Here is a 72,089-nt window from a genome sequence, read left to right as displayed (position 1 = left end):
CCTGCTTATAGAGCGCATTAACATTTCTTTTTCTAAGGACCTCACGACTTTACATAACATGTAATATATTCATAAGACAAAGAACTAAATGTCGCCTTATTTTATAATATTATGTAACCAGCCTAATATAACACACAATAATACAGGGGGGGGAGAGATAACTACCCAATATTTATTTAAAAAATATATAATATGCATAACTTTATTAAAATGCATACTTACTCGCTGTGAACGAAGATCAGGGTAAGCGGAAAAGGTATAAAGAAATTTCAAAATATACAGTGCAAATTTTCTCTCGTTCAATATGGTAAATAATAGTAATGCCCTAGAATACAGCGCATGTTGGTTTAAAATTGTTGAGCTAAAATATATCTTTAACATTGTGGACGAATATGGCTTTATACCGACGAATTACAACACCCGTTCGTTAAAGTAAGACAAACACATGAAATTAAAAAAACATCCCCGCCATAACAGGTGTTGATGTTAATTTTACGTATCAGGACAATTACCCCCTGGGCAATCACCCCCCGGAAAATTACCCCCCGGAAAACTACCCCCGTAGGACGATTACGTGGAAATTAGCAACCGCACTGGTGTTGCATAAATTATAATAAAAGGGAAATGTGTAGTAATTAGGAAGACAACGTGCTATAGTATTTGAAAGAATATGGGTTCATGCAGGGGATCTTATGGGCTCGTAGCCATCTCTTAATGTGTCAGATCGTCTTTTGCTATTGAATCCTGATTGTCCACGTGGGTAGTTGTCCTCGGGGGGTAATTGTCATCGGGGGGAATTGTCCTCGGGGGTTAATTATTTTCGGGGGGTAGTTGTCCTCGGGGGGTAATTGTCCTCGGAGGTAATTGTCATCGGGGGTAGTTGTCATCGGGGGTAATTGTCCTCGGGGGGGTAATTGTCCTAGGGGGTAATTGTCCTTGGGGGGTAAGTGTCATGGGGGGGGTAATTGTCCTCGGGGGGTAATTCTCCGGGGGGTAATTTTCCGGGGGGTAATTATCCTTGGGGGGTAGTTGTCCTCGGGGGGTGATTCTCCGGGGGGTAATATTCCAGGGGGTAATTGTCCTTTGGGGGTAGTTTTCCGGGGGGTGATTTTCCGGGGGGTGATTGCCAAGGGGGTAATTGTCCTAGAACCTTAATTTTAAAACCAATATTTCGGAAATTGCCAACGATAAGGTCGTAGCATTTTAACAATACCCAAATATTTTATCGTGGTGATAAAAAAAAAAGTGAATACAGGCAAACACATTCAGAAATGCGACGGGGATATATAAATAGGTTATAATTGGATTTTGATGGATACTTACACCCTGTGAACAAATCCGAAGGGTAAAGGGGAATAAATAAAGAGGATAATTATAATAGTCTTCATATACAAATGATACTCGTCTTTTTTATCTCGACTTCTTCATCGGAAATAAATAAATTATCAGTTTGATGCCTTAATGATAATTTTCTTGCCTCATTCATAAGTGGCAGTTGAAGTGACAGTGGTTTAGGAAACACATTTGTATTACTGTGCACGAACATGCCTGCTTATAGAGCGCATTAACATTTCTTTTTCTAAGCACCTCACGACTTTACATAACATGTAATATATTCATAAGACAAAGAACTAAATGTCGCCTTATTTTATTATATTATGTAACCAGCCTAATATAACACACAATAATACAGGGGGGGGGAGAGATAACTACCCAATATTTATTTAAAAAATATATAATATGCATAACTTTATTAAAATGCATACTTACTCGCTGTGAACGAAGATCAGGGTAAGCGGAAAAGGTATAAAGAAATTTCAAAATATACAGTGCAAATTTTCTTTCGTTCAATATGGTAAATAATAGTAATGCCCTAGAATACAGCGCATGTTGGTTTAAAATTGTTGAGCTAAAATATATCTTTAACATTGTGGACGAATATGGCTTTATACCGACGAATTACAACACCCGTTCGTTAAAGTAAGACAAACACATGAAATTAAAAAAACATCCCCGCCATAACAGGTGTTGATGTTAATTTTACGTATCAGGACAATTACCCCCTGGGCAATCACCCCCCGGAAAATTACCCCCCGGAAAACTACCCCCGTAGGACGATTACGTGGAAATTAGCAACCGCACTGGTGTTGCATAAATTATAATGAAAGGGAAATGTGTAGTAATGAGGAAGACAACGTGCTATAGTATTTGAAAGAATATGGGTTCGTGCAGGGGATCTTATGGGCTCGTAGCCATCTCTTAATGTGTCAGATCGTCTTTTGCTATTGAATCCTGATTGTCCACGGGGGTAGTTGTCCTCGGGGGGTAATTTTCATCGGGGGAATTGTCCTCGGGGGTTAATTATTTTCGGGGGGTAGTTGTCCTCGGGGGGTAATTGTCCTCGGAGGTAATTGTCATCGGGGGTAGTTGTCATCGGGGGGTAATTGTCCTCGGGGGGTAATTGTCCTAGGGGGTAATTGTCCTTGGGGGGTAATTGTCATGGGGGTGTAATTGTCCTCGGGGGTTAATTGTCCTAGGGGGTAATTGTCCTCGGGGGGTAATTCTCCGGGGGGGGGGATTTTCTTGGGGGTTATTGTCCTTGGGGGGTAGTTGTCCTCGGGGGGTGATTCTCCGGGGGGTAATATTCCAGGGGGTAATTGTCCTTTGGGGGTAGTTTTCCGGGGGGTGATTTTCCGGGGGGTGATTGCCCATGGGGTAATTGTCCTAGAACCTTAATTTTAAAACCAATATTTCGGAAATTGCCAAGGATAAGGTCGTAGCATTTTTACAATACCCAAATATTTTATCGTGGTGATAAAAAAAAAAAAGTTAATACAGGCAAACACATTCAGAAATGCGACGGGGATATATAAATAGGTTATAATTGGATTTTGATGGATACTTACACCCTGTGAACAAATCCGAAGGGTAAAGGGGAATAAATAAAGAGGATAATTATAATAGTCTTCATATACAAATGATACTCGTCTTTTTTATCTCGACTTCTTCATCGGAAATAAATAAATTATCAGTTTGATGCCTAAATTTCATTTTCTTGCCTCATTTATAAGTGGCAGTTGAAGTGACAGTGGTTTAGGAAACACATTTGTATTACTGTGCACGAACATGCCTGCTTATAGAGCGCATTAACATTTCTTTTTCTAAGCACCTCACGACTTTACATAACATGTAATATATTCATAAGACAAAGAACTAAATGTCGCCTTATTTTAAAATATCATGTAACCAGCCTAATATAACATACAATAATACAGGGGGGGGGGGGGAGATAACTACCCAATATTTATTTAAAAAATATATAATATGCATAACTTTATTAAAATGCATACTTACTCGCTGTGAACGAGTCTGCATTAATCATAATGCGTATATAAAGCTTTTGAATTTTTACATTTGTTTAGCCAACATACTTATCTTTACCATTGTTTAAGAATATGCCTTCTTAATGAAGGAATACAAGCTATCATTGGTAGGTTGTAGCGTTTCTACAATACCCAGGCATTCTATAGTGGTAAGCTAAAACAGCTTAAAACTGAGTACAACGAAAGAGATTAATGAGAAAGACTATAATGTAATTTATGTGGAAGTTATAATTGAATGTAGATAGATATTTACGCAATATAAACAAAGCGCAAAGGTTGAGGAAAATAAATGAAGATGAATATTTGAATAAACGTAATATACAAATGATACTCATCTTTTTTTTCCTGCCTTTATAACAGGCGTTGAGGTTAATTTTTGAACCAATAGTTGGAATTTGCCATCGATATATCGAAGCATTTTTAACAAACCCAAGTATTCTATCAAAGTGATAAATACAAATTACAAAATTGAATACAAGCAAAAGGAATTAGAAATGCGACAAGAATATAAAAAACAAGTTAGAATACATTTTAGATGGATCCTTACACTTTGTTAACAAAAACCAACATTAGAGGAAAATAGATAAAGATGAATATTATAATAATCTTTCTATACAAATAATATTCATCTTTTTTATTCTCGACTTTTTCATTGGATAGAAATAGATTATCAGTTGGAAGCCCAATGATAAATGTCATGCCTTTTTTAAAGTGGCTTTAATGGTTACAATGGTTACAAGTTTATTATTGTGCACGGATATGCCTGCTTATACAGCGCATTTACAATCTTTCCAAATCACTTCACGACTTTACATTACATGTAATATATTCATGAGAAAAAAGTACTAAAATGTCGCCTCATGTTGAACGGCCTTACATTACATACAATAAAGCACACCGCCAAAAAACGAGATAAATCCACAATATTAATGAAACATATCTGATTTGCGTAACTTTATTAAAAGCATACTTACTCGCTGTAAACGAAGATCAGGGTAAACAGAAAAGGTATAACAAAAAATCAAAATATACAGTGCCAATGTTCTTTTTGTTCAATATCGTAAATAATAGTATTCAGGCGCGTACGCAGGATTTTTTCAAGGGGGGGGGGGGGGGGGGGAGGGTTTAACATTTTTAAATACGGCCGAAAATTTCGCAACGACTCAGCTAGCCGCAGAATAAGCGGGTAGGGGGGGGGGTCTTGAAATTTGAAAATTTGACATTTTGCTCCGAAATATAATCAGAGTATACAAAAAGATAAAATTAAATATACATGGATACTTACGGTCTGTGAACGAAGCAATATTGGAAGAGGAAATTATATAAGCACATATTTTTAATAAACTTATAAACACATGAATATCTTCCTTTTCATTTCGCTCTCTTAATAAGAAAGAATGAGTTAATTAATTGGAATCCTGTTAGACAATTGTAATGCATTTATTTTCAAGTGGCATTTATGTTTACAATGGTTTAAACAAAAAATATCTCTAACCTTGTGCACACATATCCCTGGTCACCAAATTTCTTAAACGACAGTTCATTAAAGTCAGATCAATGTAAAACAAGATAAACAAACAATCCGTGACTTCACAAAAGATGTAAATGTAAATTTCAAAACAAATGGTTGGAGTTTATCAAAGATAGGTGCTACCAATTAAACAGAAACAAAGCATGTTATCATCGTGAGCTAAACAAAAAAGGCCTCAGAGAGAGTACAGGAACATGACCACAATATATAAAGAAGCTATATAAATTGAATTTACTTGAATACATACCACCTACAAATTGAATAATTGTATTTAGTTGAATACTTACCAACTACAAAGAAAGACCAAGGATAGGGGAACATTAAAAAAAGATAATAGTACATTATATTTCATATACAAATAATGCAAACCTTTTACATTTCGTGTTCTTAATGAGGAACTAGGAAATCATCACCTGGAAGCCTTAATGACGTTGCTCATGCCTTTATATTTAAGAGGCATTTATGTTAACCATTGTTTAGCAAACATATCTTTACATTGACCATTAATATCCCTTCTAATCGAAGGAATACAATATGAGTTCATTAAAATTAGATCAATACATTAGCTAGACATACATTTCGTGTTTTCATACAATATGAACAATTTAAATTTCAAAACCGATAGCTGAAAGTTATTCTGGATAGGAGGTAACGTTCTTACAACCCCAAGCATTATATTGTTGTGAGGTAAAACAAGGGTAAAATTGATTTTTAGATAAAAATATTCAGAAATATAATCAGAGTATACAAAAAAGTTAAAATTTAATCTACATGGATACTTTCGCACTGTGAACGAAGCAATATTGGAAAAGGAAATATATCAACACATATGTTGTAATACACTTATAAACAAATAAATATTGTCCTTTTCATTTCGCTCTCTTGATGATAAATAGGTAGTTAATCGATTGAAAGCCTGAAAGACAATAGTCATGCATTTATTTTCAAGTGGCATTTATGTTTACAATGATTTAACAAAAAATAAACTCTATCATTGTGCAAACATTTCCCCGCTTACCGAAGTACTAAAACGACAGTTCATTAAAGTCAGATCAATGTAAAAAAAAAAGATAAACAAACAATCCGTGACTTCACAAAAGATGTAAATGTAAATTTCAAAACAAATGGTTGGAATTTATCAAAGAGAGGTGCTATCAATTATACAGAAACAAAGCATGTTATCATCGTGAGCTAAACAAAAAAGGCCTCAGAGTAAGTACAGGAACATGACCACAATATATAAAGAAGCTATATAAATTGAATTTAGTTGAATACTTACCACCTACAAATTGAATAATTGTATTTCGTTGAATACTTACCATCTACAAAGAAAGACCAAGGGTAGGGGAACATTAAAAAAAGATAATAGTACATTATATTTCATATACAAATAATGCAAACCTTTTACATTTCGTGTTCTTAATGAGGAACTAGGAAATCATCACCTGGAAGCCTTAATGACGTTGCTCATGCCTTTATATTTAAGAGGCATTTATGTTAACCATTGTTTAGCAAACATATCTTTACATTGACCATTAATATCCCTTCTAATCGAAGGAATACAATATGAGTTCATTAAAATTAGATCAATACATTAGCTAGACATACATTTCGTGTTTTCATACAATATGAACAATTTAAATTTCAAAACCGATAGCTGAAAGTTATTCTGGATAGGAGGTAACGTTCTTACAACCCCAAGCATTATATTGTTGTGAGGTAAAACAAGGGTAAAATTGATTTTTAGATAAAAATATTCAGAAATATAATCAGAGTATACAAAAAAGTTAAAATTTAATCTACATGGATACTTTCGCACTGTGAACGAAGCAATATTGGAAAAGGAAATATATCAACACATATGTTGTAATACACTTATAAACAAATAAATATTGTCCTTTTCATTTCGCTCTCTTGATGATAAATAGGTAGTTAATCGATTGAAAGCCTGAAAGACAATAGTCATGCATTTATTTTCAAGTGGCATTTATGTTTACAATGATTTAACAAAAAATAAACTCTATCATTGTGCAAACATTTCCCCGCTTACCGAAGTACTAAAACGACAGTTCATTAAAGTCAGATCAATGTAAAAAAAAAAAGATAAACAAACAATCCGTGACTTCACAAAAGATGTAAATGTAAATTTCAAAACAAATGGTTGGAATTTATCAAAGAGAGGTGCTATCAATTATACAGAAACAAAGCATGTTATCATCGTGAGCTAAACAAAAAAGGCCTCAGAGTAAGTACAGGAACATGACCACAATATATAAAGAAGCTATATAAATTGAATTTAGTTGAATACTTACCACCTACAAATTGAATAATTGTATTTCGTTGAATACTTACCATCTACAAAGAAAGACCAAGGGTAGGGGAACATTAAAAAAAGATAATAGTACATTATATTTCATATACAAATAATGCAAACCTTTTACATTTCGTGTTCTTAATGAGGAACTAGGAAATCATCACCTGGAAGCCTTAATGACGTTGCTCGTGCCTTTATATTTAAGAGGCATTTATGTTAACCATTGTTTAGCAAACATATCTTTACATTGACCATTAATATCCCTTCTAATCGAAGGAATACAATATGAGTTCATTAAAATTAGATCAATACATTAGCTAGACATACATTTCGTGTTTTCATACAATATGAACAATTTAAATTTCAAAACCGATAGCTGAAAGTTATTCTGGATAGGAGGTAACGTTCCTACAACCCAAGCATTATATTGTTGTGAGGTAAAACAAGGGTAAAATTGATTTTTAGATAAAAATATTCAGAAATATAATCAGAGTATACAAAAAAGTTAAAATTTAATCTACATGGTTACTTTCGCACTGTGAACGAAGCAATATTGGAAAAGGAAATATATCAACACATATGTTGTAATACACTTATAAACAAATAAATATTGTCCTTTTCATTTCGCTCTCTTGATGATAAATAGGTAGTTAATCGATTGAAAGCCTGAAAGACAATAGTCATGCATTTATTTTCAAGTGGCATTTATGTTTACAATGATTTAACAAAAAATAAACTCTATCATTGTGCAAACATTTCCCCGCTTACCGAAGTACTAAAACGACAGTTCATTAAAGTCAGATCAATGTAAAAAAAAAAGATAAACAAACAATCCGTGACTTCACAAAAGATGTAAATGTAAATTTCAAAACAAATGGTTGGAATTTATCAAAGAGAGGTGCTATCAATTATACAGAAACAAAGCATGTTATCATCGTGAGCTAAACAAAAAAGGCCTCAGAGTAAGTACAGGAACATGACCACAATATATAAAGAAGCTATATAAATTGAATTTAGTTGAATACTTACCACCTACAAATTGAATAATTGTATTTCGTTGAATACTTACCATCTACAAAGAAAGACCAAGGGTAGGGGAACATTAAAAAAAGATAATAGTACATTATATTTCATATACAAATAATGCAAACCTTTTACATTTCGTGTTCTTAATGAGGAACTAGGAAATCATCACCTGGAAGCCTTAATGACGTTGCTCGTGCCTTTATATTTAAGAGGCATTTATGTTAACCATTGTTTAGCAAACATATCTTTACATTGACCATTAATATCCCTTCTAATCGAAGGAATACAATATGAGTTCATTAAAATTAGATCAATACATTAGCTAGACATACATTTCGTGTTTTCATACAATATGAACAATTTAAATTTCAAAACCGATAGCTGAAAGTTATTCTGGATAGGAGGTAACGTTCCTACAACCCAAGCATTATATTGTTGTGAGGTAAAACAAGGGTAAAATTGATTTTTAGATAAAAATATTCAGAAATATAATCAGAGTATACAAAAAAGTTAAAATTTAATCTACATGGTTACTTTCGCACTGTGAACGAAGCAATATTGGAAAAGGAAATATATCAACACATATGTTGTAATACACTTATAAACAAATAAATATTGTCCTTTTCATTTCGCTCTCTTGATGATAAATAGGTAGTTAATCGATTGAAAGCCTGAAAGACAATAGTCATGCATTTATTTTCAAGTGGCATTTATGTTTACAATGATTTAACAAAAAATAAACTCTATCATTGTGCAAACATTTCCCCGCTTACCGAAGTACTAAAACGACAGTTCATTAAAGTCAGATCAATGTAAAAAAAAAAGATAAACAAACAATCCGTGACTTCACAAAAGATGTAAATGTAAATTTCAAAACAAATGGTTGGAATTTATCAAAGAGAGGTGCTATCAATTATACAGAAACAAAGCATGTTATCATCGTGAGCTAAACAAAAAAGGCCTCAGAGTAAGTACAGGAACATGACCACAATATATAAAGAAGCTATATAAATTGAATTTAGTTGAATACTTACCACCTACAAATTGAATAATTGTATTTCGTTGAATACTTACCATCTACAAAGAAAGACCAAGGGTAGGGGAACATTAAAAAAAGATAATAGTACATTATATTTCATATACAAATAATGCAAACCTTTTACATTTCGTGTTCTTAATGAGGAACTAGGAAATCATCACCTGGAAGCCTTAATGACGTTGCTCATGCCTTTATATTTAAGAGGCATTTATGTTAACCATTGTTTAGCAAACATATCTTTACATTGACCATTAATATCCCTTCTAATCGAAGGAATACAATATGAGTTCATTAAAATTAGATCAATACATTAGCTAGACATACATTTCGTGTTTTCATACAATATGAACAATTTAAATTTCAAAACCGATAGCTGAAAGTTATTCTGGATAGGAGGTAACGTTCCTACAACCCCAAGCATTATATTGTTGTGAGGTAAAACAAGGGTAAAATTGATTTTTAGATAAAAATATTCAGAAATATAATCAGAGTATACAAAAAAGTTAAAATTTAATCTACATGGATACTTTCGCACTGTGAACGAAGCAATATTGGAAAAGGAAATATATCAACACATATGTTGTAATACACTTATAAACAAATAAATATTGTCCTTTTCATCTCGCTCTCTTGATGATAAATAGGTAGTTAATCGATTGAAAGCCTGAAAGACAATAGTCATGCATTTATTTTCAAGTGGCATTTATGTTTACAATGATTTAACAAAAAATAAACTCTATCATTGTGCAAACATTTCCCCGCTTACCGAAGTACTAAAACGACAGTTCATTAAAGTCAGATCAATGTAAAAAAAAAAGATAAACAAACAATCCGTGACTTCACAAAAGATGTAAATGTAAATTTCAAAACAAATGGTTGGAATTTATCAAAGAGAGGTGCTATCAATTATACAGAAACAAAGCATGTTATCATCGTGAGCTAAACAAAAAAGGCCTCAGAGTAAGTACAGGAACATGACCACAATATATAAAGAAGCTATATAAGAAATTTTATCGAACGAAGGGCGATATAAATGGTTTACATTCATCAGTGACATCACGAGTTCGCGGCGGCTTCTCTTCTGTGATGACCCTTAGCGGCATCTTGATAGAAAACAATAACATGCCGACACCCTTTGAGTCAGCCGCGCGGCTTCTTTCATGTACGCGTATCTATAAAAGGAATGTGCGCAATGTATGTTTCGAATTTATATATGGAATTATTTTAGCCGGGATATATTGGTTCTCACGGTGTTGGCGCGAGAATCCTCATTCACCTTGCAGATTTTTTAGAGGATGGTCATAGACATTATTCGGTGGCAAATTAATTTATTGGACTTTACTGAGGAAACATTGTAGTCGACAACTATTATACTTCGATTCCACATCGGATTTACAGAAGGGAACATTTTAATACAACTTGGTTCTTCAGAGTAATTATATACGGCGACGGGATCTTGAATTGTGTACATTTGTAGTTCATAATTGGTTAACTTTATATTAGCTACATAATTTTGTTAATTGTATCATCGCGTCGGGAATTATAATGCCGAAGGCTAAGCAGAAATCCAGGTGGACAACTGTTGACCGAATTGGGTCCTCACGTCCACGGAGAACTGCAACTGCAACAGCTCCGCCTTCCCAGCCCGTATCAGAGCCTCTCGTCCAGGCACCGCAGCCGAATCCCGGAGTGGAACAGCGGGGACCGGGTCCATCCGCAAGTGAGTACGATTCTAGGCCGTTGGTTTGCGCGGGTATTGATACATTAAACTCAATTGGAGGCCCTGAGCAGGCGCAGCAGGTGGGGCTTATGATCAATGCCCCCCCCCCCCCCTTGTTGGCAACTCCTCGGGAGGTGCTGGGGTCAGCTGTTCCTCGCGCATTGCGGGATAGAATCTGGAAAGGCGAGTTTGTTGATTTAGGGGCCTTGCTAAAAAATGTCCCCGTTCCAGACGGCAGCGCACCCACGGTTATTGCCCTGTCGGGGTCGACATTGCAGGTACAACCGCAGCGAGGGGTGCCGCGAATAACCTCAATAGAGCAATGGACCAGCGCATTTTTGGTATTTGCGTCTATATACACCGAGAAGCATATAGTTCGGGCCTTAGAGATGTTTAAGTATATGGACACCGTCCGGACGGCGGCTAGATTTGGCGGCTACGGCTGGCGCACATACGATGCGCAGTTTAGGCTGAGGCAAGTAAGAGAATCCATTAGATCATGGGCTGTCATTGATAGTGAATTGTGGCTCATGACTGCCACAGCACCATGCACGCATTCAACTCCCGCCTATTACGGTGATGCAATTCGTGAAAGCGACCCCTTCGGCCAGACAAATTAATAGTGTTTGGTCCTTTTTGGATCTGCCAGTAGCACGATTTACTCACATTTTTTTTTAGAAAAGGCGCGGCCACATCAGCCGCTATGACCGGTTTGAAGCAGGGGAAATTGAGAATACGGGGCGCTGGTCCTCGGACGCGCATAAGAGATATGTTCGTATTAATATGCTACCTGTTGCATAATTCATGATGTATTGTACCATATTATTTCTTTAATCATTTGAGTTAAAGGAAGTGTGTTAAGAAAAATTATCAGTTATTTGGGTTGATCTATATGTTTAAATAGTATTTATAATTGACTCATGTTTATGCATGAGGCAGTTGAAGATCAATATTGTTACATTTCATAGGTGATTTTGAAACGAGTTATCAACAACAATGAGCTGCCGGAAGTTTTCCTTTTTTCTTTCCTGCTGTAGGTTGCCAGTCTCGTACAATCCTGCTCATAGGCGATTCCATGATCCACTGGTTAGCCGCCTTCGCGCATCGTAAGGGAAAACAAGGTTTGGGGTCGGCAGCCAACGTCGTTTGGAGAGGAAGGAGGGGCCTTAAGCTAGGTCAACTAAATGGACATGTCCAATGGGTGCTGCCCGGTTCCTCTCCGTCGCACATCGTTCTGCACGTGGGGACGAACGACGTCGGGCAAGCTAAAAAAGACGAATTGTTCTTGCTTTTGGATACAACACTCGGGCAATTGCACGAACATTTCCCCAATGCCCGCATCATTTGGTCGGATATTTTGCCTCGCAGGACCTACAGCGGCTTCAGTAAAGACGTGAGCAGCCCAAAATTGATCGGACGCGGCGAGCTCTAAACAAGCACGCCAGGCGCATATGCCGCACGATCGGGGGCAGTGCTTTGACTCACCTGGGCATCAGGCACGAGCGGCGCGAGCTGTTTAGGAATGATGGTATTCATCTCTCCGAGACCGGAAAAAATATGTTTCTTCATAGCCTTATTAAGGGGTTGGAAAACATGGCATAGATTTTCGTGGAGTTTTTTGTTATTCAAGTCATAATGAAACGTAGTAATCACGTTTGTTTCGGGTAATTGGTCTATTTTTATTTAGCTCAAGCTTTGTAATTACAAAACTCGTACGTTATAGCAAAAGAGACTTATCAGGCTAGTGGTTTTTATTAAGATGTTAAGTTGATTTATTTAACGTATAGATATATATATATATATATATATACAGTATATGTTTCCCCATTTTGATGTTTAAAGGTAGTTATTAGGTTTCGGGTAATTGGTTTATTTAGCTCGAGCTTTGAAAGCATAAAACTTTTATGTAACGCGAAAGAGACTTATTAGGCTAATGGTTACGATTAACATGTTAAGTTTATTACATATATATACCCGGATTTTGATGCTGTGTATTTCAGTTAATGAAAATTACAAAGCTTTCTCATGAGCTTGGTCACAGTTGGGACCATGAACGCGTTTTTCATTGAAGACTGCTTTTGGTTTAAAATGAAAGGTAGTTATCTCGTTATTTTGATTAATTGGTTGATTTAGCTTAAGCTTTGAAATTTCAAAACGTGGGTATTGAACAGATATGGTAATTGGTTGAATGCATTATGTTCAAGTTCAAGTTCGCGTACTTTGTACATATATATATATATAGCCGTTTTGTGGCTTTGTTTTATTTACCGATTATTGCAGAGTGTTTTCATGAGCTTAGTCACAGTCGTGGCCATAAATGTGCTTTTAACTTATAGTTTTTGGTTGGAAACGAAAGGTACATGTAGTTATCACGTTATTTTGGCTAATTGGTTGGATTCAATATGTTCACGTTCAAGTTTGTGTACTTAGTTCATATATATATAGCCGTTCGTGGCTTTGTTTTACTATACTTACTGTTATTGCGGAGTGCTTTCATGAGCATAGTCACAGTCGAGGTCATTAAGGTGTTTAATTTATTGTTTTTGGTTGAAAACGAAAGGTAGTTATCACGTTATTTTGGTTAGTTGGTTGATTTAGCTCAAGCTTCGAAATCGCACAACGTTGGTATTGAAATGAAATTAAGGTAATTGGTTGAATTCAATAGGTTCAAGTTCGTGTTCGCGTTTAAAACGCGTAGTGAAACGAAAGTAACCCATTAGAATTTAGGGTGAAATTACTATGTCAGTTTATATGCGTACATTACGCGATAAAAATATATACGCTCAGTGGCGGCGGGCGGTGCCCGTGTGGCGGAAATTGGCATTTTTGCCTCTTCGCATATATATATGTGTATGTGTATATATGTTAATATATACATATAAAGGTTATTATGTGTATTACACACTGCTGCAGAATACCCCATGGGAAGGTTGTGTTTTGGAGAATATGATTTGGATTATTTTAATTGGCCATTGTATCTTGCAGAGCTCAATATTTATTGGTTTCCGGTAAGGGCCCCGATGATAACAGGTATCCTGTTTATTTATAACATGTACCCGCCTGTAAAGTAGGCATCTTTTCGCCTGTTTAATGCAGTGGAACCGTGTGTCTTCTTTGTATGCAGAGGGGTGTTATACGTATAGCCCACTTTGTGGTACTCACAGTTAAATTCCATATGAGAAGGTAAACTCTGTTCGCCCTCTTTAATGAGGAAACAGTGTCGCCTTTTTACGGGCTGTGGGGGGTTGTACACAAGTTCTCGTCTGTTGACGGCCCTGATGCAGAGAGTACTTTGGATTGGACATGCCGGCTCCATCCAGTTTTTCAGAGCTCAATATTTATTGTTTTCCGGTAAGGGCCCCGATGATAACAGGTATCCTGTTTATTTATTTATAACATGTACCCGCCTGTAAAGTAGGCATCTGTTCGCCTGTTTAATGCAGTGGAACCGTGTGTCTTCTTTGTATGCAGAGGGGTGTTATACGTACAGCCCACTTTGTGGTACTCACAGTTAAATTCCATATGAGAAGGTAAACTCTGTTCGCCCTCTTTAATGAGGAAACAGTGTCGCCTTTTTACGGGCTGTGGGGGGTTGTACACAAGTTCTCGTCTGTTGACGGCCCTGATGCAGAGAGTACTATGGATTGGACATGCCGGCTCCATCCAGTTTTTCATGTGCAGATACTTGTATAAATTGATCAAAAGATTCGAAAATGATACCCGGGTCCTTCCCTGGGGCAGATTGGAGCAGTGTAACGTTTAAGTAAACGTATTTTATATTCAGTTGGGAAAGTTTGTGTCGTAGTTGTTATTATTGTCATGATGTTGATATTCAGGGTAAAAGATTCCATCCTCTATTAAATCTCAAGTACCCGCAAAAACGCATCCCGTTTCATTTGTTACTGTGAATGTAAATTGAATTTAGTTGAATACTTACCACCTACAAATTGAATAATTGTATTTCGTTGAATACTTACCATCTACAAAGAAAGACCAAGGGTAGGGGAACATTAAAAAAAGATAATAGTACATTATATTTCATATACAAATAATGCAAACCTTTTACATTTCGTGTTCTTAATGAGGAACTAGGAAATCATCACCTGGAAGCCTTAATGACGTTGCTCATGCCTTTATATTTAAGAGGCATTTATGTTAACCATTGTTTAGCAAACATATCTTTACATTGACCATTAATATCCCTTCTAATCGAAGGAATACAATATGAGTTCATTAAAATTAGATCAATACATTAGCTAGACATACATTTCGTGTTTTCATACAATATGAACAATTTAAATTTCAAAACCGATAGCTGAAAGTTATTCTGGATAGGAGGTAACGTTCCTACAACCCAAGCATTATATTGTTGTGAGGTAAAACAAGGGTAAAATTGATTTTTAGATAAAAATATTCAGAAATATAATCAGAGTATACAAAAAAGTTAAAATTTAATCTACATGGATACTTTCGCACTGTGAACGAAGCAATATTGGAAAAGGAAATATATCAACACATATGTTGTAATACACTTATAAACAAATAAATATTGTCCTTTTCATTTCGCTCTCTTGATGATAAATAGGTAGTTAATCGATTGAAAGCCTGAAAGACAATAGTCATGCATTTATTTTCAAGTGGCATTTATGTTTACAATGATTTAACAAAAAATAAACTCTATCATTGTGCAAACATTTCCCCGCTTACCGAAGTACTAAAACGACAGTTCATTAAAGTCAGATCAATGTAAAAAAAAAAGATAAACAAACAATCCGTGACTTCACAAAAGATGTAAATGTAAATTTCAAAACAAATGGTTGGAATTTATCAAAGAGAGGTGCTATCAATTATACAGAAACAAAGCATGTTATCATCGTGAGCTAAACAAAAAAGGCCTCAGAGTAAGTACAGGAACATGACCACAATATATAAAGAAGCTATATAAATTGAATTTAGTTGAATACTTACCACCTACAAATTGAATAATTGTATTTCGTTGAATACTTACCATCTACAAAGAAAGACCAAGGGTAGGGGAACATTAAAAAAAGATAATAGTACATTATATTTCATATACAAATAATGCAAACCTTTTACATTTCGTGTTCTTAATGAGGAACTAGGAAATCATCACCTGGAAGCCTTAATGACGTTGCTCATGCCTTTATATTTAAGAGGCATTTATGTTAACCATTGTTTAGCAAACATATCTTTACATTGACCATTAATATCCCTTCTAATCGAAGGAATACAATATGAGTTCATTAAAATTAGATCAATACATTAGCTAGACATACATTTCGTGTTTTCATACAATATGAACAATTTAAATTTCAAAACCGATAGCTGAAAGTTATTCTGGATAGGAGGTAACGTTCCTACAACCCCAAGCATTATATTGTTGTGAGGTAAAACAAGGGTAAAATTGATTTTTAGATAAAAATATTCAGAAATATAATCAGAGTATACAAAAAAGTTAAAATTTAATCTACATGGATACTTTCGCACTGTGAACGAAGCAATATTGGAAAAGGAAATATATCAACACATATGTTGTAATACACTTATAAACAAATAAATATTGTCCTTTTCATCTCGCTCTCTTGATGATAAATAGGTAGTTAATCGATTGAAAGCCTAAAAGACAATAGTCATGCATTTATTTTCAAGTGGCATTTATGTTTACAATGATTTAACAAAAAATAAACTCTATCATTGTGCAAACATTTCCCCGCTTACCGAAGTACTAAAACGACAGTTCATTAAAGTCAGATCAATGTAAAAAAAAAAAAGATAAACAAACAATCCGTGACTTCACAAAAGATGTAAATGTAAATTTCAAAACAAATGGTTGGAATTTATCAAAGAGAGGTGCTATCAATTATACAGAAACAAAGCATGTTATCATCGTGAGCTAAACAAAAAAGGCCTCAGAGTAAGTACAGGAACATGACCACAATATATAAAGAAGCTATATAAATTGAATTTAGTTGAATACTTACCACCTACAAATTGAATAATTGTATTTCGTTGAATACTTACCATCTACAAAGAAGGACCAAGGGTAGGGGAACATTAAAAAAGATAATAGTACATTATATTTCATATACAAATAATGCAAACCTTTTACATTTCGTGTTCTTAATGAGGAACTAGGAAATCATCACCTGGAAGCCTTAATGACGTTGCTCATGCCTTTATATTTAAGAGGCATTTATGTTAACCATTGTTTAGCAAACATATCTTTACATTGACCATTAATATCCCTTCTAATCGAAGGAATACAATATGAGTTCATTAAAATTAGATCAATACATTAGCTAGACATACATTTCGTGTTTTCATACAATATGAACAATTTAAATTTCAAAACCGATAGCTGAAAGTTATTCTGGATAGGAGGTAACGTTCCTACAACCCCAAGCATTATAATGTTGTGAGGTAAAACAAGGGTAAAATTGATTTTTAGATAAAAATATTCAGAAATATAATCAGAGTATACAAAAAAGTTAAAATTTAATCTACATGGATACTTTCGCACTGTGAACGAAGCAATATTGGAAAAGGAAATATATCAACACATATGTTGTAATACACTTATAAACAAATAAATATTGTCCTTTTCATTTCGCTCTCTTGATGATAAATAGGTAGTTAATCGATTGAAAGCCTGAAAGACAATAGTCATGCATTTATTTTCAAGTGGCATTTATGTTTACAATGATTTAACAAAAATAAACTCTATCATTGTGCAAACATTTCCCCGCTTACCGAAGTACTAAAACGACAGTTCATTAAAGTCAGATCAATGTATAAAAAAAAAGATAAACAAACAATCCGTGACTTCACAAAAGATGTAAATGTAAATTTCAAAACAAATGGTTGGAATTTATCAAAGAGAGGTGCTATCAATTATACAGAAACAAAGCATGTTATCATCGTGAGCTAAACAAAAAAGGCCTCAGAGTAAGTACAGGAACATGACCACAATATATAAAGAAGCTATATAAATTGAATTTAGTTGAATACTTACCACCTACAAATTAAATAATTGTATTTCGTTGAATACTTACCATCTACAAAGAAAGACCAAGGGTAGGGGAACATTAAAAAAAGATAATAGTACATTATATTTCATATACAAATAATGCAAACCTTTTACATTTCGTGTTCTTAATGAGGAACTAGGAAATCATCACCTGGAAGCCTTAATGACGTTGCTCATGCCTTTATATTTAAGAGGCATTTATGTTAACCATTGTTTAGCAAACATATCTTTACATTGACCATTAATATCCCTTCTAATCGAAGGAATACAATATGAGTTCATTAAAATTAGATCAATACATTAGCTAGACATACATTTCGTGTTTTCATACAATATGAACAATTTAAATTTCAAAACCGATAGCTGAAAGTTATTCTGGATAGGAGGTAACGTTCCTACAACCCCAAGCATTATAATGTTGTGAGGTAAAACAAGGGTAAAATTGATTTTTAGATAAAAATATTCAGAAATATAATCAGAGTATACAAAAAAGTTAAAATTTAATCTACATGGATACTTTCGCACTGTGAACGAAGCAATATTGGAAAAGGAAATATATCAACACATATGTGACCCGGCACCACAAAACCAACAAAAAGTCGCAACCAGCGATTCTCCGTAATCAGCTAAAATGTCAATTTAGGTGAAAAAAATAGATTTTTGTTTTTTTTGCATTTTCTGAAAGAGTGGTCTTTTCTGTACCTAGTATTAAAATTTGGAAGTCTAAAACATAGTAGAAGATGTGTTTTAAACGGTTTTTCTAGACCAGTTTTTTTCGCACAGCCTTCGGTCTCTTCCAAAATTTGATCACTTTTCCCGAGCGAAATTATCATAGTCCGGAAATGGTCGGTCGTTGCTAACGGGTCGTGCTACGCGGGCTGTGATTGGTCCGTTATAGCAATCAGTGCAGCTCGCCATTTTGTTTGTATCCGCTTTCACATCCGAGTTCCAGATTTGCGTTCGTCTTATATTCTCCGTTAACGACTTCGAGTAGCTTGATTGTACATCACATATCCATAATTTGTTGATCAAGAGTAAGAACATTATTATATTTTATACATTTGAGAGTGACAAGTTGCGAAAAAGTCTACAACGTCGTTACAATGCCAGGTTTTGTACGTGAGCAGTGCCGTGGGATGGTACCGGGGTGCACCAACGCAGATGCCCGGGTAGCTCGGGCGGTCAACGAAGCGATGATGCGGGGGCTAGCTGCTGGGGATCAGGCCAACCTTACAGCTTTGCTTACTGAACACTTCGGGCAAGACAGCGACTAGAGAATTCCTGATAATGTGGTTACAAATAATTGCCCAGATGTATACAAAACAAGATAGGTGACAAGCAGTGTTATGTAAGGGGGAACAAAAAGACTACGGGTCCACAATGAATAGGCATTCTCGGCACTATGTTGCAGTTCACTTAATCTGTCCAATTACAACTCTATACATTTACAACATAATAACTTTTGAAAGACTTAAGTCCACACATTAAAACCTCAGAAACATAATGAACAGACTATGTTTGACCATCAGGCCAAATTTCAGCCTAATCTGAAAATCTCTTCATAGTGGTTGCTATGGCCTTTTGATTCACCCTTCTATTGATTTCCCTGTGGTTTGCTTGCTCCGCATGCTTGAATAGCCCCAAACTTTAAAGCTCTCTTTCTCACAATTTAATACCAGTAACCTCCCTCACCAGCTCTTTTCATTCACTAAATTGAAAGGGTTAGGAAGCTTCAATTTGGACAAGTAATATACCATTTTAATGAGGAGAACTTCTTCTTTCATAATCAGATGAAATCAGGAAAATATTTTTTGCGACTTTTTGTTGGTTTTGTGGTGCAGGGTCACATATGTTGTAATACACTTATAAACAAATAAATATTGTCCTTTTCATTTCGCTCTCTTGATGATAAATAGGTAATTAATCGATTGAAAGCCTGAAAGACAATAGTCATGCATTTATTTTCAAGTGGCATTTATGTTTACAATGATTTAACAAAAAATAAACTCTATCATTGTGCAAACATTTCCCCGCTTACCGAAGTACTAAAACGACAGTTCATTAAAGTCAGATCAATGTATAAAAAAAAAGATAAACAAACAATCCGTGACTTCACAAAAGATGTAAATGTAAATTTCAAAACAAATGGTTGGAATTTATCAAAGAGAGGTGCTATCAATTATACAGAAACAAAGCATGTTATCATCGTGAGCTAAACAAAAAAGGCCTCAGAGTAAGTACAGGAACATGACCACAATATATAAAGAAGCTATATAAATTGAATTTAGTTGAATACTTACCACCTACAAATTGAATAATTGTATTTCGTTGAATACTTACCATCTACAAAGAAAGACCAAGGGTAGGGGAACATTAAAAAAGATAATAGTACATTATATTTCATATACAAATAATGCAAACCTTTTACATTTCGAGTTCTTAATGAGGAACTAGGAAATCATCACCTGGAAGCCTTAATGACGTTGCTCATGCCTTTATATTTAAGAGGCATTTATGTTAACCATTGTTTAGCAAACATATCTTTACATTGACCATTAATATCCCTTCTAATCGAAGGAATACAATATGAGTTCATTAAAATTAGATCAATACATTAGCTAGACATACATTTCGTGTTTTCATACAATATGAACAATTTAAATTTCAAAACCGATAGCTGAAAGTTATTCTGGATAGGAGGTAACGTTCCTACAACCCCAAGCATTATAATGTTGTGAGGTAAAACAAGGGTAAAATTGATTTTTAGATAAAAATATTCAGAAATATAATCAGAGTATACAAAAAAGTTAAAATTTAATCTACATGGATACTTTCGCACTGTGAACGAAGCAATATTGGAAAAGGAAATATATCAACACATATGTTGTAATACACTTATAAACAAATAAATATTGTCCTTTTCATTTCGCTCTCTTGATGATAAATAGGTAGTTAATCGATTGAAAGCCTGAAAGACAATAGTCATGCATTTATTTTCAAGTGGCATTTATGTTTACAATGATTTAACAAAAAATAAACTCTATCATTGTGCAAACATTTCCCCGCTTACCGAAGTACTAAAACGACAGTTCATTAAAGTCAGATCAATGTATAAAAAAAAAGATAAACAAACAATCCGTGACTTCACAAAAGATGTAAATGTAAATTTCAAAACAAATGGTTGGAATTTATCAAAGAGAGGTGCTATCAATTATACAGAAACAAAGCATGTTATCATCGTGAGCTAAACAAAAAAGGCCTCAGAGTAAGTACAGGAACATGACCACAATATATAAAGAAGCTAAATAAATTGAATTTAGTTGAATACTTACCACCTACAAATTGAATAATTGTATTTCGTTGAATACTTACCATCTACAAAGAAAGACCAAGGGTAGGGGAACATTAAAAAAAGATAATAGTACATTATATTTCATATACAAATAATGCAAACCTTTTACATTTCGAGTTCTTAATGAGGAACTAGGAAATCATCACCTGGAAGCCTTAATGACGTTGCTCATGCCTTTATATTTAAGAGGCATTTATGTTAACCATTGTTTAGCAAACATATCTTTACATTGACCATTAATATCCCTTCTAATCGAAGGAATACAATATGAGTTCATTAAAATTAGATCAATACATTAGCTAGACATACATTTCGTGTTTTCATACAATATGAACAATTTAAATTTCAAAACCGATAGCTGAAAGTTATTCTGGATAGGAGGTAACGTTCCTACAACCCCAAGCATTATATTGTTGTGAGGTAAAACAAGGGTAAAATTGATTTTTAGATAAAAATATTCAGAAATATAATCAGAGTATACAAAAAAGTTAAAATTTAATCTACATGGATACTTTCGCTCTGTGAACTAAGCAATATTGGAAAAGGAAATATATCAACACATATTTTGTAATACACTTATAAACAAATAAATATTGTCCTTTTCATTTCGCTCTCTTGATGATAAATAGGTAGTTAATCGATTGGAAGCCTGAAAGACAATAGTCATGCATTTATTTTCAAGTGGCATTTATGTTTACAATGGTTTTTAAAAAAAGAAACTCTATCATTGTGCAAACATATCCCTGCTAACCGAAGTACTTAAACGACAGTTCATTAAAGTCAGATCAATGTAAAAAAGATAAACAAACAATCCGTGACTTCACAAAAGATGTAAATGTAAATTTCAAAACAAATGGTTGGAATTTATCAAAGAGAGGTGCTACCAATTCTACAGAACCCTAGCATTATATCATGGTGAGCTGAAGAAAAAAAACCTTAGATTGAATACAAGAAAAAAGATTAAGGACAACTACAACAATATATAAAGAAGCTTTAATTGAATTAATATAAATACTTACCAGCTACAAATAAAGACCAAAGGTAGAGAAAAAGGAATATGAAAAATTAAAATTTCTAAAATGGTAATTGAAAGTTATTCTGGATAGGTGGTAACGTTTCTTCAAACCCCAAGCATTCGGATCATACTAATCACTCGGGTCTAGGCGCGCTGGAATACCCTCGGATCACTGCTAACTGGGCAAATTATTTGTAGTGGTGTCTTCGAATCGGCCCTACACGCATATACATTTTTTAATTAGCGACTGTTTTTAACCATTTTAAAATGGGGGTGCGTAGGGAAATTTACTTTCACAAAGAAGTAAGAAATCTCGATTTTGCTGTTTATGATAGACAAATTAAAAGACAAAATAAGAGGTGTATAAATTTATTTTTGAGAAAATGTAATACTACAAGGTAATACGATAGGCCTTTTTTAATAGAATGAAAACAAAGAGGAATGAAAAGTGTGAGAATCCACAATATTATTGAAACATATCTGATTTGCGTCACTTAATCAAAATGCATACTTACACACTGTAAACGAAGATCAGGGTAAGCAGAAAAGAGATAACAACAATTCAGAAAATACAATGCAAAAAGGCTCTTTCGTTCAATATCGTGATTAATAATAATGTGTATATACAGCCAGGCGCGTACGCAGGGGGGGGGGGGTGGTGGGGGGTTAAACCCCCCCCCCCCCCCTTTGGTAGTTTTTTGTGTGTAAACCCCCCCCCCCAAACACCCCCTAAAACCCCCCCCCTTTTTTTTTTTTTTTTTTTTTAGTGTCTTCTTACCCCCCCCCCCCCTCTTATTCAGCGGTCGGCTGAGTCGTTGCGATTTTTTTGGGACCCCCCCCCCAAAAAAAGTGTCCTCTTACCCCCCCCCCCCCGCTTATTCAGCGGTCGGCCGAGTCGTTGCGAAATTTTCGGACCGATTTATAAATGATCAAACCCCCCCCCCCCCCCCTTGAAAAAATCCTGCGTACGCGCCTGTATACAGCTTTTGAATCTTTACAATTGTTTAGCCAACATACTTCTCTTTACCATTGTTCACGAAAATGCCTTCTTACCAAGAGATTACAAGTTATCATTGGTAGGTTGTAGCGTTTCTACAATACCCAGGTATTCTATAGTGGTAAGCTAAAACAGCTTAAAACTGAGTACAAAGAAACAGATTAAAAGGGATGACTATAATGTAATTTATAAGGAAGTTATAATTGAATGTAGATAGATATTTACGCAATATAAACAAAGCGCAAAGGTTGAGGAAAATAAATGAAGATGAATATTTAAATAAACGTAATATACAAATGATACTCATCTTTTTTTTCCCTGCCTTTATAACAGGCGTTGAGGTTAATTTTTGAACCAATAGTTGGAATTTGCCATTGATATATCGAAGCATTTTTAAAAAACCCAAGTATTCTATCAAAGTGATAAATACAAATTACAAAATTGAATACAAGCAAAAGGAATTAGAAATGCGACAAGAATATAAAAACAAGTTAGAATAAATTTTTGATGGATCCTTACACTTTGTTAACAAAAACCAACATTAGAGGGAAATAGATAAAGATGAATATTATAATAATCTTTCTATACAAATAATATTCATCTTTTTTATTCTCGACTTTTTCATTGGATAGAAATAGATTATAAGTTGGAAACCCAATGATAATTGTCATGCCTTCATTTTTAAGTGGCTTTATTGGTTACAATGGTTTAGGAAACACGTTTGTATTACTGTGCACGAATAAGCCTGCTTAGAGAGCACATTGACATTTCTTGTTCAAAGCCCCTCACGAATTTACATTACATGTAAACTGTTTAGTAGTACAATGTAATATATGAATATCATGTAAACGGCCTAACATAACATACAATAATACCGTGTAAAAAAAGACAACTACCCAATAATTTTGAAAAATATATAATATTTATAACTTAATCAAAATGCATACTTACGCGCTGTGAACGAAGATCAGGGTAAGCAGAAAAGAGATAACAACAATTCAGAATATACAGTGTAAATAGGCTCTTTCGTTCAATATCGTGATTAATAATAATGCGTATATACAGCTTTTGAATCTTTACAATTGTTTAGCCAACATATCTTTACAATTGGGAACGAATTTGCCTTCTTATCGAAGGATTATCTTAGGGCGGCTGTAGCGATTCTACAATACACAGGCATTCTATAGTGGTGAGCTAAAACAGCTTAAAACTGAGTACAAAGAAACAGATTAAAAAGATAACTGTAATGTAATTCATGAGGAAGTTATAATTGAATGTAGATAGATACTTACGCACTATTAACAAAGCCCAATGGTAGAGGAAAATAAATGAAGATGAATATTTGAATAAACGTAATATACAAATGATACTCATCTTTTTTTTCCTGCCTTTATAACAGGCGTTGAGGTTAATTTTTGAACCAATAGTTGGAATTTGCCATTGATATATCGAAGCATTTTTAAAAAACCCAAGTATTCTATCAAAGTGATAAATACAAATTACAAAATTGAATACAAGCAAAAGGAATTAGAAATGCGACAAGAATATAAAAACAAGTTAGAATAAATTTTAGATGGATCCTTACACTTTGTTAACAAAAACCAACATTAGAGGAAATAGATAAAGATGAATATTATAATAATCTTTCTATACAAATAATATTCATCTTTTTTATTCTCGACTTTTTCATTGGATAGAAATAGATTATCAGTTGGAAGCCCAATGATAAATGTCATGCCTTTTTTAAAGTGGCTTTAATGGTTACAATGGATTAGGAATCACAAGTTTATTATTGTGCACGGATATGCCTGCTTATACAGCGCATTTACAATCTTTCCAAATCACTTCACGACTTTACATTACATGTAATATATTCCTGAGAAAAACTACTAAAATGTCGCCTCATGTTGAACGGCCTTACATTACATACAATAAAGCACACCGCCAAAAAACGAGATAAATCCACAATAGTAATGAAACATATCTGATTTGCGTAACTTTATTAAAAGCATACTTAATCGCTGTAAACAAAGATCAGGGTAAGCAGAAAAGGTATGAAAAAAAAATCAAAATATACAGTGCCAATGTTCTTTTCGTTCAATATCGTAAATAATAGTATTCAGGCGCGTACGCAGGATTTTTTCAAGGGGGGGGGGGGGGGGGGGTTTAACATTTTTAAATTCGGCCGAAAATTTCGCAACGACTCAGCTAGCCGCAGAATAAGCGGGTAGGGGGGGGGTCTTGAAATTTGAAAATTTGACATTTTGCTCCGAAATATAATCAGAGTATACAAAAAGATAAAATTGAATAAACATGGATACTTACGGTCTGTGAACGAAGCAATATTGGAAGAGGAAATTATATAAGCACATATTTTTAATAAACTTATAAACACATGAATATCTTCCTTTTAATTTCGCTCTCTTAATAAGAGAGAAGGAGTTAATCAATTGGAATCCTGTTAGACAATTGTAATGCATTTATTTTCAAGTGGCATTTATGTTTACAATGGTTTAAACAAAAAATATCTCTATCCTTGTGCACACATATCCCTGCTCACCAAATTTCTTAAACGACAGTTCATTAAAGTCAGATCAATGTAAAACAAGATAAACAAACAATCCGTGACTTCACAAAAGATGTAAATGTAAATTTCAAAACAAATGGTTGGAGTTTATCAAAGATAGGTGCTACCAATTAAACAGAAACAAAGCATGTTATCATCGTGAGCTAAACAAAAAAGGCCTCAGAGTGAGTACAGGAACATGACCACAATATATAAAGAAGCTATATAAATTGAATTTAGTTGAATACATACCACCTACAAATTGAATAATTGTATTTAGTTGAATACTTACCAACTACAAAGAAAGACCAAGGATAGGGGAACATTAAAAAAAGATAATAGTAGATTATATTTCATATACAAATAATGCTAACCTTTTACATTTCGTGTTCTTAATGAGGAACTAGGAAATCATCATCTGGAAGCCTTAATGACGTTGCTCATGCCTTTATATTTAAGAGGCATTTATGTTAACCATTGTTTAGCAAACATATCTTTACATTGACCATTAATATCCCTTCTAATCGAAGGAATACAATATGAATTCATTAAAATTAGATCAATACATAAGCTAGACATACATTTTGTGTTTTCATACAATATGAAAAATTTAAATTTCAAAACCGATAGCTGAAAGTTATTCTGGATAGGTGGTAACGTTCCTACAACCCCAAGCATTATATTGTTGTAAGGTAAAACAAGGGCGAAATTGATTTTAAAATAAAAATATCCAGAAATATAATCAGAGTATACAAAAAAGTTAAAATTTAATCTACATGGATACTTTCGCACTCTGTGAACGAAGCAATATTGGAAAAGGAAATATATCAACACATATTTTTGTAATACACTTATAAACAAATAAATATTGTCCTTTTCATTTCGCTCTCTTGATGATAAATAGGTAGTTCATCGATTGAAAGCCTGAAAGACAATAGTCATGCATTTATTTTCAAGTGGCATTTATATTTACAATGGTTTAACAAAAAATAAACTCTATCATTGTGCAAACATATCCCTGCTTACCGAAGTACTAAAACGACAGTTCATTTAAGTCAGATCAATGTAAAAAAAAAAAAAGATAAACAAACAATCCGTGACTTCACAAAAGATGTAAATGTAAATTTCAAAACAAATGGTTGGAATTTATCAAAGAGAGGTGCTATCAATTATACAGAAACAAAGCATGTTATCATCGTGAGCTAAACAAAAAAGGCCTCAGAGTAAGTACAGGAACATGACCACAATATATAAAGAAGCTATATAAATTGAATTTAGTTGAATACTTACCACCTACAAATTGAATAATTGTATTTCGTTGAATACTTACCATCTACAAAGAAAGACCAAGGGTAGGGGAACATTAAAAAAAGATAATAGTACATTATATTTCATATACAAATAATGCTAACCTTTTACATTTCGTGTTCTTAATGAGGAACTAGGAAATCATCACCTGGAAGCCTTAATGACGTTGCTCATGCCTTTATATTTAAGAGGCATTTATGTTAACCATTGTTTAGCAAACATATCTTTACATTGACCATTAATATCCCTTCTAATCGAAGGAATACAATATGAGCTCATTAAAATTAGATCAATACATTAGCTAGACATACATTTCGTGTTTTCATACAATATGAACAATTTAAATTTCAAAACCGATAGCTGAAAGTTATTCTGGATAGGAGGTAACGTTCCTACAACCCCAAGCATTATATTGTTGTGAGGTAAAACAAGGGTAAAATTGATTTTTAGATAAAAATATTCAGAAATATAATCAGAGTATACACAAAAGTTAAAATTTAATCTACATGGATACTTTCGCTCTGTGAACTAAGCAATATTGGAAAAGGAAATATATCAACACATATTTTGTAATACACTTATAAACAAATAAATATTGTCCTTTTCATTTCGCTCTCTTGATGATAAATAGGTAGTTAATCGATTGGAAGCCTGAAAGACAATAGTCATGCATTTATTTTCAAGTGGCATTTATGTTTACAATGGTTTTTAAAAAAAGAAACTCTATCATTGTGCAAACATTTCCCCGCTTACCGAAGTACTAAAACGACAGTTCATTAAAGTCAGATCAATGTATAAAAAAAAAGATAAACAAACAATCCGTGACTTCACAAAAGATGTAAATGTAAATTTCAAAACAAATGGTTGGAATTTATCAAAGAGAGGTGCTATCAATTATACAGAAACAAAGCATGTTATCATCGTGAGCTAAACAAAAAAGGCCTCAGAGTAAGTACAGGAACATGACCACAATATATAAAGAAGCTATATAAATTGAATTTAGTTGAATACTTACCACCTACAAATTGAATAATTGTATTTCGTTGAATACTTACCATCTACAAAGAAAGACCAAGGGTAGGGGAACATTAAAAAAAGATAATAGTACATTATATTTCATATACAAATAATGCAAACCTTTTACATTTCGAGTTCTTAATGAGGAACTAGGAAATCATCACCTGGAAGCCTTAATGACGTTGCTCATGCCTTTATATTTAAGAGGCATTTATGTTAACCATTGTTTAGCAAACATATCTTTACATTGACCATTAATATCCCTTCTAATCGAAGGAATACAATATGAGTTCATTAAAATTAGATCAATACATTAGCTAGACATACATTTCGTGTTTTCATACAATATGAACAATTTAAATTTCAAAACCGATAGCTGAAAGTTATTCTGGATAGGAGGTAACGTTCCTACAACCCCAAGCATTATATTGTTGTGAGGTAAAACAAGGGTAAAATTGATTTTTAGATAAAAATATTCAGAAATATAATCAGAGTATACAAAAAAGTTAAAATTTAATCTACATGGATACTTTCGCACTGTGAACGAAGCAATATTGGAAAAGGAAATATATCAACACATATGTTGTAATACACTTATAAACAAATAAATATTGTCCTTTTCATCTCGCTCTCTTGATGATAAATAGGTAGTTAATCGATTGAAAGCCTAAAAGACAATAGTCATGCATTTATTTTCAAGTGGCATTTATGTTTACAATGATTTAACAAAAAATAAACTCTATCATTGTGCAAACATTTCCCCGCTTACCGAAGTACTAAAACGACAGTTCATTAAAGTCAGATCAATGTAAAAAAAAAAAAAGATAAACAAACAATCCGTGACTTCACAAAAGATGTAAATGTAAATTTCAAAACAAATGGTTGGAATTTATCAAAGAGAGGTGCTATCAATTATACAGAAACAAAGCATGTTATCATCGTGAGCTAAACAAAAAAGGCCTCAGAGTAAGTACAGGAACATGACCACAATATATAAAGAAGCTATATAAATTGAATTTAGTTGAATACTTACCACCTACAAATTGAATAATTGTATTTCGTTGAATACTTACCATCTACAAAGAAAGACCAAGGGTAGGGGAACATTAAAAAAGATAATAGTACATTATATTTCATATACAAATAATGCAAACCTTTTACATTTCGTGTTCTTAATGAGGAACTAGGAAATCATCACCTGGAAGCCTTAATGACGTTGCTCATGCCTTTATATTTAAGAGGCATTTATGTTAACCATTGTTTAGCAAACATATCTTTACATTGACCATTAATATCCCTTCTAATCGAAGGAATACAATATGAGTTCATTAAAATTAGATCAATACATTAGCTAGACATACATTTCGTGTTTTCATACAATATGAACAATTTAAATTTCAAAACCGATAGCTGAAAGTTATTCTGGATAGGAGGTAACGTTCCTACAACCCCAAGCATTATAATGTTGTGAGGTAAAACAAGGGTAAAATTGATTTTTAGATAAAAATATTCAGAAATATAATCAGAGTATACAAAAAAGTTAAAATTTAATCTACATGGATACTTTCGCACTGTGAACGAAGCAATATTGGAAAAGGAAATATATCAACACATATGTTGTAATACACTTATAAACAAATAAATATTGTCCTTTTCATTTCGCTCTCTTGATGATAAATAGGTAGTTAATCGATTGAAAGCCTGAAAGACAATAGTCATGCATTTATTTTCAAGTGGCATTTATGTTTACAATGATTTAACAAAAAATAAACTCTATCATTGTGCAAACATTTCCCCGCTTACCGAAGTACTAAAACGACAGTTCATTAAAGTCAGATCAATGTATAAAAAAAAAGATAAACAAACAATCCGTGACTTCACAAAAGATGTAAATGTAAATTTCAAAACAAATGGTTGGAATTTATCAAAGAGAGGTGCTATCAATTATACAGAAACAAAGCATGTTATCATCGTGAGCTAAACAAAAAAGGCCTCAGAGTAAGTACAGGAACATGACCACAATATATAAAGAAGCTATATAAATTGAATTTAGTTGAATACTTACCACCTACAAATTGAATAATTGTATTTCGTTGAATACTTACCATCTACAAAGAAAGACCAAGGGTAGGGGAACATTAAAAAAAGATAATAGTACATTATATTTCATATACAAATAATGCAAACCTTTTACATTTCGAGTTCTTAATGAGGAACTAGGAAATCATCACCTGGAAGCCTTAATGACGTTGCTCATGCCTTTATATTTAAGAGGCATTTATGTTAACCATTGTTTAGCAAACATATCTTTACATTGACCATTAATATCCCTTCTAATCGAAGGAATACAATATGAGTTCATTAAAATTAGATCAATACATTAGCTAGACATACATTTCGTGTTTTCATACAATATGAACAATTTAAATTTCAAAACCGATAGCTGAAAGTTATTCTGGATAGGAGGTAACGTTCCTACAACCCCAAGCATTATATTGTTGTGAGGTAAAACAAGGGTAAAATTGATTTTTAGATAAAAATATTCAGAAATATAATCAGAGTATACAAAAAAGTTAAAATTTAATCTACATGGATACTTTCGCACTGTGAACGAAGCAATATTGGAAAAGGAAATATATCAACACATATGTTGTAATACACTTATAAACAAATAAATATTGTCCTTTTCATCTCGCTCTCTTGATGATAAATAGGTAGTTAATCGATTGAAAGCCTAAAAGACAATAGTCATGCATTTATTTTCAAGTGGCATTTATGTTTACAATGATTTAACAAAAAATAAACTCTATCATTGTGCAAACATTTCCCCGCTTACCGAAGTACTAAAACGACAGTTCATTAAAGTCAGATCAATGTAAAAAAAAAAAAGATAAACAAACAATCCGTGACTTCACAAAAGATGTAAATGTAAATTTCAAAACAAATGGTTGGAATTTATCAAAGAGAGGTGCTATCAATTATACAGAAACAAAGCATGTTATCATCGTGAGCTAAACAAAAAAGGCCTCAGAGTAAGTACAGGAACATGACCACAATATATAAAGAAGCTATATAAATTGAATTTAGTTGAATACTTACCACCTACAAATTGAATAATTGTATTTCGTTGAATACTTACCATCTACAAAGAAAGACCAAGGGTAGGGGAACATTAAAAAAAGATAATAGTACATTATATTTCATATACAAATAATGCAAACCTTTTACATTTCGTGTTCTTAATGAGGAACTAGGAAATCATCACCTGGAAGCCTTAATGACGTTGCTCATGCCTTTATATTTAAGAGGCATTTATGTTAACCATTGTTTAGCAAACATATCTTTACATTGACCATTAATATCCCTTCTAATCGAAGGAATACAATATGAGTTCATTAAAATTAGATCAATACATTAGCTAGACATACATTTCGTGTTTTCATACAATATGAACAATTTAAATTTCAAAACCGATAGCTGAAAGTTATTCTGGATAGGAGGTAACGTTCCTACAACCCCAAGCATTATAATGTTGTGAGGTAAAACAAGGGTAAAATTGATTTTTAGATAAAAATATTCAGAAATATAATCAGAGTATACAAAAAAGTTAAAATTTAATCTACATGGATACTTTCGCACTGTGAACGAAGCAATATTGGAAAAGGAAATATATCAACACATATGTTGTAATACACTTATAAACAAATAAATATTGTCCTTTTCATTTCGCTCTCTTGATGATAAATAGGTAGTTAATCGATTGAAAGCCTGAAAGACAATAGTCATGCATTTATTTTCAAGTGGCATTTATGTTTACAATGATTTAACAAAAATAAACTCTATCATTGTGCAAACATTTCCCCGCTTACCGAAGTACTAAAACGACAGTTCATTAAAGTCAGATCAATGTATAAAAAAAAAGATAAACAAACAATCCGTGACTTCACAAAAGATGTAAATGTAAATTTCAAAACAAATGGTTGGAATTTATCAAAGAGAGGTGCTATCAATTATACAGAAACAAAGCATGTTATCATCGTGAGCTAAACAAAAAAAGGCCTCAGAGTAAGTACAGGAACATGACCACAATATATAAAGAAGCTATATAAATTGAATTTAGTTGAATACTTACCACCTACAAATTGAATAATTGTATTTCGTTGAATACTTACCATCTACAAAGAAAGACCAAGGGTAGGGGAACATTAAAAAAAGATAATAGTACATTATATTTCATATACAAATAATGCAAACCTTTTACATTTCGAGTTCTTAATGAGGAACTAGGAAATCATCACCTGGAAGCCTTAATGACGTTGCTCATGCCTTTATATTTAAGAGGCATTTATGTTAACCATTGTTTAGCAAACATATCTTTACATTGACCATTAATATCCCTTCTAATCGAAGGAATACAATATGAGTTCATTAAAATTAGATCAATACATTAGCTAGACATACATTTCGTGTTTTCATACAATATGAACAATTTAAATTTCAAAACCGATAGCTGAAAGTTATTCTGGATAGGAGGTAACGTTCCTACAACCCCAAGCATTATATTGTTGTGAGGTAAAACAAGGGTAAAATTGATTTTTAGATAAAAATATTCAGAAATATAATCAGAGTATACAAAAAAGTTAAAATTTAATCTACATGGATACTTTCGCTCTGTGAACTAAGCAATATTGGAAAAGGAAATATATCAACACATATTTTGTAATACACTTATAAACAAATAAATATTGTCCTTTTCATTTCGCTCTCTTGATGATAAATAGGTAGTTAATCGATTGGAAGCCTGAAAGACAATAGTCATGCATTTATTTTCAAGTGGCATTTATGTTTACAATGGTTTTTAAAAAAAGAAACTCTATCATTGTGCAAACATATCCCTGCTAACCGAAGTACTTAAACGACAGTTCATTAAAGTCAGATCAATGTAAAAAAAGATAAACAAACAATCCGTGACTTCACAAAAGATGTAAATGTAAATTTCAAAACAAATGGTTGGAATTTATCAAAGAGAGGTGCTACCAATTCTACAGAACCCTAGCATTATATCATGGTGAGCTGAAGAAAAAAAACCTTAGATTGAATACAAGAAAAAAGATTAAGGACAACTACAACAATATATAAAGAAGCTTTAATTGAATTAATATAAATACTTACCAGCTACAAATAAAGACCAAAGGTAGAGAAAAAGGAATATGAAAAATTAAAATTTCTAAAATGGTAATTGAAAGTTATTCTGGATAGGTGGTAACGTTTCTTCAAACCCCAAGCATTCGGATCATACTAATCACTCGGGTCTAGGCGCGCTGGAATACCCTCGGATCACTGCTAACTGGGCAAATTATTTGTAGTGGTGTCTTCGAATCGGCCCTACACGCATATACATTTTTTAATTAGCGACTGTTTTTAACCATTTTAAAATGGGGGTGCGTAGGGAAATTTACTTTCACAAAGAAGTAAGAAATCTCGATTTTGCTGTTTATGATAGACAAATTAAAAGACAAAATAAGAGGTGTATAAATTTATTTTTGAGAAAATGTAATACTACAAGGTAATACGATAGGCCTTTTTTAATAGAATGAAAACAAAGAGGAATGAAAAGTGTGAGAATCCACAATATTATTGAAACATATCTGATTTGCGTCACTTAATCAAAATGCATACTTACACACTGTAAACGAAGATCAGGGTAAGCAGAAAAGAGATAACAACAATTCAGAAAATACAATGCAAAAAGGCTCTTTCGTTCAATATCGTGATTAATAATAATGTGTATATACAGCCAGGCGCGTACGCAGGGGGGGGGGGGGGGGGGGGGTGGTGGGGGGTTAAACCCCCCCTTTGGTAGTTTTTTGTGTGTAAACCCCCCCCCCCCCCCACCCCCCTAAAACCCCCCCCCCTTTTTTTTTTTTTTTTTTTTTAGTGTCTTCTTACCCCCCCCCCCCCCCCTCTTATTCAGCGGTCGGCTGAGTCGTTGCGATTTTTTTGGGACCCCCCCCCCCCAAAAAAAAAAAGTGTCCTCTTACCCCCCCCCCCCCCCCCCCCCCCCCCGCTTATTCAGCGGTCGGCCGAGTCGTTGCGAAATTTTCGGACCGATTTATAAATGATCAAACCCCCCCCCCCCCCCCTTGAAAAAATCCTGCGTACGCGCCTGTATACAGCTTTTGAATCTTTACAATTGTTTAGCCAACATACTTCTCTTTACCATTGTTCACGAAAATGCCTTCTTACCAAGAGATTACAAGTTATCATTGGTAGGTTGTAGCGTTTCTACAATACCCAGGTATTCTATAGTGGTAAGCTAAAACAGCTTAAAACTGAGTACAAAGAAACAGATTAAAAGGGATGACTATAATGTAATTTATAAGGAAGTTATAATTGAATGTAGATAGATATTTACGCAATATAAACAAAGCGCAAAGGTTGAGGAAAATAAATGAAGATGAATATTTAAATAAACGTAATATACAAATGATACTCATCTTTTTTTCCCTGCCTTTATAACAGGCGTTGAGGTTAATTTTTGAACCAATAGTTGGAATTTGCCATTGATATATCGAAGCATTTTTAAAAAACCCAAGTATTCTATCAAAGTGATAAATACAAATTACAAAATTGAATACAAGCAAAAGGAATTAGAAATGCGACAAGAATATAAAAACAAGTTAGAATAAATTTTTGATGGATCCTTACACTTTGTTAACAAAAACCAACATTAGAGGAAAATAGATAAAGATGAATATTATAATAATCTTTCTATACAAATAATATTCATCTTTTTTATTCTCGACTTTTTCATTGGATAGAAATAGATTATAAGTTGGAAACCCAATGATAATTGTCATGCCTTCATTTTTAAGTGGCTTTATTGGTTACAATGGTTTAGGAAACACGTTTGTATTACTGTGCACGAATAAGCCTGCTTAGAGAGCACATTGACATTTCTTGTTCAAAGCCCCTCACGAATTTACATTACATGTAAACTGTTTAGTAGTACAATGTAATATATGAATATCATGTAAACGGCCTAACATAACATACAATAATACCGTGTAAAAAAAGACAACTACCCAATAATTTTGAAAAATATATAATATTTATAACTTAATCAAAATGCATACTTACGCGCTGTGAACGAAGATCAGGGTAAGCAGAAAAGAGATAACAACAATTCAGAATATACAGTGTAAATAGGCTCTTTCGTTCAATATCGTGATTAATAATAATGCGTATATACAGCTTTTGAATCTTTACAATTGTTTAGCCAACATATCTTTACAATTGGGAACGAATTTGCCTTCTTATCGAAGGATTATCTTAGGGCGGCTGTAGCGATTCTACAATACACAGGCATTCTATAGTGGTGAGCTAAAACAGCTTAAAACTGAGTACAAAGAAACAGATTAAAAAGATAACTGCAATGTAATTCATGAGGAAGTTATAATTGAATGTAGATAGATACTTACGCACTATTAACAAAGCCCAATGGTAGAGGAAAATAAATGAAGATGAATATTTGAATAAACGTAATATACAAATGATACTCATCTTTTTTTTCCTGCCTTTATAACAGGCGTTGAGGTTAATTTTTGAACCAATAGTTGGAATTTGCCATTGATATATCGAAGCATTTTTAAAAAACCCAAGTATTCTATCAAAGTGATAAATACAAATTACAAAATTGAATACAAGCAAAAGGAATTAGAAATGCGACAAGAATATAAAAACAAGTTAGAATAAATTTTAGATGGATCCTTACACTTTGTTAACAAAAACCAACATTAGAGGAAATAGATAAAGATGAATATTATAATAATCTTTCTATACAAATAATATTCATCTTTTTTATTCTCGACTTTTTCATTGGATAGAAATAGATTATCAGTTGGAAGCCCAATGATAAATGTCATGCCTTTTTTAAAGTGGCTTTAATGGTTACAATGGATTAGGAATCACAAGTTTATTATTGTGCACGGATATGCCTGCTTATACAGCGCATTTACAATCTTTCCAAATCACTTCACGACTTTACATTACATGTAATATATTCCTGAGAAAAAAGTACTAAAATGTCGCCTCATGTTGAACGGCCTTACATTACATACAATAAAGCACACCGCCAAAAAACGAGATAAATCCACAATAGTAATGAAACATATCTGATTTGCGTAACTTTATTAAAAGCATACTTAATCGCTGTAAACAAAGATCAGGGTAAGCAGAAAAGGTATGAAAAAAAAATCAAAATATACAGTGCCAATGTTCTTTTCGTTCAATATCGTAAATAATAGTATTCAGGCGCGTACGCAGGATTTTTTCAAGGGGGGGGGGGGGGAGGGTTTAACATTTTTAAATTCGGCCGAAAATTTCGCAACGACTCAGCTAGCCGCAGAATAAGCGGGTAGGGGGGGGTCTTGAAATTTGAAAATTTGACATTTTGCTCCGAAATATAATCAGAGTATACAAAAAGATAAAATTGAATATACATGGATACTTACGGTCTGTGAACGAAGCAATATTGGAAGAGGAAATTATATAAGCACATATTTTTAATAAACTTATAAACACATGAATATCTTCCTTTTAATTTCGCTCTCTTAATAAGAGAGAAGGAGTTAATCAATTGGAATCCTGTTAGACAATTGTAATGCATTTATTTTCAAGTGGCATTTATGTTTACAATGGTTTAAACAAAAAATATCTCTATCCTTGTGCACACATATCCCTGCTCACCAAATTTCTTAAACGACAGTTCATTAAAGTCAGATCAATGTAAAACAAGATAAACAAACAATCCGTGACTTCACAAAAGATGTAAATGTAAATTTCAAAACAAATGGTTGGAGTTTATCAAAGATAGGTGCTACCAATTAAACAGAAACAAAGCATGTTATCATCGTGAGCTAAACAAAAAAGGCCTCAGAGTGAGTACAGGAACATGACCACAATATATAAAGAAGCTATATAAATTGAATTTAGTTGAATACATACCACCTACAAATTGAATAATTGTATTTAGTTGAATACTTACCAACTACAAAGAAAGACCAAGGATAGGGGAACATTAAAAAAAGATAATAGTAGATTATATTTCATATACAAATAATGCTAACCTTTTACATTTCGTGTTCTTAATGAGGAACTAGGAAATCATCATCTGGAAGCCTTAATGACGTTGCTCATGCCTTTATATTTAAGAGGCATTCATGTTAACCATTGTTTAGCAAACATATCTTTACATTGACCATTAATATCCCTTCTAATCGAAGGAATACAATATGAATTCATTAAAATTAGATCAATACATAAGCTAGACATACATTTTGTGTTTTCATACAATATGAAAAATTTAAATTTCAAAACCGATAGCTGAAAGTTATTCTGGATAGGTGGTAACGTTCCTACAACCCCAAGCATTATATTGTTGTAAGGTAAAACAAGGGCGAAATTGATTTTAAAATAAAAATATCCAGAAATATAATCAGAGTATACAAAAAAGTTAAAATTTAATCTACATGGATACTTTCGCACTCTGTGAACGAAGCAATATTGGAAAAGGAAATATATCAACACATATTTTTGTAATACACTCATAAACAAATAAATATTGTCCTTTTCATTTCGCTCTCTTGATGATAAATAGGTAGTTCATCGATTGAAAGCCTGAAAGACAATAGTCATGCATTTATTTTCAAGTGGCATTTATATTTACAATGGTTTAACAAAAAATAAACTCTATCATTGTGCAAACATATCCCTGCTTACCGAAGTACTAAAACGACAGTTCATTTAAGTCAGATCAATGTAAAAAAAAAAAAAGATAAACAAACAATCCGTGACTTCACAAAAGATGTAAATGTAAATTTCAAAACAAATGGTTGGAATTTATCAAAGAGAGGTGCTATCAATTATACAGAAACAAAGCATGTTATCATCGTGAGCTAAACAAAAAAGGCCTCAGAGTAAGTACAGGAACATGACCACAATATATAAAGAAGCTATATAAATTGAATTTAGTTGAATACTTACCACCTACAAATTGAATAATTGTATTTCGTTGAATACTTACCATCTACAAAGAAAGACCAAGGGTAGGGGAACATTAAAAAAAGATAATAGTACATTATATTTCATATACAAATAATGCTAACCTTTTATATTTCGTGTTCTTAATGAGGAACTAGGAAATCATCACCTGGAAGCCTTAATGACGTTGCTCATGCCTTTATATTTAAGAGGCATTTATGTTAACCATTGTTTAGCAAACATATCTTTACATTGACCATTAATATCCCTTCTAATCGAAGGAATACAATATGAGCTCATTAAAATTAGATCAATACATTAGCTAGACATACATTTCGTGTTTTCATACAATATGAACAATTTAAATTTCAAAACCGATAGCTGAAAGTTATTCTGGATAGGAGGTAACGTTCCTACAACCCCAAGCATTATATTGTTGTGAGGTAAAACAAGGGTAAAATTGATTTTTAGATAAAAATATTCAGAAATATAATCAGAGTATACACAAAAGTTAAAATTTAATCTACATGGATACTTTCGCTCTGTGAACTAAGCAATATTGGAAAAGGAAATATATCAACACATATTTTGTAATACACTTATAAACAAATAAATATTGTCCTTTTCATTTCGCTCTCTTGATGATAAATAGGTAGTTAATCGATTGGAAGCCTGAAAGACAATAGTCATGCATTTATTTTCAAGTGGCATTTATGTTTACAATGGTTTTTAAAAAAAGAAACTCTATCATTGTGCAAACATATCCCTGCTAACCGAAGTACTTAAACGACAGTTCATTAAAGTCAGATCAATGTAAAAAAAGATAAACAAACAATCCGTGACTTCACAAAAGATGTAAATGTAAATTTCAAAACAAATGGTTGGAATTTATCAAAGAGAGGTGCTACCAATTCTACAGAACCCTAGCATTATATCATGGTGAGCTGAAGAAAAAAAAAACTTTAGAGTGAATACAAGAAAAAAGATTAAGGACAACTACAACAATATATAAAGAAGCTTTAATTGAATTAATATAAATACTTACCAGCTACAAATAAAGACCAAAGGTAGAGAAAAAGGAATATGAAAAATTAAAATTTCTAAAATGCCTTACACTTTGTTAACAAAAACCAACATTAGAGGAAAATAGATAAAGATGAATATTATAATAATCTTTCTATACAAATAATATTCATCTTTTTTATTCTCGACTTATTCATTGGATAGAAATAGATTATAAGTTGGAAACCCAATGATAATTGTCATGCCTTTATTTTTAAGTGGTTTTAATGGTTACAATGGTTTAGGAACCACAAATGTATTATTGTGCACGGATAAGCCTGCTTAGAGAGCACATTGACATTTCTTGTTCAAAGCCCCTCACGAATTTACATTACATGTAAACTGTTTAGTAGTACAATGTAATATATGAATATCATGTAAACGGCCTAACATAACATACAATAATACCGTGTAAAAAAAGACAACTACCCAATAATTTTGAAAAATATATAATATTTATAACTTAATCAAAATGCATACTTACGCGCTGTGAACGAAGATCAGGGTAAGCAGAAAAGAGATAACAACAATTCAGAATATACAGTGTAAATAGGCTCTTTCGTGATTAATAATAATGCGTATATACAGCTTTTGAATCTTTACAATTGTTTAGCCAACATATCTTTACAATTGGGAACGAATTTGCCTTCTTATCGAAGGATTATCTTAGGGAGGCTGTAGCGATTCTACAATACACAGGCATTCTATAGTGGTGAGCTAAAACAGCTTAAAACTGAGTACAAAGAAACAGATTAAAAAGATAACTGTAATGTAATTCATGAGGAAGTTATAATTGAATGTAGATAGATACTTACGCACTATAAACAAAGCCCAATGGTAGAGGAAAATAAATGAAGATGAATATAAGAATGAACGTAATATACAAATGATACTCATCTCTTTTTCCTGCCTTGATAACAGGGGTTGAGGTAAATTTTTATACCAATATTTGGAATTTGCCATGGATATATCGAAGCATTTTTACAAAAACCAAGTATTCTATCATGGTGATAAATACAAATTAAAAAAGTGAATACAAGCCAAAGAAACTAAAAATGCGACAAGAATATAAAAACAATTTACATTGAATTTTAGATGAACCACAAGTTTATTATTGTGCGCAAATATGTCTGATTATACAGCGCTTTTACAATTCTTTACAAAGCACTTTACGACTTCACATTACATGTAATATATTCCTGAGAAAAAGTACTAAAATGTCGCCTCATTTTGAACGGCCTAACATTACATACAATAAAGCACACAGCCAAAAACGAAATAAATCCTATAGTTAAAAGTTTTTCTGTATAGGTGGTAACGTTCCTAACCCAAGCATTTTATGGTTTTGAGCTAAAACAAGGCTGAAATTGATTTTAAAATTTAAAAAAAAATCAAAAATATAATCGGAGTATACAACAAGTTTAAATTGAATCTACATGGATACTTACAGTCTGTGAACGGAGCAATATTGGAAGAGGAAAAAATATAAACACATATAATTGGTAATACACTTATAAATACATGAATATCTTTCTTTTCATTTCGCTGTCTTAATGAGAAAGAATTAGTTAATCAAATGGAAGCCTGATAGACAATTGTCATGCATTTATATTCAAGTGGCATTTATGTTTACAATGTTAAAAAAAAAACATATCTCTATCCTTGTGCACACATATCTCTGCTTTATACCAACGTACTAAAACGACAGTTCATTAAAGTCAGACCAATGTAAAAAGATAAACATACAATCCGTGACTTCATACAAAATGTTAATGTAAATTTCAAAACAAATGGTTGGAATTTATCAACGATAGGTGCTACCATTTATACAGAACCAAAGCATGTTATCACCGTGAGCTAAACAAACAAAACCTTAGAGTGAATACAGGAATAAAGATTCAGGAAGATGACCACAATATTTGAAGTAGCTATAATTAAATCAAGATGAATACTTACAAGCTACAAACATAATTCAAAGGTAGAAGAAAAAGAATGAAGACAATTTTAGATTACACTTCATTTACAAAGGATGTTAATTAATTTTATTTATTTATTTTTCATAAGGAAGAGAGCAGATCATCTTGTGGAGCGTTTATAAAAAATTTCGTGCCTTTTTTATGAAGAGACATTGATGTTAACATTTGTTAAGGAAAGGTAATGTATCATTGTGCATGGATATCACCGTTAACCGAATGATTACAACGCCATTTCATTAATGTATGAACAAACTTAATATTTAAAAAAAATATATGAAAAATACAAGGTTGAAAAACGATGGTTGGAAGTTATTATGGATAGGTGGTATTATTTCTCAAACACCCAATCATTCTATCATGGTGAGCATAAAAAAAACCTTACAAGGAAATAAAATAAAAAAAGATTCAGAAAGATGACCACAGTATATAACGAAAAAGCTATAATTGAATTTACATGGATACTTACAACCTATGAACAATAACCAAGGGAAGATGGAAATAATAAAGATGATATTAAAATAAAATTGATATAAAAACGATACTCATATTTCTCATTGTTCCTTGTTCATGGGGAAAAAGTAGATAATCAGTTGAATGCCTTACATGCAATTGTATGCCTTCAATTGTAAGCGACATTTATAGTGACAGTGGTTTAGGTAAATTTGTATCATTGTGCACGCATATTCCTTCTTATTAAAAGATTACAGCACTTGTTCATTGAAATAAGATTAATGCATACAATAGAAATACAATCTTTGACTTCATAATAGATGAAACATGAGATTTCTAAAAACCGATGGTTGGCGGTGATCATGATTAGGTGGTAGCCTTTCTACAAAACCCAAGCATTCTATCGTTGCAAGGTAAATCAAGGCTGAAATTGATTTTAAAATAAAAATATTCAGAAATATAATCAGAGTATACAAAAAAGTTAAAATTGAATCTACATGGATACTTACGGTCTGTGAACGAAGCAATATTGGAAGAGGAAAATATGTAACTCATATTTTTAATGCATTTATAGACAAATAAATATCTTCCTTTTCATTTCACTCTCTTGATAAGAAAGAATGAGTTAATCAATTGGAAGCCTGATAGACAATAGTCATGCATTTATTTTCAAGTGTCGTTTATGTTTACAATGGTTAAAAAAATCTATCATTGTGCACACATATCCCTGCTTATCGAAATACTAAAACGACAGTTCATTAAAGTCAGATCATTGTTAAAATAATAACCAAACAATCAGTGACTTCATACAGGATGTTAAAGTAAATTTCGAAACAAATGAGGAAGTTGGAAATCATCATCTGGAAGCCTTAATGACGTTGTTCATGCCTTTATATTTAAGAGGCATTTATGTTAACCATTGTTTAGCAAACATATTTTTACAATGAACTTTTCCAATAGTTGGAATTTGCCATTTGAACGGCCTTACATTATATACATGTACAATAAAGCACACCGCCGAAAAGCGAGATAAATAGACAATATTAATAAACCATATCTGATTTGCGTAACTAAATTAAAATGCATACTTACTCGCTGTGAACGAAGTTCAGGGTAAGCAGAAAAGATATAAAGGAATTTGAAAATATACTGTGCAAATGTTCTTTTCGTTCAATATCGTAAATAATACTAATGCCCTTGAATACAGCGCATGTTGGTTTACAATTGTTGAGCTTAAACATATCTTTAACATTGTGCACGAATATGGCTTCATACCGACGGATTACAACACCAGTTCATTAAAGTAAGACAAACACATGAGATTAAACAAAAATCCCCGCCTTCATAACAGGTGTTGATGTTAATTTTAAAACCAATAGTTGGAAATTGCAATGGATAAGGTCGTAGCATTTTTACAATACCCAAATATTTTATCGTGGTGATACAAATTAAAAAGTGAATACAAGCAAACACATTCAGAAATGTGATTGGGATATATAAATAGGTTATAATTGGATTTAGATGAATATAGATGAAAACAGATAAAGAGGATACTGATAATAATCTTCATATACAATTGATACTTGTCTTTTTATATCTCGACTTCTTCATTGGAAATAAATATATCATCAGTTTGATGCCTTAAAGATAAATGTCTTGCCTCATTCATAAGTGGCAGTTGAAATGACAGTGGTTTAGGAAACACATTTGTATTACTGTGCACGAATATGCCTGCTTATAGAGCGAATTTACATTTCTTTTTCGAAGCACCTCACGACTTTACAAAACATGTAATATATTCATGAGACAAAAAACTAAACGTCGCCTTATTTTAAAATATCATGTAAACGGCCTAACATAACATACAATAATACCGTGTAAAAAAAAAGGCAACTACCCAATCATTTTCAAAAATATATAATATTTGTAACTTAATCAAAATGCATACTTACAAGCTGTGAACGAAGATCAGGGCAAGCAAAAAAAAAGAGATAACAACAATTCAGAATATACAATGCAAAAAGGCTCTTTCGTTCAATATCGCGATTAATAATTATGCGTATATACAGCTTTTGAATCTTTGCAATTGGTTAGCCAAAATATCGTTTACCATTGTGCAAGAATTCGCCTTCTTACCGAAGGATTTCAAGTTATCATTGGTAGGTTGTAGTGTTTATACAATACCCAGACATTCTATAGTGTTGAGCTAAAACAACTTAAGACTGAGTACAAAGAAACAGATTAAAAAAGGAAGACTATAATGTAATTTATGAGGAAGTTATAATTGAATATAGATAGATACTTACGCACTATAAAAACAGCCCAATAGTAGAGGAAAATAAACGAAGATTAATTTTAGAATAAACGTAATATACAAATGATACTCATCTTTTTTTTTCGTGCCTTTATTTACAGGCGTTGAGGTAAATTTTTGAACCAATAGTTGAAATTTGCAATTGATAACGTCGAAGCATTTTTACAAAACCCCAGTATTCTATCGTGGTGATAAATACAAATTAAAAAAGTGAATACAAGCAAAAGGAATTAGAAATGCGACAAGAATCAAGTTAGATTAAATTTTAAATGGATCCTTACCCCCTGTTAACAAAACCCAAAATTAGAGGAAAATAGATCAAGATGAATATTATAATAATCTTCCCATACAAATAATACTCATCTTTTTTGTTATCGACTTTTCCATTGGAAAGAAATGGATTATCTGTTGGAAGCCCAATGATAATTTCCATGCCTTTATTTTTAAGTGGATTTAATGGTTACAAAGGATTAGGAACCACAAGTTTATTATTTTGCGCGAATATGCCTGCTTATACAGTGCATTTAAAATCTTTCCAAAGCACTTCACGACCTAGCGTTACATCTCATACATTCTTGAAAAAAGTACTAAAATGTCGCCTCATTTTGAACGGCCTATACACATTACATACAATAAAGCACCCCGCCAAAAAAACGAGATAAATCCACAATATTAATGAAACTTATCTGATTTGCGTAAATAAATTAAAATGCATACTTACTCGCTGTGAACGAAGATCAGGGTTAGCAGAAAAAAAATATAAATAAATTGTAAAACATACAGTGAAAATGTTCTTTTCGTTTAATATCGTCAATAATAGTAATGCCCTAGTAAAGAGCGTATGTTTGTTTATAATTGTTGAACTAAAATATATCTTTAACAATTTGCACGAATATTAATGTCAATTTTACAACCAATAGTTGGAAATTGCCATGGATAAGGTCGTAGCATTCTTACAATACCCAAATATTTTACCGTGGTGATAAAAATTAAAAAGTGAATACAAGCAAAAACATTCAGAAATGCGACCGGGATATATAAATAAGTTATAATTGGATTTAAATGGATACTTAAACCCTGTGAACAAAACCGAAGGGTAGAGGGAAATAGATGAAGAGGATAATTACAATAATATTCATATACATATGATACTCGTCTTTTTTTTATCTCGACTTCTTCATTGAAAATAAATAAATTATCAGTTTAATGCATTAATGATAATTTTCTTGCCTCATTCATAAGCGGCAGTTGAGGTGACAGTGATTTAGAAAACACATTTGTATTACTGTGTACGAATATGCCTGCTTATAGAGCGTATTTACTTTTCTTTTTCGAAGCACCTCACGACTTTACATAACATGTAATATATTCATGAGACAAAGAACTAAACGTCGCCTTATTTTAAAATATCATGTAAACGGCCTAAAATAACATACAACAATGCAGGGGGGAAAAGATAACTACCCAATATTTACAAAAAAAATAAATATAATATGAATAACTTAATCAAAATCCATACTTACGCGCTGCGAACAAAGATCAGGGTAAGCAGAAAAGAGATAACAACAATTAAGATTATGCATTGCAAATAGGCTCATTCTTTTAATATCGTTATAAATAATAATGCCTATATAGAGTTTTTGAATGTTTACAATTGTTTAGCCAACATTTATTTACCATTGTGCACGAATATGCCTTCTTACCGAATGATTACAAGTTATTATTGGTAGGTTGTAGCGTTTCTACAATACCAAGGTAGTCTATAGTGGTGAGCTAAAACAGCTTAAAACTGAGTACAAAGATACAGATTAAAAAAGGAAGACTATAATGTAATTGATGAGGAAGTTATAATTGAATATAGATATATACTTACGCACTATAAAAACAGCCCAATAGTAGAGGAAAATAAACAAAGATTAATTTTAGAATAAACGTAATATACAAATAATACTCATCTTTTTTTTTTCGTGCCTTTATTTACAGGCGTTGAGGTAATTTTTTGAACCAATATTTGAAATTTGCAATTGATAACGTCGAAGCATTTTTACAAAACCCCAGTATTCTATCGTGGTGATGAATACAAATTAAAAAAGTGAATACAAGCAAAAGGAATTAGAAATGCGACAAGAATCAAGTTAGATTAAATTTTAAATGGATCCTTACCCCCTGTTAACAAAACCCAAAATTAGAGGAAAAAAGATCAAGATGAATATTATAATAATCTTCCCATACAAATAATACTCATCTTTTTTGTTATCGACTTTTCCATAGGAAAGAAATGGATTATCTGTTGGAAGCCCAATGATAATTTCCATATCTTTATTTTTAAGTGGATTTAATGGTTAAAAAGGATTAGGAACCACAAGTTTATTATTTTGCGCGAATATGCCTGCTTATACAGTGCATTTAAAATCTTTCCAAAGCACTTCACGACCTAGCGTTACATCTCATACATTCTTGAAAAAAGTACTAAAATGTCGCTTCATTTTGAACGGCCTATACATTACATACAATAAAGCACCCCGCCCAAAAAACGAGATAAATCCACAATATTAATGAAACATATCTGATTTGCGTAACTAAATTAAAATGCATACTTACTCGCTGTTAACGAAGATCAGGGTTAGCAGAAAAAATATATATAAATTTTAAAACATACAGTGAAAATGTTCTTTTCGTTTAATATCGTTAGTAATAGTAATGCCCTAGTATAGAGCGCATGTTTGTTTAAAATTGATGAACTAAAATATATCTTTAACAATGTGCACGAATATTAATGTCAATTTTACAACCAATAGTTGAAAATTGCCATGAATAAGGTCGTAGCGTTCTTACAATACCCAAATATTTTATCGTGGTGATAAGAATTAAAAAGTGAATACAAGCAAATACGTTTAGAAATGCGACCGGGATATATAAATAAGTTATAATTGGATTTAAATGGATACTTTAACCCTGTGAACAAAACCGAAGGGTAGAGGGAAATAGATGAAGAGGATAATTACAATAATATTCATGTACATATGATACTCGTCTTTTTTTTTTATCTCGACTTCTTCATTGAAAATAAATAAATTATCAGTTTAATGCATTAATGATAGTTTTCTTGCCTCATTCATAAGCGGCAGTTGAGGTGACAGTGATTTAGAAAACACATTTGTATTACTGTGCACGAATATGCCTGCTTATTGAGCGTATTTACATTTTTTTTCGAAGCACCTCACGACTTTACATAACATGTAATATATTCATGAGACAAAGAACTAAACGTCGCCTTATTTTAAAATATCATGTAAACGGCCTAAAATAACATACAACAATGCAGGGGGGAGATAACAACCCAATATTTATGAAAATATATAATATGAATAACTTAATCAAAATCCATACTTACAAGCTGTGAACGAAGATCAGGGCAAGCAAAAAAAAGAGATAACAACAATTCAGAATATACAATGCAAAAAGGCTCTTTCGTTCAATATCGCGATTAATAATAATGCGTATATACAGCTTTTGAATCTTTGCAATTGTTTAGCCAAAATATCTTTACCATTGTGCAAGAATGTGCCTTCTTACCGAAGGATTTCCAGTTATCATTGGTAGGTTGTAGCATTTCTACAATACCCAGACATTCTATAGTGTTGAGCTAAACTTAAGACTGAGTACAAAGAAACAGATTAAACAAGATGACTATAATGTAATTCATGAGGAAGTTATCAATGAATGAAGATAGATACTTACGCACTATAAACAAAGCCCAAGGGTAGAGAAAATAAATGAAGATGAATATTAGAATAAACGTAATATATAAATGATACTCATCCTTTTTTCGTGCCTTTATAACAGGCGTTGAGGTATATTTTTTTTCAACCAGTAGTTGGAATTTGCCATTGATATATCGAATCATTTTTACGAAACCCAGCTATTCTATCGTGGTGATAAATACAAATTAAAAAAGTGAATACAAGCAAAAGGAATTAGAAATGCGACAAGAATCAAGTTAGATTAAATTTTAAATGGATCCTTACCCCCTGTTAACAAAACCCAAAATTAGAGGAAAATAGATCAAGATGAATATTATAATAATCTTCCCATACAAATAATACTCATCTTTTTTGTTATCGACTTTTCCATTGGAAAGAAATGGATTATCTGTTGGAAGCCCAATGATAATTTCCATGCCTTTATTTTTAAGTGGATTTAATGGTTACAAAGGATTAGGAACCACAAGTTTATTATTTTGCGCGAATATGCCTGCTTATACAGTGCATTTAAAATCTTTCCAAAGCACTTCACGACCTAGCGTTACATCTCATACATTCTTGAAAAAAGTACTAAAATGTCGCCTCATTTTGAACGGCCTATACACATTACATACAATAAAGCACCCCGCCAAAAAAACGAGATAAATCCACAATATTAATGAAACTTATCTGATTTGCGTAAATAAATTAAAATGCATACTTACTCGCTGTGAACGAAGATCAGGGTTAGCAGAAAAAATATATATAAATTTTAAAACATAAAGTGAAAATGTTCTTTTCGTTTAATATCGTTAGTAATAGTAATGCCCTAGTATAGAGCGCATGTTTGTTTAAAATTGTTGAACTAAAATATATCTTTAACAATGTGCACGAAAGTAAATGTCAATTTTACAACCAATAGTTGGAAATTGCCATGAATAAGGTCGTAGCATTCTTACAATACCCAAATATTTTATCGTGGTGATAAAAATTAAAAAGTGAATACAAGCAAAAAAGTTCAGAAATGCGACCGGGATATATAAATAAGTTATAATTGGATTTAAATGGATACTTTAACCCTGTGAACAAAACCGAAGGGTAGAGGGAAATAGATGAAGAGGATAATTACAATAATATTCATGTACATATGATACTCGTCTTTTTTTTTTATCTCGACTTCTTCATTGAAAATAAATAAATTATCAGTTTAATGCATTAATGATAGTTTTCTTGCCTCATTCATAAGCGGCAGTTGAGGTGACAGTGATTTAGAAAACACATTTGTATTACTGTGCACGAATATGCCTGCTTATTGAGCGTATTTACATTTTTTTTCGAAGCACCTCACGACTTTACATAACATGTAATATATTCATGAGACAAAGAACTAAACGTCGCCTTATTTTAAAATATCATGTAAACGGCCTAAAATAACATACAACAATGCAGGGGGGAGATAACAACCCAATATTTATGAAAATATATAATATGAATAACTTAATCAAAATCCATACTTACAAGCTGTGAACGAAGATCAGGGCAAGCAAAAAAAAGAGATAACAACAATTCAGAATATACAATGCAAAAAGGCTCTTTCGTTCAATATCGCGATTAATAATAATGCGTATATACAGCTTTTGAATCTTTGCAATTGTTTAGCCAAAATATCTTTACCATTGTGCAAGAATGTGCCTTCTTACCGAAGGATTTCCAGTTATCATTGGTAGGTTGTAGCATTTCTACAATACCCAGACATTCTATAGTGTTGAGCTAAACTTAAGACTGAGTACAAAGAAACAGATTAAACAAGATGACTATAATGTAATTCATGAGGAAGTTATCAATGAATGAAGATAGATACTTACGCACTATAAACAAAGCCCAAGGGTAGAGAAAATAAATGAAGATGAATATTAGAATAAACGTAATATATAAATGATACTCATCCTTTTTTCGTGCCTTTATAACAGGCGTTGAGGTATATTTTTTTTCAACCAGTAGTTGGAATTTGCCATTGATATATCGAATCATTTTTACGAAACCCAGCTATTCTATCGTGGTGATAAATACAAATTAAAAAAGTGAATACAAGCAAAAGGAATTACAAATGCGACAAGAATATGAAAAACAAGTTAAATTTAATTTTAGATGGATCCTTACAACCTGTTAACAAAACCCTAAATTAGAGGAAATTAGATTAAGATGCATATTATAATAATCTTCCTATACAAATAATACTCATTTTTTTTTTTCTCTACTTTTTCGTTTGATAGAAATAGATTATCAGTTGGAAGCCCAATGATAATTGTCATGCCTTTATTTTTAAGTGGCTTTAACGGTTACAATGGTTTAGGAACCACAAGTTTATTATTATGCACGGATATGCCTGCTTATACAGTGCATTTACAATCTTTCCAAAGCACTTCACGACTTTATGCTAGGAGTCCACTGGGCCAGCGCCAGTTGGTGCCAGTTTGCGCCAATGCAATTTACTGTGGCGCCCAGTGTCGCCAATAAGGTGCCTAGTGGCGTGTAGTGGCTCAAACTGCCTCCCAACTGGCTCGTGGTGGCCCGTAACGGCACCAAATTGGAATGTGGCGGCAAGAAAATTTCAAAATGTTGAAAATTTTCGTCGCGCCACTTGCATCAACCAATCAGCGCCAAGTATCCGCCAAGTAGCACCAAATGGCGCGAACATATCGCCCTTTGGCGCAAACAATCCGCCTATTGGAATCCACTGGAATGTAATGCCGCGTGCCAAGTCGCACCACTGAGATTTGGCGCCACATGGCGCCACTAGGCAGTGGCTACCTCAGTATCTCTCATCTTCTTCTGATGGAGCAGCATCATCACTCCAACATTATCAAAAGCCTCAGACATATTGAAATTGTAAATATTTAGTAGAGATGTTGTTCATACAGCAGCTGAGGAGGGTCTGAACCAGATAGCCGATGGCCGGTATTTATATAGTCGGCAAGTAGCGCCAAGCGGCGGCAAGTTCAAACAAATTTGGCGACCTTTGGCACAAACTAATCACCAAGTGGCGCAAAGTAGCCGTCTATTGGCGCAAATGGCGCCAACAGGATGGATTTTGGAATCAAATGGCCGTGTAATGGCGCGAACTGGCGCAAACTGGCGCATTATTCTGGAGCAAGCCGGGTGGCATTTGGCGCACGCCATATGGCACCCAGTTTATTCCACTTGGCGACACATGCCGAGCGGACATTAATTCGGCGCCACAGCGAGCCACTACGCGCCAATCACATAATCTTTGGCGTGAACTGGCACCAACTCGCGCTGGCCAAGTTGACTCCTAGCATTACATTACACGTAATACATTCCCGAGAAAAAGTACTAAAATGTCGCCTCATTTTGAACGGCCTATCATTATATACAATAAAGAACACCGCCAAAAAACGAGATAAATCCATAATATGAATGAAACATATCTCATTTGCGTAACTTAATTAAAATGCATACTTACTCGCTATGAACCAAGATAGGGTTAGCAGAAAAGGTATAAAGAAATTTTAAAATATACAGTGCAAATGTTCTTTTCGTTCAATATCGTAAATAATAGTAATGCTCTAGTATACAGCGCATGTTGGTTTAAAATTGTTGAGCTAAAATATATATTTAACATTGTGCACGAATATGGCTTTATACCGAAGGATTACAACACCAGTTCATTAAAGTAAAACAAACACATGCAATTTTTTTTTAAAGTCCGTGCCTTCATAACAGGTGTTGATGTTAATTTTAAAACAAATAGTTGGAAATTGCCATGGATAATGACTTAGCATTTTTACAATACCCAAATATTTTATCGTGGTGATGAAAATTAAAAAGTGAATACAAGCAAACACATTCAGAAATGCGACCGGGATACATAAAAAAAGGTTATAATGGGATTTAGATGGAAACTTAAACCCTGTGAACAAAACCGAAGGGTAGAGGGCAATAGATAAAGAGGATGATACTCGGCTTTTTATCTCGACTTCTTCATTGGAAATAAATAAATTATCAGTTTGATGCCTTAATGATAGTTGTCGTGCCTTTATTGTTTAAGTTGCTTTAATGGTGACAGTGGTTTAGGAAACACATTTGTATTACTGTGCACGAATATGCCTGCTTATAGAGCGCATTTACATTTTTTTTTCGAAGCACCTCACGATTTTACATATCATGTAATATATTCATGAGACAAAGAATTACATGTCGCCTTATTTTAAAATATCATGTATACTTAGGGGAGCCTTCCAAAGTTGCGACTGTGCCGCGACGCGTCGGGGCGCAGAGCAGGATATGAGAACAAAGGAGGCGCCTTTTTGCGCCCATTTGCGCCTTTTTGCGTCGGATACGAGAGGACTTCAGTTGGTTCCCAGCTCATTAAAATCTGGCTATTGTTTGGAGTCTCATTGTTACGAAATTACCCCGCCGGCGCGCGCCCCGGTGAAGCACTTGACACTTGTGAATTAGGAGCTTAAACTTTGAATAGCTTTCGCGCCCTTTCGCGCCCGGTCCGGCGCATTAGTTATTCATGTATAGTGCCTGCTTGTGTGTCGCTCTCGTCTTGCGAGATTTGACTCTGAAAAGCATTACTTTGGCTACTGATTTGTTTTAATATTATTTTACGTACATGACATTGGGTACAATGTTTGTTCTGATTGTTTATTTTCCTCTCAACATCGGAGTTTTGTAGGCGTTAACGTTGGCATGATTGTTCATTATTTCATCTCCTCCTGTTCTGTTCATGATTGTGTTCAGTATATTAATTTTAATACAAATTGATTTGTTCACGACAAAAACAACTTTATTTTATACTTACCCCACGCTCTCTGACATTGTTTTCCTCGCGCATGTTTTGACACTTTATTTGTTTCATATTACATTAAAATTGTGTATATTTCCTCTAGCGATGTTATCGCATGTTTTGTTTTCTTTAATTTTCGTTGCATCTTGTAAACAGTTCTGTCGTATGATCATTATAAATCATATAATTATATCATCAGTCTGTTATTTCAATACATAGATCCTTTGAATCTTCTTAAAATTAGATAACGTATTTTTAAATCCTTGATGTTGAAAATGATACTTAATCAAGAATGTCGTAGTTTCTCCTTGAATTTGATTTAAAAAGCGTTTTATCTGTATTACGATTTTTGTTTATGCATATGATATCCGTATTGTCGGGAACATCATCAATATGTTTCGTTAGAAGGAAGACGCTCATTTTCAGAATGTTTTTTCTTTGCAAAACACTAATGTTACGAACAAAATTAAATACACTGTACCCGTATCATCGGGGATATCAAATCAACATAGTAAATTATGCCTAAATCGTAAGAATAGAACATGCATCAAAAAAGAAGAGCGTTACCAGGAAATAATGTTTGAAATTTCACCTCGAACATATCTCAAGAAGAAATTAGTTTATCATTCTGTTCCAAAGAATGTTAACGAATATTTCTTTACGAAGAAGGGGGGGGGGGGGGGTTACAGCCGCGGCCAGTTTTAGATATAGGTCATTGTTGAGAAGAACTGAAATACGTATATATTGTGCTTAATTGGGGCCACGTGGTATCGAAAGAGCGTAGTGCGTTCTAAAACAAATAATACAAGTCATGGCAATTCGTTCAATTGCTTCTCGTAACAGAACTGTCTCACTAGCTGTCTAAATAATGATCCATCATGCGCGTGTTGGTATCAAGTAGTAGACGGAATTTATAATGATTGCGTTGTTTTGGGCCATTTTTTCTTTAGGGGTAGGGGGCTAGCCCTTATTCTTCTTTTACTGGGTCATCACGAAACACAAATAGTGTTTAATATTTCCGCAATCCCTTTAGCAGGCGCGGATCCAGGATTTCTTAGGGGAGGGCGCCCAATTTTTTTTTTTTTTGCTCTTGAAAATGTGAAAATCACGCCGGCCGAAAAGTCGCTTAGTTGGGGGAGGGGGGGGGAGGGAGGGGGAGGGAGGGGGGAGGGGGGGGGTAGTGAGCACAATTTTGTTTTTTCTCCCGAAAATTTGAAAATCGCGCCGACCGAAAAGTCGTTTGGGGGGGGGGTGGGGTAGTGAGCACATTTTTTTTGTTGGCCCTCGAAAATTTTAAAATTTGCACCCCCCCTTGAGCGCCAGGGGGGGGGGGCAAACCCCAGAAAACGTAAAAATCACCCCCTCCCCCCCCCCCCCCCCACAAATAGTGTTTAAATTTTCCGCAATCCCTTTAGCAGGCGCGGATCCAGGATTTCTTAGGGGAGGGCGCCCAATTTTTTTTTTTTGCTCTTGAAAATGTGAAAATCACGCCGGCCGAAAAGTCGCTTAGTTGGGGGGGGGGGGGGGGAGGGAGGGGGAGGGAGGGGGAGGGGGTAGTGAGCACAATTTTGTTTTTTCTCCCGAAAATTTGAAAATCGCGCCGGCCGAAAAGTCGTTTGGGGGGGGGGGGGGGGGTAGTGAGCACATTTTTTTTGATGGCCCTCGAACATTTTAAAATTTGCACCCCCCCCCCTTGAGCGCCAGGGGGGGGGGGGGCAAACCCCAGAAAAGGTAAAAATCACCCCCCCCCCCCCCCTGGATCCGCCACTGCCCTCCAGCGCCTAGGGTAGAAAAGCCTATAGAAAAGCCAGCTGGACAATAGCAATTTAATGTTGGTCGAACAATCAGGGAGAAATACTGGGCACACATGTACACGATATTAGCCCACGTCTTCAATATAACCAGGAAATCCCGATATAACTATTTAAGCACATGCTCACAGTATGAATTTCAAATCTGGCTATTGTTTGGAGACTTATTGTTATAAAGGGGTACTTTTCACGCACCAAAGTCCGGCTCGTCTAGTACACAAAAGTCCGGCCCGTATTGACTTTACACACCGGACTTAGAGGGCTGTTTTCAAAAGGAGGGAACATGCATATGCGTACCCTACATAACACTCAGTGGGGGGGGGGGGGGAGGCGGTGCGCTTAACGGCGAAGCGCTCTTTGTGAATTGTGAATTTGTGAATGGGAGCTTAAACTTTGAAAAGCTTTCGCGCCCGTTCCAACGCATTAGTTATTCATGTAATCCCCGCGTGTGTGTCCGCTCTCGTCTTGAAAGATTTGACTCTAAAATTTTCACTTTGGCTACTGATTGGTTTCATTATTATTTTACGTACATGACATTGATTTAGATTCTTATTCTGATTGTTAATTTTCCTCCCAACATCGAAGTGTTTTAGGCATTGACGTCGGCATGATTGTTCATTTCTGTTCATCAATGTGTTCAATACTTCAATTATATTAATTTGTTCACGAACAAAACAGAAACGATATGTATAATTGTATTCCTTCTGTATGTTTTGACACATTATTGTTTCATATTGCATTATTTTGTTCTGTCATCCGATCAAAATAGGTCATATATCTAAATCATCAATCTGTTCTTTCTCATGCAAGATCGATTTAAAGAATAGAAACGTAGGTTCTCTAAATCTTCGCAAAATCAGCTATTGTATTTCAACACCGTGATTTAAAAATGATACTTATAATCAAAGACATTGTAAGATTCTGCTTGAAATAAGATTATAGGGCGTTTATGAATATGTCATACGAAACGAACAAACATCTGCAAATTAAAGATATTACAGAAATGATAATCGTATTGTCGGGAGCCTGCATTATCAAAACGTTTCGGTAGATGGAAGACGCTCTTTTTCGAAATGCACTCACCAAAATTCTGCTCGAATCATAGGGAACACTGTCTCCCTGCAAAATTATAAAACTAATTTTACAGAAAAAAAGGAATATCTGCATTATCGGGGAAATCTATATACTCCCAGAGAGATTATTATTTGCAAATCAACATTGTAAATTATGTTTGAATCGTATGGGACCTTGAAGAAAGAAGGAGTGTTTATCGGACACGATATTCGTTATTTTCACCTCGAACAATTCGAAATCGCCTATATCTGTTCCAAACATGAAATTCGATTGAATATTTCTTCGCGAAGAAACTGTATTGGTGGTGGCATTTGACGTAACAATTTGTTGTCATCAATTGCTCGTGAGGTTTTGACGTTTCATATTTGTTAGCTAGCGCTAGTAAAGTCTTTTGTTTTAACGTGCACTGCATTGGTGCACTGTATAATATAGTTATAAGGCCTGAACACGTCATGTTCACATTGGGTGTTATATAGCATACGGATATTATAGTACATGTAACTTTTACAAGGACATTGTTATTGCAACGCAATGACAAAAGACAGCTCTTTGAGCAGCTAATAGTTGGTGCGCCCATTGTTCCGCTCATAGGCGGCTATCACCAATTATCGGGCATTATTTGTTATTGCATCATTAGTTTTCTATTTATTTATTTAGTTTTGGGGAGGGGGATATCGTATTACGAATTCATGACCCTTATGCATAATGACCATGTTCTAAAATTACAAATAGCGGTCTTCATGAATAGTTGTCCAATGAATAGCGGTCCTTATAACTAGCGAGCAGAGCCCTCCTGATGGGCCTCTGCCATTTACGTCCGGCCGTTCACTTCGCCGCCCCCCTCCCTCACACACACACACACACACACACACATAATACGCAGCCTTAATAGTGTACCTAAACAAGAATCTATAGCAAGTCGGACAATTATAGCGATCAAACAATAGCCTTGCTCGGCCGCGTGAAATCCTGCCACGGCATTCTATATTTTTTTCCTTAAGAGCGAACTTTTCTTTTGTATTCGTTCCATAGAACTCTACTTTATCTTAAAGCGAGGTGAAATGAAAAGAGCGTCATCATGAGTAGATCTTTTGTTTGATGTTATCCTTCTTCTCCCTAGTTAAGTCAAACCTCAATTTAGGCCTATCCATAAAAGGTAGCTTCCTGTATCGTTTGCTTTTTTTTTTTTTTTTTTTTACCTGACTGCTATATGAAGCATATGCTCTGAATTAGGTAAACAGGGGACCGGCGGCTTTAAGACCTCTCCGAACGAAATGTAATGTTGAGTTATGCCTTACCAAGGGGCACTAGCATATCGACTTGGTTTCTAACCAGGGAGCTCCCGGTTACGAGCTGCTCTGTTCTACCACTGGGCTAAAGCGCCTCCCTCCTTTTAAAAAGATCTTTTAAAATTTGCGTTTTTTTTTTTTTTTTTTTTTTTTTTTTTGGATTAAGAATCAAAACATGTTTGGTATGTTTTTGTATCTGTGCAGTATGATTTCAAAATTTCACTTTCGCCACTTAATTATACAAATCTACGAATAAATGATTCGAATGTTAGAGTAGAAATCGATGTTTGTATTTGTGTCCCTGCCCGTTTTGCGATCATTTAGTACATATAGCGCAAAGTAGAAGTCGAATGATAAATTATCACCATGAACTGATTAATGTTTTGTATGGCATTTCAATTTGCTGCTCAACTTTATCGCCATCAAGCTACGCTTTTTTTTTTACATCTTCATGACACACATGTTTTATAATCTCGATATAGTTCCCGGACTCTTTTTTTCTATTTATTCCACTTTTAAAAAGAGCTTTGGAATTATTATGATTTAAAACGCATTATGGACGGGCAATTTTCGAAGGCAAATCTCGGGCGTGATATCCTGCCACAGCATTTTATGTTTTTTCCTTTAGAGCGAACTTTTCTTTTGTATTCGCTCCATACAGAACTCTACTTTATCAAACAGCGAGGTGAAATGAAAAGAGCGTCATCTTAAGTAGATCTTTTGTTTGATGTTATCCTCTTTATCCCTAATAAGCAAACCTTCAATTTATTAGAACCAAGTCAAGGGAGGAGAAGAAGAAAAAAAGAGGATTTTACTGACAAAATATATGTTCTTCCCAGCTCAGGCTGTGGCAACGCGTAGCGTGAATATGAATGACGGGAGAGAAAGATAATTCCTTTGTCCATTATTAGGACGCTAGAATAATATCGCGATGTGGGAATTATACAAATATGTTGATAATCATTCAAATTACAAACATAACAAGCGTCCTAAACAGTAATCAATTTGCCGACTATAACCGCATACATTCACATCATTCGCCTTTTATTTATTTGTTGGTTGGGGACAATCAAGCTCGCAATTAAACAGCCATTAATCGTACATAGTCATCTTTATTTCACATTTCATACAGTCGTCACAAAAATTAAAAGGAGGCGTATTAAACCCAACAAAAATAAAATGTGTGTTGATTGCCCCCCGAAACAAAGACGCTCCCACCAGACAAGTTCATGCTGTGCTGTAGCAATGTACATCGCAAAGCTTCCACAATGATTGGAAAGATAATACCCCGCCCGTTACGACGCAAAACGGCGCGAGAAGAATAGATCGCGACGCGAGAAGAATACATAATTTTTTTTTTTTACAAACAATGGAATGTTTATCAGAACGAGAACCGGAGGAGGGGAAGACAGGCTTTGGCCGACAAATACTTTCTATATATCAAGTTTAAGCTGTACCGCGCATCCCGAGCGAGAACAATGACGGGAAAGATAATCTTCCATCGCCTGGTAGGGCGCAAAAGGGCGCAAGAAGAATAGAGTGGGTTTATACCAACAATAGACAGTTTCTTTTCATATGCAAGAATCAGAAGAGGGTGACTATTGCGCCCCTTCGCGCCCCTTTGCGCCTCAATGCGTCTCTTGAGACGCGACTGTTCTATTCATCGCGCCCCGACGCGTCCGGGCACAGTCGCAACTTTGGAAGGCTCCCCTTACACACTGTGAACAAAACCGGAGGGTAGAGGGAAATAGATAAAGAGGATAATGATAAAAATCCTCATATACAAATGATACTCGTCTTTTTTATCTCGACTTCCTCATTGGAAATAAATACATTATCAGTTAAAAGCCTTATAGACGATTATCATGCCTTTACTTTCAAGTGGCATTTATGGTTAAAGTAGTTCAGGAAACATATTTATATCAATGTGTACGAATATCCATGCTTATCAAAGGATGACAACACCAGTTCATTCAAGTAAGACAAACATATGAGATACAAATACAATCCTTGCCTGAATAACAGGTGTTGATGTAAATTTGAAAACAAATAGTTTGAATTTGCAATGAATAAGGTCGTAGCATTTTTACAATACCCAAGTATTCTACCGTTGTAATTGAAAACTAATCACGAAAGTGAATACAAGCAAAATGATTCAGAAAAATGACCAGAATTTTTTTTTTTTAAAAACGTTATGAATTAATGTGAGATAAATACTTACTGGCTATGAACAAAGACCAAGGGTAGAGGATAAGGAAACGAAGAAGATGTTGGAAAATACTTCAAATAAAATGATATTCATATTTTTCATCTCGACTTCTTCATTAGAAAGAAATAGATTATCAGTTGAAAGCCTTATAGACAATAATCATGTCTTTTCTTTCAATTGGCATTTATGGTTAAAGTAGTTCAGGAAACATATTTATATCAATGTGTACGAATATCCATGCTTATCGAAGGATGACAACACCAGTTCATTCAAGTAAGACACACATATGAGATACAAATACAATCCTTGCCTGAATAACAGGTGTTGATGTTAATTTCAAAACAATTAGTTTGAATTTGCCATGAATAAGGTCGTAGCATTTTTACAATACCCAAGTATTCTATCGTTGTAATTAAAAACTAATTCTGAAAGTGAATACAAACAAAATGATTCACAAAATGATCAGAATATTTAAAAAAAAAACGTTATAAATAAATTTAGATAAATACTTACCGACTATGAACAAAAACCAAGGGTAAAGGATAAGAAAACGAAGATGATGTTGGAAAACACTTCATATGAAATAAAATTCATATTTTTTCATCTCGACTTCTTCATTGGAAAGAAATAGATTATCAGTTGGAAGCCTTAATTAAAATTGTCTTGCCTCGTTCATAACTGGCAGTTTAGGTGACAGTGGTTTATAAAACACATTTGTATTACTGTGCACGAATATGCCTGCTAATAATGCCCATTTACATTTCCTTTTCGAAGCACCTCATGACTTGACATAACATATAATATATTCATGAGACAAAGAACTAAACGTCGCCTTATTTTAAAATATCATGTAAACGGCCTAACATAATATACAATAATACCGTGTAAAAAAAAGGCAACTACCTAATCATTTTCAAAAATATATAATATTTGTAACTTAATCAAAATGCATACTTACAAGCTGTGAACGAAGATCAGGGCAAGCAAAAAAAAGAGATAACAACAATTCAGAATATACAATGCAAAAAGGCTCTTTCGTTCAATATCGCGATTAATAATAATGCGTATATACAGCTTTTAAATCTTTGCAATTGTTTAGCCAAAATATCGTTTACCATTGTGCAAGAATTCGCATTCTTACCGAAGGATTTCAAGTTATCATTGGTAGGTTGTAGTGTTTATACAATACCCAGACATTCTATAGTGTTGAGCTAAAACAACTTAAGACTGAGTACAAAGAAACAGATTAAAAAAGGAAGACTATAATGTAATTTATGAGGAAGTTATAATTGAATATAGATAGATACTTACGCTCTATAAAAACAGCCCAATAGTAGAGGAAAATAAACGAAGATTAATTTTAGAATAAACGTAATATACAAATGATACTCATCTTTTTTTTTCGTGCCTTTATTTACAGGCGTTGAGGTAAATTTTTGAACCAATAGTTGAAATTTGCAATTGATAACGTCGAAGCATTTTTACAAAACCCCAGTATTCTATCGTGGTGATAAATACAAATTAAAAAAGTGAATACAAGCAAAAGGAATTAGAAATGCGACAAGAATCAAGTTAGATTAAATTTTAGATGGATCCTTACCCCCTGTTAACAAAACCCAAAATTAGAGGAAAATAGATCAAGATGAATATTATAATAATCTTCCCATACAAATAATACTCATCTTTTTTGTTATCGAATTTTCCATTGGAAAGAAATGGATTATCTGTTGGAAGCCCAATGATAATTTCCATGCCTTTATTTTTAAGTGGATTTAATGGTTACAAAGGATTAGGAACCACAAGTTTATTATTTTGCGCGAATATGCCTGCTTATAAAGTGCATTTAAAATCTTTCCAAAGCACTTCACGACCTAGCGTTACATTTCATACATTCTTGAAAAAAGTACTAAAATGTCGCCTCATTTTGAACGGCCTTTACACATTACATACAATAAAGCACCCCGCCAAAAAAACGAGATAAATCCACAATATTAATGAAACTTATCTGATTTGCGTAAATAAATTAAAATGCATACTTACTCGCTGTGAACGAAGATCAGGGTTAGCAGAAAAGAATATAAATAAATTGTAAAACATACAGTGAAAATGTTCTTTTCGTTTAATATCGTCAATAATAGTAATGCCCTAGTAAAGAGCGTATGTTTGTTTATAATTGTTGAACTAAAATATATCTTTAACAATTTGCACGAATATTAATGTCAATTTTACAACCAATAATTGGAAATTGCCATGGATAAGGTCGTAGCATTCTTACAATACCCAAATATTTTACCGTGGTGATAAAAATTAAAAAGTGAATACAAGCAAAAACATTCAGAAATGCGACCGGGATATATAAATAAGTTATAATTGGATTTAAATGGATACTTAAACCCTGTGAACAAAACCGAAGGGTAGAGGGAAATAGATGAAGAGGATAATTACAATAATATTCATATACATATGATACTCGTCTTTTTTTTATCTCGACTTCTTCATTGAAAATAAATAAATTATCAGTTTAATGCATTAATGATAATTTTCTTGCCTCATTCATAAGCGGCAGTTGAGGTGACAGTGATTTAGAAAACACATTTGTATTACTGTGAACGAATATGCCTGCTTATAGAGCGTATTTACTTTTCTTTTTCGAAGCACCTCACGACTTTACATAACATGTAATATATTCATGAGACAAAGAACTAAACGTCGCCTTATTTTAAAATATCATGTAAACGGCCTAAAATAACATACAACAATGCAGGGGGGAAAAGATAACTACCCAATATTTACAAAAAAAATATATAATATGAATAACTTAATCAAAATCCATACTTACGCGCTGCGAACAAAGATCAGGGTAAGCAGAAAAGAGATAACAACAATTAAGATTATGCATTGCAAATAGGCTCATTCTTTCAATATCGTTATAAATAATAATGCCTATATAGATTTTTTGAATGTTTACAATTGTTTAGCCAACATTTATTTACCATTGTGCACGAATATGCCTTCTTACCGAATGATTACAAGTTATTATTGGTAGGTTGTAGCGTTTCTACAATACCAAGGTAGTCTATAGTGGTGAGCTAAAACAGCTTAAAACTGAGTACAAAGATACAGATTAAAAAAGGAAGACTATAATGTAATTTATGAGGAAGTTATAATTGAATATAGATAGATACTTACGCACTATAAAAACAGCCCAATAGTAGAGGAAAATAAACGAAGATTAATTTTAGAATAAACGTAATATACAAATGATACTCATCTTTTTTTTCGTGCCTTTATTTACAGGCGTTGAGGTAAATTTTTGAACCAATAGTTGAAATTTGCAATTGATAACGTCGAAGCATTTTTACAAAACCCCAGTAATCTATCCTGGTGATAAATAAAAATTAAAAAGTGAATACAAGCAAAAACATTCAGAAATGCGACCGGGATATATAAATAAGTTATAATTGGATTTAAATGGATACTTAAACCCTGTGAACAAAACCGAAGGGTAGAGGGAAATAGATGAAGAGGATAATTACAATAATATTCATATACATATGATACTCGTCTTTTTTTTATCTCGACTTCTTCATTGAAAATAAATAAATTATCAGTTTAATGCATTAATGATAATTTTCTTGCCTCATTCATAAGCGGCAGTTGAGGTGACAGTGATTTAGAAAACACATTTGTATTACTGTGTACGAATATGCCTGCTTATAGAGCGTATTTACTTTTCTTTTTCGAAGCACCTCACGACTTCACATAACATGTAATATATTCATGACACAAAGAACTAAACGTCGCCTTATTTTAAAATATCATGTAAACGGCCTAAAATAACATACAACAATGCAGGGGGGAAAAGATAACTACCCAATATTTACAAAAAAATATATATAATATGAATAACTTAATCAAAATCCATACTTACGCGCTGCGAACAAAGATCAGGGTAAGCAGAAAAGAGATAACAACAATTAAGATTATGCATTGCAAATAGGCTCATTCTTTCAATATCGTTATAAATAATAATGCCTATATAGAGTTTTTGAATGTTTACAATTGTTTAGCCAACATTTATTTACCATTGTGCACGAATATGCCTTCTTACCGAATGATTACAAGTTATAATTGGTAGGTTGTAGCGTTTCTACAATACCAAGGTAGTCTATAGTAATGAGCTAAAACAGCTTAAAACTGAGTACAAAGATACAGATTAAAAAAGGAAGACTATAATGTAATTTATGAGGAAGTTATTATTGAGTATAGATAGATACTTACGCACTATAAAAACAGCCCAATAGTAGAGGAAAATAAACAAAGATTAATTTTAGAATAAACGTAATATACAAATGATACTCATCTTTTTTTTTTCGTGCCTTTATTTACAGGCGTTGAGGTAAATTTTTGAACCAATATTTGAAATTTGCAATTGATAACGTCGAAGCATTTTTACAAAACCCCAGTATTCTATCGTGGTGATAAATACAAATTAAAAAAGTGAATACAAGCAAAAGGAATTAGAAATGCGACAAGAATCAAGTTAGATTAAATTTTAAATGGATCCTTACCCCCTGTTAACAAAACCCAAAATTAGAGGAAAATAGATCAAGATGAATATTATAATAATCTTCCCATACAAATAATACTCATCTTTTTTGTTATCGACTTTTCCATAGGAAAGAAATGGATTATCTGTTGGAAGCCCAATGATAATTTCCATATCTTTATTTTTAAGTGGATTTAATGGTTACAAAGGATTAGGAACCACAAGTTTATTATTTTGCGCGAATATGCCTGCTTATACAGTGCATTTAAAATCTTTCCAAAGCACTTCACGACCTAGCGTTACATCTCATACATTCTTGAAAAAAGTACTAAAATGTCGCCTCATTTTGAACGGCCTATACATTACATACAATAAAGCACCCCGCCAAAAAAACGAGATAAATCCACAATATTAATGAAACTTATCTGATTTGCGTAAATAAATTAAAATGCATACTTACTCGCTGTGAACGAAGATCAGGGTTAGCAGAAAAAAATATAAATAAATTGTAAAACATACAGTGAAAATGTTCTTTTCGTTTAATATCGTCAATAATAGTAATGCCCTAGTAAAGAGCGTATGTTTGTTTATAATTGTTGAACTAAAATATATCTTTAACAATTTGCACGAATATTAATGTCAATTTTACAACCAATAATTGGAAATTGCCATGGATAAGGTCGTAGCATTCTTACAATACCCAAATATTTTACCGTGGTGATAAAAATTAAAAAGTGAATACAAGCAAAAACATTCAGAAATGCGACCGGGATATATAAATAAGTTATAATTGGATTTAAATGGATACTTAAACCCTGTGAACAAAACCGAAGGGTAGAGGGAAATAGATGAAGAGGATAATTACAATAATATTCATATACATATGATACTCGTCTTTTTTTTATCTCGACTTCTTCATTGAAAATAAATAAATTATCAGTTTAATGCATTAATGATAATTTTCTTGCCTCATTCATAAGCGGCAGTTGAGGTGACAGTGATTTAGAAAACACATTTGTATTACTGTGAACGAATATGCCTGCTTATAGAGCGTATTTACTTTTCTTTTTCGAAGCACCTCACGACTTTACATAACATGTAATATATTCATGAGACAAAGAACTAAACGTCGCCTTATTTTAAAATATCATGTAAACGGCCTAAAATAACATACAACAATGCAGGGGGGAAAAGATAACTACCCAATATTTACAAAAAAAATATATAATATGAATAACTTAATCAAAATCCATACTTACGCGCTGCGAACAAAGATCAGGGTAAGCAGAAAAGAGATAACAACAATTAAGATTATGCATTGCAAATAGGCTCATTCTTTCAATATCGTTATAAATAATAATGCCTATATAGATTTTTTGAATGTTTACAATTGTTTAGCCAACATTTATTTACCATTGTGCACGAATATGCCTTCTTACCGAATGATTACAAGTTATTATTGGTAGGTTGTAGCGTTTCTACAATACCAAGGTAGTCTATAGTGGTGAGCTAAAACAGCTTAAAACTGAGTACAAAGATACAGATTAAAAAAGGAAGACTATAATGTAATCTATGAGGAAGTTATAATTGAATATAGATAGATACTTACGCACTATAAAAACAGCCCAATAGTAGAGGAAAATAAACGAAGATTAATTTTAGAATAAACGTAATATACAAATGATACTCATCTTTTTTTTCGTGCCTTTATTTACAGGCGTTGAGGTAAATTTTTGAACCAATATTTGAAATTTGCAATTGATAACGTCGAAGCATTTTTACAAAACCCCAGTATTCTATCGTGGTGATAAATACAAATTAAAAAAGTGAATACAAGCAAAAGGAATTAGAAATGCGACAAGAATCAAGTTAGATTAAATTTTAAATGGATCCTTACCCCCTGTTAACAAAACCCAAAATTAGAGGAAAATAGATCAAGATGAATATTATAATAATCTTCCCATACAAATAATACTCATCTTTTTGTTATCGACTTTTCCATAGGAAAGAAATGGATTATCTGTTGGAAGCCCAATGATAATTTCCATATCTTTATTTTTAAGTGGATTTAATGGTTACAAAGGATTAGGAACCACAAATTTATTATTTTGCGCGAATATGCCTGCTTATACAGTGCATTTAAAATCTTTCCAAAGCACTTCACGACCTAGCGTTACATCTCATACATTCTTGAAAAAAGTACTAAAATGTCGCCTCATTTTGAACGGCCTATACATTACATACAATAAAGCACCCCGCCAAAAAAACGAGATAAATCCACAATATTAATGAAACATATCTGATTTGCGTAACTAAATTAAAATGCATACTTACTCGCTGTGAACGAAGATCAGGGTTAGCAGAAAAAAATATAAATAAATTGTAAAACATACAGTGAAAATGTTCTTTTCGTTTAATATCGTCAATAATAGTAATGCCCTAGTAAAGAGCGTATGTTTGTTTATAATTGTTGAACTAAAATATATCTTTAACAATTTGCACGAATATTAATGTCAATTTTACAACCAATAATTGGAAATTGCCATGGATAAGGTCGTAGCATTCTTACAATACCCAAATATTTTACCGTGGTGATAAAAATTAAAAAGTGAATACAAGCAAAAACATTCAGAAATGCGACCGGGATATATAAATAAGTTATAATTGGATTTAAATGGATACTTAAACCCTGTGAACAAAACCGAAGGGTAGAGGGAAATAGATGAAGAGGATAATTACAATAATATTCATATACATATGATACTCGTCTTTTTTTTATCTCGACTTCTTCATTGAAAATAAATAAATTATCAGTTTAATGCATTAATGATAATTTTCTTGCCTCATTCATAAGCGGCAGTTGAGGTGACAGTGATTTAGAAAACACATTTGTATTACTGTGAACGAATATGCCTGCTTATAGAGCGTATTTACTTTTCTTTTTCGAAGCACCTCACGACTTTACATAACATGTAATATATTCATGAGACAAAGAACTAAACGTCGCCTTATTTTAAAATATCATGTAAACGGCCTAAAATAACATACAACAATGCAGGGGGGAAAAGATAACTACCCAATATTTACAAAAAAAATATATAATATGAATAACTTAATCAAAATCCATACTTACGCGCTGCGAACAAAGATCAGGGTAAGCAGAAAAGAGATAACAACAATTAAGATTATGCATTGCAAATAGGCTCATTCTTTCAATATCGTTATAAATAATAATGCCTATATAGATTTTTTGAATGTTTACAATTGTTTAGCCAACATTTATTTACCATTGTGCACGAATATGCCTTCTTACCGAATGATTACAAGTTATTATTGGTAGGTTGTAGCGTTTCTACAATACCAAGGTAGTCTATAGTGGTGAGCTAAAACAGCTTAAAACTGAGTACAAAGATACAGATTAAAAAAGGAAGACTATAATGTAATTTATGAGGAAGTTATAATTGAATATAGATAGATACTTACGCACTATAAAAACAGCCCAATAGTAGAGGAAAATAAACGAAGATTAATTTTAGAATAAACGTAATATACAAATGATACTCATCTTTTTTTTCGTGCCTTTATTTACAGGCGTTGAGGTAAATTTTTGAACCAATAGTTGAAATTTGCAATTGATAACGTCGAAGCATTTTTACAAAACCCCAGTAATCTATCCTGGTGATAAATAAAAATTAAAAAAGTGAATACAAGCAAAAGGAATTAGAAATGCGACAAGAATCAAGTTAGATTAAATTTTAAATGGATCCTTACCCCCTGTTAACAAAACCCAAAATTAGAGGAAAATAGATCAAGATGAATATTATAATAATCTTCCCATACAAATAATACTCATCTTTTTTGTTATCGACTTTTCCATAGGAAAGAAATGGATTATCTGTTGGAAGCCCAATGATAATTTCCATATCTTTATTTTTAAGTGGATTTAATGGTTACAAAGGATTAGGAACCACAAGTTTATTATTTTGCGCGAATATGCCTGCTTATACAGTGCATTTAAAATCTTTCCAAAGCACTTCACGACCTAGCGTTACATCTCATACATTCTTGAAAAAAGTACTAAAATGTCGCCTCATTTTGAACGGCCTATACATTACATACAATAAAGCACCCCGCCAAAAAAACGAGATAAATCCACAATATTAATGAAACTTATCTGATTTGCGTAAATAAATTAAAATGCATACTTACTCGCTGTGAACGAAGATCAGGGTTAGCAGAAAAAAATATAAATAAATTGTAAAACATACAGTGAAAATGTTCTTTTCGTTTAATATCGTCAATAATAGTAATGCCCTAGTAAAGAGCGTATGTTTGTTTATAATTGTTGAACTAAAATATATCTTTAACAATTTGCACGAATATTAATGTCAATTTTACAACCAATAATTGGAAATTGCCATGGATAAGGTCGTAGCATTCTTACAATACCCAAATATTTTACCGTGGTGATAAAAATTAAAAAGTGAATACAAGCAAAAACATTCAGAAATGCGACCGGGATATATAAATAAGTTATAATTGGATTTAAATGGATACTTAAACCCTGTGAACAAAACCGAAGGGTAGAGGGAAATAGATGAAGAGGATAATTACAATAATATTCATATACATATGATACTCGTCTTTTTTTTATCTCGACTTCTTCATTGAAAATAAATAAATTATCAGTTTAATGCATTAATGATAATTTTCTTGCCTCATTCATAAGCGGCAGTTGAGGTGACAGTGATTTAGAAAACACATTTGTATTACTGTGAACGAATATGCCTGCTTATAGAGCGTATTTACTTTTCTTTTTCGAAGCACCTCACGACTTTACATAACATGTAATATATTCATGAGACAAAGAACTAAACGTCGCCTTATTTTAAAATATCATGTAAACGGCCTAAAATAACATACAACAATGCAGGGGGGAAAAGATAACTACCCAATATTTACAAAAAAAATATATAATATGAATAACTTAATCAAAATCCATACTTACGCGCTGCGAACAAAGATCAGGGTAAGCAGAAAAGAGATAACAACAATTAAGATTATGCATTGCAAATAGGCTCATTCTTTCAATATCGTTATAAATAATAATGCCTATATAGATTTTTTGAATGTTTACAATTGTTTAGCTAACATTTATTTACCATTGTGCACGAATATGCCTTCTTACCGAATGATTACAAGTTATTATTGGTAGGTTGTAGCGTTTCTACAATACCAAGGTAGTCTATAGTGGTGAGCTAAAACAGCTTAAAACTGAGTACAAAGATACAGATTAAAAAAGGAAGACTATAATGTAATTTATGAGGAAGTTATAATTGAATATAGATAGATACTTACGCACTATAAAAACAGCCCAATAGTAGAGGAAAATAAACGAAGATTAATTTTAGAATAAACGTAATATACAAATGATACTCATCTTTTTTTTCGTGCCTTTATTTACAGGCGTTGAGGTAAATTTTTGAACCAATAGTTGAAATTTGCAATTGATAACGTCGAAGCATTTTTACAAAACCCCAGTAATCTATCCTGGTGATAAATAAAAATTAAAAAGTGAATACAAGCAAAAACATTCAGAAATGCGACCGGGATATATAAATAAGTTATAATTGGATTTAAATGGATACTTAAACCCTGTGAACAAAACCGAAGGGTAGAGGGAAATAGATGAAGAGGATAATTACAATAATATTCATATACATATGATACTCGTCTTTTTTTTATCTCGACTTCTTCATTGAAAATAAATAAATTATCAGTTTAATGCATTAATGATAATTTTCTTGCCTCATTCATAAGCGGCAGTTGAGGTGACAGTGATTTAGAAAACACATTTGTATTACTGTGTACGAATATGCCTGCTTATAGAGCGTATTTACTTTTCTTTTTCGAAGCACCTCACGACTTCACATAACATGTAATATATTCATGACACAAAGAACTAAACGTCGCCTTATTTTAAAATATCATGTAAACGGCCTAAAATAACATACAACAATGCAGGGGGGAAAGATAACTACCCAATATTTACAAAAAATATATATAATATGAATAACTTAATCAAAATCCATACTTACGCGCTGCGAACAAAGATCAGGGTAAGCAGAAAAGAGATAACAACAATTAAGATTATGCATTGCAAATAGGCTCATTCTTTCAATATCGTTATAAATAATAATGCCTATATAGAGTTTTTGAATGTTTACAATTGTTTAGCCAACATTTATTTACCATTGTGCACGAATATGCCTTCTTACCGAATGATTACAAGTTATAATTGGTAGGTTGTAGCGTTTCTACAATACCAAGGTAGTCTATAGTAATGAGCTAAAACAGCTTAAAACTGAGTACAAAGATACAGATTAAAAAAGGAAGACTATAATGTAATTTATGAGGAAGTTATTATTGAGTATAGATAGATACTTACGCACTATAAAAACAGCCCAATAGTAGAGGAAAATAAACAAAGATTAATTTTAGAATAAACGTAATATACAAATGATACTCATCTTTTTTTTTTCGTGCCTTTATTTACAGGCGTTGAGGTAAATTTTTGAACCAATATTTGAAATTTGCAATTGATAACGTCGAAGCATTTTTACAAAACCCCAGTATTCTATCGTGGTGATAAATACAAATTAAAAAAGTGAATACAAGCAAAAGGAATTAGAAATGCGACAAGAATCAAGTTAGATTAAATTTTAAATGGATCCTTACCCCCTGTTAACAAAACCCAAAATTAGAGGAAAATAGATCAAGATGAATATTATAATAATCTTCCCATACAAATAATACTCATCTTTTTTGTTATCGACTTTTCCATAGGAAAGAAATGGATTATCTGTTGGAAGCCCAATGATAATTTCCATATCTTTATTTTTAAGTGGATTTAATGGTTACAAAGGATTAGGAACCACAAGTTTATTATTTTGCGCGAATATGCCTGCTTATACAGTGCATTTAAAATCTTTCCAAAGCACTTCACGACCTAGCGTTACATCTCATACATTCTTGAAAAAAGTACTAAAATGTCGCCTCATTTTGAACGGCCTATACATTACATACAATAAAGCACCCCGCCAAAAAAACGAGATAAATCCACAATATTAATGAAACATATCTGATTTGCGTAACTAAATTAAAATGCATACTTACTCGCTGTGAACGAAGATCAGGGTTAGCAGAAAAAATATATATAAATTTTAAAACATACAGTGAAAATGTTCTTTTCGTTTAATATCGTTAGTAATAGTAATACCCTAGTATAGAGCGTATGTTTGTTTAAAATTGTTGAACTAAAATATATCTTTAACAATGTGCACGAATATAAATGTCAATTTTACAACCAATAGTTGGAAATTGCCATGAATAAGGTCGTAGCATTCTTACAATACCCAAATATTTTATCGTGGTGATAAGAATTAAAAAGTGAATACAAGCAAATACGTTCAGAAATGCGACCGGGATATATAAATAAGTTATAATTGGATTTAAATGGATACTTAAACCCTGTGAACAAAACCGAAGGGTAGAGGGAAATAGATGAAGAGGATAATTACAATAATATTCATGTACATATGATACTCGTCTTTTTTTTTTATCTCGACTTCTTCATTGAAAATAAATATATTATCAGTTTAATGCATTAATGATAGTTTTCTTGCCTCATTCATAAGCGGCAGTTGAGGTGACAGTGATTTAGAAAACACATTTGTATTACTGTGCACGAATATGCCTGCTTATTGAGCGTATTTACATTTTTTTTCGAAGCACCTCACGACTTTACATAACATGTAATATATTCATGAGACAAAGAACTAAACGTCGCCTTATTTTAAAATATCATGTAAACGGCCTAAAATAACATACAACAATGCAGGGGTGAGATAACAACCCAATATTTATGAAAATATATAATATGAATAACTTAATCAAAATCCATACTTACAAGCTGTGAACGAAGATCAGGGCAAGCAAAAAAAAAGAGATAACAACAATTCAGAATATACAATGCAAAAAGGCTCTTTCGTTCAATATCGCGATTAATAATAATGCGTCTATACAGCTTTTGAATCTTTGCAATTGTTTAGCCAAAATATCTTTACCATTGTGCAAGAATGTGCCTTCTTACCGAAGGATTTCCAGTTATCATTGGTAGGTTGTAGCATTTCTACAATACCCAGACATTCTATAGTGTTGAGCTAAACTTAAGACTGAGTACAAAGAAACAGATTAAACAAGATGACTATAATGTAATTCATGAGGAAGTTATCAATGAATGAAGATAGATACTTACGCACTATAAACAAAGCCCAAGGGTAGAGGAAAATAAATGAAGATGAATATTAGAATAAACGTAATATATAAATGATACTCATCCTTTTTTCGTGCCTTTATAAAAGGCGTTGAGGTATATTTTTT

The sequence above is a fragment of the Strongylocentrotus purpuratus genome, unplaced genomic scaffold, assembly GCF_000002235.5.
Source record: "Strongylocentrotus purpuratus isolate Spur 01 unplaced genomic scaffold, Spur_5.0 spur5_scaffold_20, whole genome shotgun sequence".
Lineage (NCBI taxonomy): Eukaryota > Metazoa > Echinodermata > Echinoidea > Camarodonta > Strongylocentrotidae > Strongylocentrotus > Strongylocentrotus purpuratus.
This window is presented reverse-complemented; position numbering follows the sequence as displayed.